This window comes from Suncus etruscus, chromosome 4, assembly GCF_024139225.1.
Source record: "Suncus etruscus isolate mSunEtr1 chromosome 4, mSunEtr1.pri.cur, whole genome shotgun sequence".
Taxonomy (NCBI): Eukaryota; Metazoa; Chordata; class Mammalia; order Eulipotyphla; family Soricidae; genus Suncus; species Suncus etruscus.
In genome coordinates, this window is record NC_064851.1 from 5,054,793 (window position 1) to 5,124,611 (window position 69,819).

General features: G+C 53.5%; 2 protein-coding genes across 2 annotated transcripts; one reads left to right on the forward strand and one right to left on the reverse strand.

Moving 5' to 3' along the window:
• Nucleotides 1-11,322: 11,322 nt before the first annotated feature.
• On the forward strand, nt 11,323-20,701 carry KCTD17 (potassium channel tetramerization domain containing 17). Its single transcript, XM_049771769.1, is given in 11 exon segments — nt 11,323-11,580; nt 13,400-13,514; nt 15,119-15,171; nt 15,173-15,206; nt 16,021-16,121; nt 17,305-17,430; nt 18,382-18,481; nt 18,759-18,851; nt 19,267-19,334; nt 19,336-19,361; nt 20,221-20,701. Coding segments are annotated over 11 exon segments (996 nt in total). The 5' UTR covers nt 11,323-11,370; the 3' UTR covers nt 20,291-20,701.
• Nucleotides 20,702-22,889: 2,188 nt separating this feature from the next.
• TMPRSS6 (transmembrane serine protease 6) lies at nt 22,890-59,906 on the reverse strand. Its single transcript, XM_049771559.1, has 18 exons — nt 59,754-59,906; nt 52,469-52,665; nt 49,013-49,146; nt 48,099-48,166; nt 46,600-46,784; nt 46,382-46,423; nt 40,367-40,571; nt 38,736-38,872; nt 37,709-37,821; nt 37,128-37,237; nt 30,033-30,178; nt 28,885-28,983; nt 27,749-27,862; nt 26,571-26,687; nt 26,278-26,446; nt 25,001-25,272; nt 23,474-23,610; nt 22,890-23,268 (listed from the first exon to the last, which is right to left on the reverse strand). Exons 2-18 carry the CDS (start codon nt 52,662-52,664, stop codon nt 23,110-23,112), a joined length of 2,403 nt encoding a protein of 800 aa, XP_049627516.1. The 5' UTR covers nt 52,665; nt 59,754-59,906; the 3' UTR covers nt 22,890-23,109.
• Between the last annotated feature and the right edge of the window lie 9,913 nt (nt 59,907-69,819).

Below are 69,819 nucleotides of genomic sequence, written 5' to 3' on the forward strand. Positions count from 1 at the left end.
ATGACCCTTCCCCCCACAGATTCTCAGGGCTGTGGATTAATCCAGCAGGAGCTGAGCAGAAACCCCCAGCACTGCCCTGCCTCCTGCATGCCAAAACCTCCCAAAACAATGGACCTCTCCCTGCAGTCCTGGTCCTTCAAGCTCCCCAGTGTCCACCCCACCGTCCTGGCATTCCAAGCAGGGTCTTGGCAATATGCAACAAGGATGATGAAATGTTTGTATACTTGGCAAATATTTGCCCCAACATGGGCCAGGATGTTTCCCAATTTCAGACCAACTGGCAAGGTTTCCACTCAGGAGTGATGAACCAAAGGCCATGGGCACAGGCTGATCTGTCACTTGGTATTGTCCCAGCTGGTCCACCATCCAAGCCCTTTAGACCAGGGCCTCAGTCTTCCATTCAGAGAAATGGGAGCAAGGCCAGCCCCTATCTGGCACAGAGATGGGAGTGATATGACATCATATAAAATAACACTCCTCAGAGCTACAATGATAGCACAACAGTAGAGCATTTGCCTTGCACACTGCCAATCCGGCACAGACCATGTTCCATTCCCTGGCAACCCATCTGGGACCCCTGAGCCTGCCAGGAGCAATTTCTGTGTGCAGAGCCAGGAATAACCCCTGAGCACCACGGGATATGGCCCCGAAACCAAAAATAAATAAATAAAAATGAAGTAAAACAAGAGCCATTCCGGGAGAGAGGAAAGTTGGCAGCTTAACTGAAGTATTGTCATTGCTAGTGGGGAGGGATCTTCCTACTAATGGTGGGGGTCTCCAGAGCTTACACCTATGGGTGCTCCAGACATCAGGCAATGCCGGGAATCAAACCCGAGGCCTCTGCATGTGTACCCACACTTTGAGCCCCACCCCTCCCCACCTGAAGCTTTAGCATCTGAGGCACCATGTTACCCTTTTGGGGTGGAGGTGTGTAGAGGGAAGATGAACTCTTGGTCCCTGTGTTCTCTTTGTTGCACCCAATATGTTTGTTTGTACTCAACTTCAGTGCTTAAGTCTGTTGGAATAACTGGTCTTCACTCTATTTGATAATTCTTTTTTTTTTGGGGGGGGGGCCGGGCACATCCGGCGGCTTCAGGAGTTCCTCCTGGCTTTGGGCTCAGAAATCACTCCTGGTAGGCTTGGGGGACCATATGTGATGCCGGGGATTAAAACAGGGTCTTTCCTGGGTTGGCTGTGTACGAGGCAAACACCCTACCACTGTGAGGTCACTCCAACCCCTGGATAATTCTTTTTTGCTGATGCTTGTTACTCATTGGATGGAAGCAGCTTTGGATTGAAGCACCTTTTGGACTGGTCCCTTCCCTTGCCTCTTCTCCAACTCAGGTTGTGGTCTTTTGCTTCCCAATAAAGACCCCAAAGTCTCCGGGAGAAGCTGCTCTGGGTTTCAGTTTCCACTATTGAGCTAGCTGCTTGCTGATATTAAGAACTAGGGGCCGGGCCCAGAGAGATAGCACAGTGGCGTTTGCCTTGCAAGCAGCCAATCCAGGACCAAAGGTGGCTGGTTCGAATCCCGGTGTCCCATATGGTCCCCTGTGTCTGCCAGGAGCTATTTCTGAGCCGACAGCCAGAGTAACCCCTGAGCACTGCCGGGTGTGGCCCAAAAACCAAAAAAAAAAAAAAAAAAAAAAGAACTAGGAGCCAAAGTCCTGAGAGATAGCATGAAGTTAAGGCATTTGCCTTGCATGCAGAAGGACGATGGGTGGTTCGAATCCTGGCATCCCATATGGTCCCCCCAGCCTGCCGGGAGCGATTTCTGAGCATAGAGCCAGGAGTGTCCCCTGAACGTTGCCGTATGTGACCCCAAAACAAAAACAAAAAAAAGAAAAGAACTAGGAGCCAAAGGTTTGTTCGTGGAAGTTCCTAAACCTGTTTTATCCTGTTTAAACTACTTGTGGATTATTTCCTATGTTGGCTTTTGCTTCCAGACCCGCATCTTCCCAATCCCTTGGGATCGGAGCGTGAGGATTCCACTTTATAAATCCTTAGCTCAGGGGCCGGAGAGATAGCATGGAGGTAAGGCGTTTGCCTTTCATGCAGGAGGTCATCGGTTCGAATCCCGGCGCCCCATATGGTCCCCTGTGCCTGCCAGGAGCAATTTCTGAGCCTGGAGCCAGGAATAACCCCTGAGCACTGCCAGGTGTGACCCAAAAAAAACAAAAAAAAAAAATCCTTAGCTCAGTATTAGCAGTATTAGCTTTGCTGACCATCCCGTGGGTCTATTTCCTGTCTATCTCTTCTCTTTCACCACAGTCTCCAGGCTGCTTCTAGGTAGCGCCTTTCAGAAGCTTAAAGTCCCCAGTTGGGGACCAGGGACTTTGGGGTCCGGGTCTCCAGGACCTCCCAGCACTAGGATCCCTGGGGCCACTGCTTGCTTAGCCCCTAACCCTGCTCCTCCATCCAGGTTCCCTGTCAATGCTTTGCCACCAACCCAGGTCACCGGTGTCCCCGGGCCCATTTCCATTCAGGATCTGGGAGTGTGGGAGGTGCAGACAGATCCTGAAAGGGGTAGAGGGAAGAAGGGGGTGGGGGACAGGACAGATCACATTAGGGATGTGGAGGAGGGTCAGGGAGATAGAAACAGCAGGGGAGATGGGGGCTCTCTGAGCCCATCCTTCTGGTAATTTCCCTGGGCTCACAGCCCTCAAAGTAACATCCAGCCCCAGCAAAGTGATGGTCAGTAATGGAACTTGTGGGACATTTGACGCAGAAGAAATGACCCCAATAGGTTAGAGAGAGAGAGAGAAAAAGAGAGAAAGAGAGAGAGGAAATGAAGAGCTTTGAGACCACGTAACCCAACACCCACCTCCTTCCCCGAAGTCCCTGTTCCATTTTGTAGGTAAAAGGAAGTGGAGGCTTTATTGAGGGCAGGTGACTCACCAGAGGTCAAAGAAAGGTTGGGGAGGGGAGGGGACTCAGGTGGAAAATGAGGACCGGTTGATGTTCTTCCCCATGGTACAGAGTTGGGGTGGGGGGTCTTGCAAGAGAAGTGAGATTCTCTCTGGACCTGAGGCTGAAGTTACCACTAATGCACTAACAAATACCCAGGTGCTCGTTTCTGCTCACTACTGAACAGCAGCGAGATATGCACCCCCTTTTAATTGGAGGGGGCACACACTGGGTGGTGTTCAGGGGTTACTCCTGGCTCCCTATTCTTGGTGGGGCTCAGGGAGCCTATGGGATGCCAGGGGATCAAACCAGGGTTGGTCTTGCGCAAGGCAAGCGCCCTCCCTGTTAATCTGTCCCTTCAGTCTCAACACACACACCCCTTTTTTGGGGGGAGTCACACCCAGCAGCGCTCAGGGGTTCCTCTTGGCTCTTCGCTCAGAAATCGCTTCTGGGGCCCAGAGAGATAGCACAGCAGTGTTTGCCTTGCAAGCAGCCAATACAGGACCTAAGGTTGGTTCGAATCCCAGTGTTCAATATGGTCCCTCGTGCCTGCCAGGAGCTATTTCTGAGCAGACAGCCAGGAGTAACCCCTGAGCACCGCCGGGTGTGGCCCAAAAAACAAAAAACAAAACAAAAAAAATCGCTTCTGGCAGGCTCAGGGGACCATATGGAATGCCGGGATTTGAACAACCCACCGTCCTTCTGCATGCAAGGCAAATGCCCTACCTCCATGCTATCTCTCCAGCCCCACACACCTTCTTAAAGAATCTCTAAGGAGCTGTCTGAACTGCCCAGGACCAGAGAGGTGAGGCTCAATGTGTGAGGCTCTGGGTTCCATCCCCAGCATTACATGGCAGAGAAAAGGAACAAAGTGGCAGTGGTAGGGGGAAAAAATGATATCAAAGAAAAAGAAACATGGGCCCGGAGAGATAGCACAGCGGCGTTTGCCTTGCAAGCAGCCGATCCAGGACCAAAGGTGGTTGGTTTGAATCCCGGTGTCTCATATGGTCCCCCGTGCCTGCCAGGAGCTATTTCTGAGCAGACAGCCAGGAGTAACCCCTGAGCACCGCCGGGTGTGGCCCAAAAAAAAAAAAAAAAAAAGAACCAAAAGAAAAGGAACATAGCGTTGGGCAGAGAAAAAATGCCAAGAGGGAGGTTCCCTTTGGCTCGGAATCAGACACAGAAATTAGCTGTACCCAGATTCAGAAGGGAGAAGCTTCTGGAAGCTCCCAGCTAGGCTGAGCAGAGGGAAGCGCCTACTGGGTGCTGTGGGCAGTTACTCCCAGGAGGCTGGGGAGACTGCAGCAGACTGAAGCCCACACTCTTCTCACTACTCCCCATTCAGTGCTCCTCCTCTCTTCAACCTCAACATACTTACAGTGAGCTGCCAGGCTCTTAAAGGAGCAGCTCAAAAGGGATAGGGGAGAGAGACAGACAGACACAGAGAGAGACAGAGACAGAGACAGAGAGACAGACAGAGAACTTGCCATGTATGCTATTGTTAGGGTCTGGGGAAAATCCCCATTCTCAGGGCACCCCAAGAGTTCCAAGGAATGACTTAGAGACCATGCAAGAGCACAGGTGAGATTTTATTTCGGATCCAGGGTCAGTGCCCTGGGACAGATCCCAAAGCAAAGACCTCAAGCTTTGTTTGAGCAAGGTTTATATAGATCATTTCTTAAAGGAACAGTGTCATCATTTCTTACAGGCGCAGGCACAGTTTGTGCATTTTTACATCATGATTTAGTCAGAAAAAAGAAACATATTCAATGAACAAAGAGATGGTCATTAAAACTTATCAACCCCAGCGTTACAGATTGCAGATGTCAGCTTATCTTTGTCACAGTGAACAACCTGGCCTTGTTAGGTACAGAGAAGAAAGGGGATCACTCAAACTTAAGGTTCAAATGTAGCTAATGGTTGGATTCCTTGGCACAGAGTGGCACATACGTCAGCCTCAGAAGCATGGGAGTTGGCTTTCTGGCGCCGAGAGCCCTCTCTGGTTGGTACTGCTGAAATCACTGTAGGCTTACAATTATTAGCAATAATATAAGAATACTTAACAGCTAACTTAACTTATTGATATACATATATATCCTATAAAACTTAAAACTTACTTAAAGTGGCAGCTATAACATAATAGTAAGTATAAACGGGCCTTGATCCCACATGCCTAAGTCTTTATCTCCCAGGCTTGCTGTCCTTGGGAGCTGTGAGAGCAGAACTTGCTTATCTTAACTTGAGCTAACTGTCTGAGGCCTCTTGTCTCTGCGGCTCCCCGCTCTTCTGGCAGGGTTTTCTGTTTGCAGGCTAGAATTCTAAAATGGGGCAGTCTTTGAAAAAGAGAAGTTTAAAATATATACGACCTAGAAACATTTAAGAAATTGTTCCTCATCACTATTGACATAGGTTTAATCCCTCAGCGTTCCGGAGCACCACTGGGTATGACCCTCCCCAAATTAAGAAGTTTATTTAAGAATTTATTCTTGTTGTTATTGAGTTTTGAGCCATACCCAAACGGTATTCAGAACTTCCACCTTGCTCTGTACTCAGGGATTACCATCAGAAGTGCCAGGAATCGAATCCAGGTTGATCACTGCAGTGCAAGCAAGCACCCTGCCTTCTATACTATGTCTCTGGCCCCCCCAAGAATCTTGTTGTTGTTTTTGGGCGACACCTGGCAATGTTCAGGTATTATTTCTGGCTCTGCACTCAAGAATCACTCTTGACTTGTTTGCGGGACCATATGAGATGCTGAGAATTGAACCCAGGTCGGCCACATGCAAGGCAGGAATGGTTGGTACTTGCTGTGCTGTTGCTCTGGTCCCGGTAAGCTATTTTTAAGAAGTTAGAGAAGTAGTTTCCATGGACCAAATTTGAGAAAATAGAAGTATCACATACATCACTATGGTAATATTATGAGCCATAGGCTAGAATAAGAATTCAGCAGTCGATCTCGTATAATTGAAGGAGGGGGACGAAAAGATAGCACAATGGGTACAGCACTTGCCTTGTCGGCAGCCAACCTGATAGTATGGCATCTCCTGTGTGCCAGGCGTTAGAGCGATTATCCCTACGGTACCTGATGCAGAAGCAGAGCCAGGCTGTGGACATGTTCCTTAATGCCCCTGGGGCCCCAGGACCCGGCACTAGATTCCTGAATGACATCATAAGCATGTCTCCTGGGAAGAATAAGGTCCCTGGACGATACCATTGGGGCCTCTGTCTCCTGGAGTCAAACTTCTGAAGGGCAGACAAAGTGAGGCAGGTCGGCTGTGCAGGTTGGTTCAGTCTGGCCTCCTGCTGGTAGAGCAAAACACAAGTCCACATCAGGAGTGCCCCCCCTAGACAATGAAGGTGCAAGGGACTCAGAATCCCCTATGAGTTAATGAAGGCCAGGATTCCGCTCTCAATCATCTCTGAAATGTCCAAACCCAGCACTTGGGGGCAGTTCTGGAGAATAAATGGTGGTTGAAATTGAGAGGCAGATCCGGCAAAAACATGACTCTCAACTTACTATCTTCAAGTACCAAAAATCTGCAGACCAGTTTTCCAGACTCCTGAGCCAGCCCCATCTAAAATATGGGCACAAAAATAGACTAGAATGACAGGGCTAGCAATAGAATGACAGCCGTAGGACAGTTCTTAGGGTAAGAACATAGACACAGTCCACAGGGTAGGGTGACTGCCTTTGTGCATGGCTGAACTGTGTTAAATCTCCGGCATCCCATATGGTTCCCAGATTCCCCACCGGAAGTTATTCCTGAGCACGGAGCCAAGAGTAAGCCCTGAGCATCGCCAGGTGTGGTCCCTAAACAAAAACAAAATGCGAGATCTAGGCAGAGTTTCCCAGTGATAAGAGTTGACATTTACTGCACACGAAGCCCTGAGCAGAGTCAGCCCCGGTGAAGTCAGTACTGCAAAGGGCAAGAGGGCTGGGAGATTATATAATGAGCCAGATGTCTCACAGCTGGGGATGGTGTGGGGGACAGAGCTGGTAAGCAGAGAATCTGCCCTTGGGCACCGGCCTCTGAAAGCTGCTGGGCTATTCCTGGCTGGTCAGGGACCATTGTCCTGTCTTCCTCTGAACACAACCTGGGACGGTGCCACTTGGAACCAACATCGTGTTCTCCCAGGTAAGAGGCTGGGCTGAAAGCCAAGACAGAGAAGAGACCTGATGGGAGGCGCAGAACAACCAAACATCGCGGGAGAATTGTGGGGGCCCAGGGAAGAGGCCAAAGGGTCTGGAGTCAAGGCTTCAATTCCTGGCATGGTACCATCCTAGCTCCTTGCAGCTAGTGAAAGTGACCCCATCCCAAAAGAGTTCAGGGGCTTCGCCCTTGAACGTGGCAGACTCCAGCTGGTTCCCCCAGCATCCCTTCTGGTTTCCCTGAGTCCCTGCCAGGAGTGACACCTGAACACAGAGCCAGGAGTAAATTTAGATCACTGCCTCCAAAAAAATAGAGTGGAGGGGCCAGATAAGTATGCCTTGAATGGACAAACCCTAGGCTCAATACCTAGCTTTGCCTGACCCCCAAACCTCACCAGAGGCAGCCCTGTGGTCCCCAGCACTGCAGTATTGAAATAGCACTGTAATACCTGGCAAGAGCACTAACCCTCTGTCTGTTGATGGTTGTTACTAGAAGTGACCCCTGAGCTCCCCCACGCACTCCCCTACATAATTTTTTTTGTGAAAGAGTCAAGACTCATCAAAATGCATTGGCGCTCAGAACCTGGGGAAGAGGAGAATTGAATCCAAAAAAAGCTCTGCAGAGATGAGCTCGGAGCTGCAGTGAAAGCACAGCTGTGGGGGCTGTTGCTAAGAAGACTCGGGGTTCAGCACAGGACGCAGGGGCTGTGTCAGGTGAGGCGCGGTGGGGGTGTCTGCCCCCGCTCTCTGGGAGCAGGGAGGCTCCCTGGTAGGGTTCGCTGGAGGAAATGGCAGGCTGCTCTGCTCTGTTCTGGAGGCTGGGAGTTTGGGGGAGCCCCTTTGGAAGAGATGGTTAGCTGGAAAGGGATAGTTTGGGCCCTTTGGGCATTGATTGGGGGACCCAGAAACCAGACACGGAATTAATTATACAGCTGTCCACACCAAGTCTAGTCTCACGAGGTTTAGCCTCTCTTCATGAGGCTTCCTTCATATGGGCTCCGAGAACAGTTCTGGGTACAAGGAGGAGTCTTTTGACCTTTTCATCACTGTCAGCTCCCCAGATCCTGCTTTTCTCCTACATCTATAGCCTCTCCTGCTGATATTGAGCTTCTCCCTCACCTCCCATTGGTCCTACCACAACTTAGATTGACCTGGCTGGATGCTACTGGCTTTTGGCTCTCCCCCACTCCTGACCCATGGAGGCTTCCTAAAGCTCCAATCCCCCCTCAACTCCCCCAGCCTGCAAGTCCCACCAACCCCTGCCTGCAATCCTTTGGTGGCAAAAGAAGTAGGTCCTTGCAGGGTTTCTTTATTATTATTATTTTTTTTGCCTGTTTTGTTTACCCACAATGGCAGAAAATAATTTAGGTGCCAGGAGAGCTGCTGACCTCAAAGTCCATATGAAGGTCATTCATTCATTCATTCATTCATCCGTTGGTTTATTCACTCAATATGCTGTCAAGACACCAGCCTAGATGGTCTGATTTCATCTTCCCAAGCAGCCTTTCGGGGTAGCAGTTGTCATCATTGTCATTGTTCAGTATTTCGCAAAAGAACCAAACTGAGATTCAGAACGGAAGTTCCTCCTACAGCTGAGCCACAGCCCACTGGAAATCCATCAATGTCATTCACTTCCTGGCCAAGGAGGAAAAGAACGTGCTTCCAGCATGGGAACAGGGCGAACCAGAGGAGTAGGGAAGGAATCTAGGAATGTGACACTGGATCAGCAGTGATGGGGGGCAGGAGGAAGGAGACACTTTAATCCAGGCCCAGTGAGAAGCAGAGGAAGTTAAGAAATCAATTTCCTGTCTTTCCAGCCCTGTTCCTTCTCTGCCTCCTTCCTGCCCCCAGACACAGGGGACATTTCCTCCCACCACCACACCCCCAACTCCCCCCCCCACCCTTTCAGGGTGTATCTGCAACTTCAGTCTTCCTTTGAGGGATTCCATCCAAGAGGATGGATCAAAATCAACCTCCCAAAAGATAGATGGGAAAAAAATGCCAATATTTCCTGCAAAACCCTATCCCTCCTACCCCCCCAGTCTCCCATCTTTGATCCAGTGCACTCTCTAGAAATCTTTCCCAAGAGCCAAGAAGCCCCAAGAATTCTAGAGTGGGGTGGGCACAAGAAAGGGAGCCCTTAGATCAGAAATGCACTTGGAGCCCACCTCCCCCTCGATTGCCACTTGCTCCTGAGGCTATGTCATCAGGTATGCTCATCTGTATAGTGGGTACAACACCAAGGGCAGGAGGCTGTCAAGAGTGTCCATGGATTCTGTAGCTGAACAGAGCACCTGGGAAAGAGCAGGCTTTCAGCCCAGAATGCAGATTGGAAAGAAAACAGCCTCCCGGCCCCCCCACTCCCAAGGACAGAATTATAAAGCATATTAGAAAACAGATACAGGGTGAATGTGCCCTGGGGTGCTGGGGAGGGGGGGAATCGTTTCTTTTGTCCCGTGTTTGATTAGACACCAGAAAAATAAAAAAACACGGGAACAAAGAATCAAAAGGGAGCAGGATGACTGATAAGGGCTCTCTCTGGTTTCCCCTGACCTTACCCACCTGTAGGAGGTCCAGGGCCCGACTCTGGGTCTCCTATGCCAGTTTTTTCTTTTTCTTTCTTTCTCTCTTTCTTTCTTTCTTTCTTTCTTTCTCTTTCTCTTCTTTCTCTTTCTCCTCTTTTCTCTTTCTCCTTCTCTTCTTTCTCTCTTTCTCTCTCTTCTCTCTCTTTCTTTCTTTCTTTCTTTCTTTCTTTCTTTCTTTCTTTCTTTCTTTCTTTCTTTCTTTTCTTTCCTTTCTTTCTTCTCTTTCTTTCTTCTCTCTTTCTTTCTTTCTTTCTTTCTTTCTTTCTTTCTTTCTTTCTTTCTTTTCTTTCTTTCTTTCTTTCTTCTCTCTCTCTTTTTTTTTTTATATTTTTTTTGTTTTGTTTTGTTTTTTTTTTTTTTTGGTTTTTGGGTCACACCCAGCGGTGCTCAGGGGTTACTCCTGGCTGTCTGCTCAGAAATAGCTCCTGGCAGGCACGGGGGAATCATAATGGGACACCGGGATCGAACCAACCACCTTTGGTCCTGGATCAGCTGCTTGCAAGGCAAACGCCACTGTGCTATCTCTCCGGGCCCTCTTTCTTCTCTCTTTCTCTTTCTTTCTTTCTTCTCTTTCTTTCTTTCTCTTCCTTTCTTTCTTTTTCTTTCTTTCTTTCTTCTTTCTTTCTTCTCTTTCTTTCTTTCTTTCTTCTTTTCTTCTTTCTTTCCTTTTTTCTTTTTCTCTCTTTCTCTCTTCTTTCTTTTTATTATTCTAGAACAGTTTTAATGTGATGAATCTTGAAACAATTATTGTATCTTTTATTCCCCCCTTTTTAATTAATATCCTTATTTAAACACCTTGATTACAAATATGATTGTAGTTGGGTTTCATCATGTAGCCCAGCATTTTTCAACCACTGTGCCACAGAGATATTGTCTGGTGTGCGGTGGGGACAATTCCAATTTCATCCCTAGCAAGCGGCTTCGGCTCACACATAGACCAATCATTAGATTCTTTCTTAACAAAATCATTATAAAATCATCTCGTTGTGTTTATTGGATTCCTATTCAAGAGAATGACTTTATAGAGTCAATATAGCCACAGAATAATTTTTTTAAACGTTTTATAATGGTGGTGTGCCTCGTGATTTTTTTCATTATTTTGCCTTTGCACCAAACGGGACCAGAGAGGTAGCATGAAGGTAGGGCGTTTGCCTTGCAGGCAGAAAGACGGTGGTTCGAATCCCGGCATCCCATAGGGTCCCCCGAGCCTGCCAGAAGCGATTTCTGAGCATAGAGCCAGGGAGGAACCCCTGAGCACAGGCGGTTGTGACCCAAAAACCAAATAAAAATAAAATAAAATAAATTATTTGTGTTTATGTGATTCCTATTTAGAGAATAACTTTATAGAGTCAATATAGGCACAGAATAAACTTTTTAACATTTTTTAATGGTGGTGTGCCTGGCCAAGGCATTATTTCATTATTTTGCCTTGGCACAAAAAAAGGTCGAAAAAACTCTGTGTCCTAGTCCAAAATGCAAAACTCCAAGCCAAAGCGGTGGGACTACAACTCCCGGCAAACCCCGGGACAACCCGCCGGGGGAACTACAACTCCCGGCAGGCCCTATCCTCCCGCAGCCGACGCTTCCGGATGGACTACAACTCCCGGCAAGCCTTGCGCCGAATTTTCCTGCTTAGCCTACAGCGAGAGAGCCCGGAGGGTGTGGAGGGGGGGGGAGCCGGGGAAGGAACTACAACTCCCGGCAGGCCTCGCGCGCGGGCCCCGCGGGATGCAGACGACGCTGACAGCTGCCGGCGGGCGGGCTAGAAGGATGGAGGCCGGGGAGGCAGCGCCGCCAGCGGGTCCGGGCGGCTGGAGCAAGTGGGTGCGGCTCAACGTGGGGGGCACCGTGTTCCTGACCACCCGGCAGACGCTGTGCCGCGAGCAGAAGTCCTTCCTCAGCCGCCTGTGCCAGGGGGAAGAACTGCAATCGGACAGGGTGAGGCCCTGGGGGTGCCTGGGGCCTGGGCTTGGGGATGTTGGCATCTTGGGGGGGCCCTGCCTGGGACCCCCCAATGCTTTGCCCACCCCAGAGCACCCCTGGTTTTGGGGGGTGTGGAGGGTTGGCCAGCACCATCCACCCATCAGGCTCTTCTCCTCTCCAAATTGGGGTTCCCCTTCATGGGCAAAGGGAAGCCAAATCCCACTTTCCAGGATGCTTGGGCAGCAAGTGGGGCGCTGGAGCTGCGTGGGGACGTCCTGGGGGCCCCTCTCTGTGGCCCCCACTTCATCGGGGCTCCAGCATTGAGGTGGCTGGCATGACCTTGTTGGCTCAGATCCTCCTGCTGCACCCCATCTCTTGCTTCCCTTTCTGTCTGGCCTAGAATATCCTGGAGGGAGACTGGGTCTTGAGGTGACCTCCATAGCTCCCCCTTTTCCTGGGATTTTTTTTTTCCCTTCAGCTCTCTGGTTTTGTGACCTTAGTTAGGTCCCCCTCCCTCTCACCTCTGGAAGTGGAAGATGCTCCTGTTTCCCTCTGTTGCTCTGCACCCAAGAAGCCGCAACCTCCCTGCAGGCTGCCTGCGCCCCCATGAGCTAGCTGGTGGCAGCAGCTGCCCTTGGAAACTTGTAAACAGCCCCAGTAGGACCAAAAGGCGCTTCTGGGGCACAGGCTCTGAAGAGGGGGACATGTCTCTGCAGCCTGTTTCCTACCTGCTGGTCACCCCGTGAGGCCCTCTGGTGTTGGGGGAAGAAGGAGCAAAGCTCCCGGAGACCCCAACATTGCCTCCCATCTACCTCCACCCCACCTAATGTCAGCATAGAGGCAAAAGAGGAGAGATTTGAGATTTGGATCTGGAGAGCTAGAGTGATAGCAGAGCGGTAGGGTGTTTGCCTTGTATGTGGCCCACTCCGACCCAGGGTGCGATCCCAGGCATCTCATATGGTCAGCTGAGCCCGCCAGGAGCAATTTATGAGCGCAGAGCCAGGAGTAACTCCTGAGCATTGCCAGATGTGGCCCAAACGCTCCCCAAAATAAAAGAGATGTGGATTGGGAGTGTCTGACCCCAGGGCCTTTTTATGGGGAAACTCTGGGAGGGTGAGGACCCCTAGTCAGGATTTTTTTTGTTTGTTTGTTTGGTTTTGGGTCCACACCCAGCTGCGCTCAGGGGTTTACTCCTGGTTCCAAGTTCAGAAATCGCCCCTGGCAGGCACAGGGGACCATATGGGATGCCGGAATTCGAAACCACCAACCTTCTGCATGAAAGGCAAACGCCTTACCTCCATGCTATCTCCCCGGCCCCTAGTCAGGATTTTTAACTGTGGGTATGTGTGGAGTCTGCAGTACAGGGTCATGGTGGGGGGAGGGAGGGAGGGAGGAAAGGAGGGAGGGAGGGAGGGAGGGAGGGAGGGAGGGGAGGGAGGGAGGGAGAGAGAGAAAGAGAGAGAGAGAGAGAGAGAGGAGAGATGAAGATGAGAGAGAGAGAAGTGAGATTGAGAGAGAGAGAGAGAGAAACAGGGCTATATCTGGGATTTGAGAGAGAGAGAGAGAGAGGAGAGTGTGAAACACAGGGCTATATCTGGGATTTTTTCCTGGGGGCCCTTTTGCCTGCCTGAGATGAGACCTAGGTGGGGTATGGTTGTGCCCTAGTTCCTGTGATGGCCTCCGACCGCCCAGTGTGTCTTGATTTCATCCAGCCATTTCCCTTTCGGGGGCAAAAAGCGCTCCCTGACTTCCGCCCCCCCACCCCATATTCCTTTAGCAGGTGGGCCGTGAGGGGGTGGTGGAGCCTCATTCCTGTCTTCTCCACATCCCACAGGACGAGACTGGGGCCTACCTCATCGACCGAGATCCCACCTACTTCGGACCCATCCTGAACTTTCTGCGGCCATGGCAGCTGGTGCTGGATAAAGATATGGCAGAAGAAGGGGTGAGCTGGCCGGGGGAGGGGGTGGCAGCAGGTGGGTGTGGGGGCACCACCTGGACTCTGCTGGGGGAATCTAGAGGGGCCCCCCTCATTTCCAGCTCAGCCCAGGCTTCCTGCTTCGCTCCCACAGCCTTTGCCTAGCCCAAACTCAAGGCTCTTCGAGGCCAGCAGGTGCCAGCTTTTGGCAGGAGCTATCAGGGCGGTAGCAGAATATGGGGGGGGGGCAGAAGGTGGGAAGCACTTTGGGCAAGAACCCACTTTGTCCCCCATCTCCTGTAAGCGGGCAGGGGCTGGCGTGGGGAGAGATAAAGTTCCTGGTGCTGACGTGCTTGCCGGGGGAGTGTTGTCATCCAGGATAGGTGGAGAAGGGCACCTTGTCCCCGAATCTGGCAACACTGTGTCAGGGTGGGTGGAGGCTGCCAGGGAGGGGGTAAGGAAGGGCCACCCCCCCCTGTCTTCCCATCAGGGGGTGGAGGCCTGGAAATGAGAGTTGTATCTGAGAGAAGTCTGCAGCTGAATTCAGGGACCGTGGGCCAGGCCAGCATATCCATGTCCAAGGCTGGCTGGCTCCTGCTGTGTGAGTAGGTGGGGGAGCAGGGCCTGGGGACAGAAGTCAGGTGTTGGGGCCCAAAAGATTACACAGCAGTAGAACCATCTGCCTTGTACACAGCTGATCCAGGATGGATGTTGGTTTGAATCCTGGCATCTCCATAGGGACCCCCCTAGCCTGCCAGGAGTGATTTCTGAGCATAGAGCCAAGAGGAACCCTTGAGCACTGTAGGCATGCCCCCCCAAGAAAAACAGAAGTAGGGTGATTCCCACAATAGGGTATCCCTAGCCCCAAGCTTTCCTAGCTCCACAGTGACCAAAAGCCCCCCCCACCCGAGGCTGCAGCTCTAGCCTACCCCTCCCGGCACCCACATCTTGTATGGGCCGAGTCAGTGAGCCCCACCCTACTGTGTGTAGAGAGGCAGGTAGTGGGGCATATGAAGGCAGTGCCTGACTCTGTGTGAGACCTGAGAGTAGACCTGGGAGAAGACGGGGATTCCCAAGGGAACCCCAGGATCCAGGACTGTCTGTGTTTCAACTCCTAGGTCCCTAAATGGCACAGGGAAAGTTTTTCGGCTATGTCTCCTGTCCCCAACTTTGCGGGGCTTTGCCAGTGCCCAGGAGGGCCTCACACTAGCATCTTGACTTGGGCCTGGCAGGAAACCTCAGCTCGTGGCCCTTGCTTATAAGCAGCTGTCCTCTGGCCTCAGTTTCCCTCTTGTAACAAGGGCACTGGAAAAGCCCTCCTCAAATGCAAGAACTGAATGCCATCAATGGGGGGGGCGAGGTCTTTGCCCTGCCACTCGGCTGCATGGATGGGAGCTGGGGTGAGGGGACCCTGCCTCCGCCATGGCTTGGAACAGCCCCTGATGAGTGGACTGGGAGCCCTAGTGGGCACAGTAGGGGTTTGGCTCTGAAGGGGCAGCTCTAAGGGGACAGGGAGGAATTCCTAGTGCTGCCCCCCAACCCTGAATTCAGAATGACTGAAGTGGGGGCGAACTTGAAGGTGGAGGGCGGCAGAGGGGCATGGGCAGCAGGCATGTGACTGGCACTGTCGCCCAGGGGTCCTGGAGGAGGCAGAGTTCTACAACATCGGGCCGCTTATCCGCATCATCAAAGGACCGCATGGAGGAGAAGGACTACAGCGTCACGCCAGGTGGGGGCATCCGGGGCTCAGGGAGCAGCTTCCTGGGTGGGAGGTACAGGCAGCTCTGGGAAAGCCCTCGGGTGGGGTGGGTAGCCATCCCCTACCTTGCCCACCATTCAAGTGACACCCCCATCTCCAGCCAGCCTGCTCTCTCTCTGCACTTTGGGGTCCTCTTGTGGAACAGAGGGGGGTCCCAGTGTGAAGTGCCAGGGGCAAGGTTAGAATAGAATTTAGCCATGGGTGGGATTGGCCAGATCCCAAGGTTTGGGGTGGGGCTTTTCTGATATGGGGGCCTAGGCTCCAGAGTTGGGAGCTGGGGGTGGTTGCTATGGGTGGAACAGAAAATGAGGTTCTCCCTGTACCCCATTTCCCTCTGTTCTCTCATCTGCTGTCCAGTCCTAAGCCTGACCTTTCTTAGGGGGTTCAGGGGTGTTTCTCCAGGATAGTCCCACTATCCAGGAGTAGGACCTATCCAGGACTCTGCGATGGGGACTGGATGGTCCATAGGTTTGGCCCAGCAGGCCACATGAGACTGGCTGTGAGGGATCTGGGGGTGCCCCAGGTGTGTGCTCCAACCCTAAGAGCTGGTCTCCATGCTGCTCCCCAACCTCGGCTCTCTCTTGGGGTCATCTTGACTACAGCCGCCCTCGTCTTGGGGTCTCGGATTCAAGGTCGTGCGTGACTTGTGGTTCTATGTGATCGCTCATGTACGCTCAGCTTCCATCCTGGTCGCCCCCACCCACCTTCCCTGAGGGGAATCAGAAGTGGTGCCCGTCCACGATCCCCCCTCAAGGTGCTGACCCGTGGCCCCTCTGCCCGCAGGTGCCACCCAAGCATGTCTACCGCGTGCTGCAGTGCCAGGAGGAGGAGCTGACGCAGATGGTGTCCACCATGTCCGACGGCTGGCGCTTCGAGCAGGTGGGTGTGCTGCCCGGCCTTGCCCTGGGGGCCCCCCACCAGGCTGGCCTGCTCAGCAAAGGCAGCCCTGGGTAGTGGGCTGGCCAAGAGGGGAGCCGGTCCAGCCCATTCTACTTACTACCTGACTGCCGGGCAACCTCTCCCTGGGCAGGGCGTATGCAGCCCCAGCCTGGGGAACCACGCCCACCAGCAGCAGAGGTGGGACTCCCAGAGTCCCCCCTGGGCCCCCAGGAACCCACCTTCCCTCAGGCCTCTTCTGGCCTCCAGTTAGAGCGAATGAGGTTCAAGCCGCGGGGACAACTGTTCAGCTGTCATCCTTCACCACCAAGGGAACCCATGGTGCAGGATGGGGGAGGACCTAAACCCAGGAGGGGAGGAGACTGTGAACCCCTGAACCTCTCGTGCCCCCCACCCCTCCCACCCCCGCAATCCTGAGGCAGTTGAGCTCCTAGCCTGCCTCAGTCTCCTCACCCAGGCAGGCTAATAAGCCCAGGGAGGAACATTTTTGCATCCTGTCCTGAAAACCGGTAGGACCTGGGATCTGGCTTTCAATCCTGAGCCCTGCTAGGCAGCTGGTGTTTCCTCACCAGCCTCCGGGTTTGGGGACAGGACTGGGGCTCTCCAAGCTTGTGCAGGGTTCACCGGGGCAGCCTGGAGGCTCCTGTGGATCAGTTGTTCAGACCCTTAGGGGACAGGGGTTCCCTCCTGAGGGACTTCAGCAAGCTGAGGTGCAGACTGGTCAGACCACCCCCCCCCACCCAGGTCGTTTGTCCTCTGGCCAAAGAAATAATTAAGCTGCAGCAGTTCAGCCAGCCTCTGCCTCAGGGAACAAACTACCTTCTGTGGGTTCAGTGCCAGGGGCTACTTCCACCGTGCTGCAAAACTGGGGCGGGCCACCGATGGTCTGTCCCAGGATCTGCCTGTGTTTATAGCAAGTGGCCTGCTAGATTAGAGACTTGATCTGGGGGGGGGGGGTGCGTGCCCGGCAAGGAGAGGCCCTGGTGATCCTGCCCCCTTCCTGCTGGGATTTGGCCCAGCTGAGCCAGTGGAGGGGGTCACCTGGAGACAAGGGGAGAAAGTTGGGCGGGACAGAAAGTGCGCCATCAGTACCTGGGCTGGCCTGTCCCCCCACCCCCAACCCCCCTGCGGCCTGTCACCCGAGTTCCCCTGCTGTCCCCCGCAGCTGGTGAATATTGGCTCGTCCTACAACTATGGCAGTGAGGACCAGGCCGAGTTTCTGTGCGTGGTCTCCAAGGAGCTGTACAGCTGCCCACACGGGCTGAGCTCCGAGTCCGGCCGCAAAACCAAGGTGAGTGCCCCCCTCTCCCCTCCGGCTGCCCCTGCCCCCGCCATTCTCCCCATATCACCCCCATTCCTGCTGCTTCTCCCTCCCGCCGCGCCCACACAGCCCCGCTCAGCACCGATGCCATCCATTCCATGCCACCGTGTCCTGTCTGCTCACACTGGTGGCCCAGGCTGGGGGAGAAGGAGACCATGAGCTGAGACCACCCGGGCCGCGGTGTTGGCCGCGTCAGCTGGTGTGGACTAGGGGGTCCGCCCAAGGGCTGACCACACAGTAGCCCCAGGGCTGTATGGCCCAGGAATCTCAGCTGTGCCCTCTCCCATGGGCACTACCATCCTCCGGACATCAGTCCATTTCCCAGGACAGGGTCAGGGCAAAAAGGCCAACTCTGAGAATCCTGCCTCTTCTCCCACCCCCACCTACCCCCAAAGTCTCCATTCTTGTCTGGAGCTCTGCTGGGAGTCAAGGGTCAAGCAGCCTGTCCATCCTGGGCCCCTTTAATTAAGGCAGTCCCCCTTGAAGGCGGGGCAACCAGCCCGCGCCCAGCCAATCTAGGAGGGAGCCGGCCCTGGGGCCTCCTCTGGCCGCCTGCCCAGTTGCTTCTCTCTCTGTGTCTGCTTCTCTGTCCTGTGACTTTCCTCCTGCCCACCCGGCCCATCTTGGGTGGTCTTGGGGGGTGATCAAGACTGACCTTGTGCTACCTGTCGCAGGATCTGGGGATCCAGAGCTAGACTCTGCGCTCCCTGGTCCTGTACCCTGATCTTAGGGGCCTCCTCTGCTGGGGCGATGCCCCCAATGCCCCCCTTCACCCCCCCCCACCACTGGTCCCCACCTCTACCCCCCCTCTGTGGCTTTGCCCAGATCCTGGCCTGGCTTCTGGAGTTGGGGGGCAGGAGGAGAGGTGCCCCCTCGGTTAGCTATGCTCTTTCTTCCCCCCCTGGGTCCGGCGGTTCACAGAGCACCGAGCAGCCGCTGGAGAAGGAAGAGCAGCCGCAGGAGGAGGAGGTGGAGGTGGAGGTGGAGCGGGTGCAGGTGGAGGCAGAGCCCCAGGAGAAAGGTGCACCCCGCCCCCAGGAGAATGATCGCTCCTGAGAGCCGGAGCCTCTTTGCCTGCCCCCCCCCCACAGCTGGTGCTGGAGCCGCTGCAGAGCCTGGGGGGTGCGGGATAGGGGGTGGGCCCCCCAACCAGGGTTAGCTCCCCGCCCTAGCAAGCGATCGCCTGGCACCTCACCTGCATAACCATCTCCTCTCTCTGTCTCTCTGTCGCTCTGTCTCTGTCTTTCTCTGTCTCTGTCTTTCTCTCTCTTTCTCTCTCTCTCTCTCTCTCTCTGCAGCCCGGTCATCTCAGGATCCCGCTCACCCTTCCTCCCTTACACCACCACCACCACCACCACCAACACCACCTCTTCCTCCGCTCCAGGCCGGAGGTCCTGCCTCATCTCCATCTACCTCTTCTTCCTCCTGGATTTCATCCGCCCCCTGCCTCTTCCCTGTCTGCCCCTGCCCAGGCTTCCTCTCCGCCTGCTCTCGCCTCCACCCTGGGGGGCCAGGCCCCCCACTACTCCCCGGACCCAGCCGACCCCCGCGGGCCCTGCACCCAGGCGCCCCCTGCCTTGCCGCCTCCCCCATCCAGAGCGTCCTGCCTGCATTTGCCACCGCCTCTGCCTCCACAGCCTCCTCCTCCTCCTGCACTTGAGCTCATCCCACCTGCTCTCCCGTCCGGGGTGCAGGGGGCCAGCTGCCCCAGCTCCATGCCTGCTGCTGGGCCCCTTTGAGGCCGCTGCCCCCAGCCTCAGTCCCCCCCAAAACTGCCTCCTTCCCGCTCACCTTTCCTCCTTGCAGGTCCCCGGGTGCCCCCTCGCAGACCCGAGGCCCTGCGCGCACTGAGGGTTTCCACCCGGCCCCTCGCCTGCCCCCCCGAGCTGCCAACCGCCCTGGTTCGTAGCTTGGTTGGCAGAGCCCGAGGGAGGGCGGCAGCCAGGAGGGGGCTCATCCGGGTGGTTACTCGGCCTTGAACTCAGTCAAGGCTCCCCCCACTTCCCCGGCTTCTGGTCTCTGCTCTCTCTCAACCTGGCCTGGAAGAGAGTGAGCGTGAGGGGGCCACCTCCGTACCCCCCCCCATCCATCTCCCACCACCAGCACCCTGTACCCCACAAAGGCTGGGAGGATCCACCATTCTTGGATGGTTGCTTGGGAGTCTTCAAGGAGGCAGCCAGAGCCAGCTTAGGGTCACAGTGGGGTGGGGGGCGGTGTGGGTAGGCCAAAAAAGGCCTAGCTGGGTGCCCCCATCTCCCTGAGCCCTCTCTTCCCCCTGGGGTGCATCACCTGCCCCCCCACTCTGAGCCACAGAGGCCTGGAAAGCTAGGCCAGACCACAGCTCACCGAGATCCATTCCTTGGCCTGAGACCGAGCGAACTTGCCTCTCAAATACCTCGTCTGAGCCTTGACACCCTCCCTGGGATCCCAGGCAGCTATGGGCGAGGGGGGGCACCTGCATCAGCCAGTGAGGGTGGGGTGGAGAGTCCCTTTCCTCCTCCTGCTCCTCCTTGGCTCTGACCTCCCTTCTCTGGGCCTCAGCCCCTCCTCCCTGCTCCCAGGGACCCTGTGAGACTCAACTCACTTCCCTCTCTCTCTCTCTCTCTCTCCCTCTCCGCTCCCTCCGTCCATTTCAACCTCCTCTTGCCCCCCCCTTGCATCTCCCCCTCCTCACTGCACCCCTTGCCCCTCATCACCCTCCCGGATCTCTGACCACCCCCCACACCCCTGCCTCTACCCCTTCCCCCTCTTATTTTCTAGCTGTTACAAGCCAGAGGCGCCCGGATGTGAGGCCCCAGATCACCTCCAGGGACTTGGGGTTCCGATCTGAAATCCTTTATTTTTGTACCATGGGCTGGGCCCCCTCCTCTCCCAGGGAGAAGAAGCAGTCTCTCTCTCTTCCCTCTACCCCCAAACCCCACCTCTGTCTGCCCTTGCCCAGGTGGGCTCCAGAAACCAGGCAGGGCCAGGTGTGGTTCAGCCCAGCTGTTCCCTTCTGGCCTGTCCATCTGCCCCACCACCACCCCTGCCCCTGTCTTGACTGCATGGTGGACACTCCCTCCTAGCCCAGCCCTATTCAGCCCCTCTGAGCCCCCTCCCCCCAACTCTATACACACACCGACTTTTCAGGGTTGTTGAGCGGCTGCGGGAAGAAGCAGCCTTCCCTCCTCCCTACCCCCGGAAAAAAAGAAAGTCCCGGGATGGGATTTAAAGAGCTGGGCACCTACCCTGGGGGGGGTGTCAGGATGAGGTGGGAGAGGGAAAGACTGGCGCCACACAGGAACATATGCCGAGAGAAGCGGCACCCCTTCTTGTGCCCGGGGGGCTGTGTGGGGTGGCAGGGTTGACCAAGGGCCCCAGTGGGGGCTACCCTTCAGCTGTGTCCAGACTCCCCCATCCCAATGTAATAAAGCCCCCCAAGAAAACAGCCACCCTGCTGCCTCCCTTTCTTTCTCAGGGCCACCTTTGGGGCCTGGCATACAGGACCCCTGGACCCCTGTGCTGTGTGTGGGCACTAGTCTGGATGCCAAGAGTAGAGGGCAAGGCTAGATCCCCTAGCCAGTGGCAAGCCCAGAGGACACCAGGCCTACCTGGCAGCCCCATAGATATCAGGAGGGCTGTAGGGAGCGTGGCCAGTTCCGGAGCTCTCTGGGCCTCAGTTTCCCCAGATGGCCTTAGCCTCCTTCCTGCTGTGGGGTTCACAGAATCTGTCCTGACCTGATGTTTCCCTTCCACATACACCCCAGCTTTCTACCCCAGCCCTTGAAACACCTCTCCAGTCAGTGGCGTCCAGGACCCGAGTCTTTACCCTGTGCCCACCTTTGCTTTGTGGAGGCTCCTTTCCACTGCCTTCCATCACTGGGGTGCATCACTGGAAACACCCCGGACCCTGAACATGCCCTGGCTCTTCAGCTTGGCCTGCAGGAATCACCAGTGTGTGGCCAGGACAGCAGAGTTCATGCCCAGACAAGGCACACACAGAGGGATGAGCATTTGCCTTGCACGCAGTGGCCCCAGGTACCATCCCCAGCATCCCATATGCTCCCCCAAACCCACCCTGAGCGATTCCTGTGCACGGAGCCAGGAGCAACCCCTGACCACTGTGCAGGCTATGGCCCAAAAGAACAGTCTTTAAAAAGAAGAAAAGAAAACCTTGAAATCTCATTCCCTCTCCCTGAGGCCCTCCATGGCCATGTCCACCTATGCTGACCCCACCCCGACATGTGGCCATGCCCCTCGACTTTTGGCTCCAGGTCCCCCACCTCCTTGTAGCATCTGCCTTTCCCCAGGTGGCCTCGAACCCTTTCTACCTCCTGGGTTCCCTTCATGGGGCCAGGGATCCCAAGGAGTAAGAGGTCTCTAGGTAACAACTAACCCCTCCTCATCCACTGCTGCCCATGGAGGACAGTTCTCTAAAAAGCCCCCTACCCTACTGAGCCCTAGTACCCCGTTCCTGCTCCCCTGCCCCAGCTTCTGCAGCCCCGGCTCCCAGCATAGCCTGCAGGCTCTGAGACGCGTGTCTACTGCCTCGAAGACCACTTGGTGAGCCCCGAACTCTATGCCAGGGTCTCTGTCTCTAAGCGCAGATCGACTCCAAATTCCAGAATCTCCGATCCCCCAACCCTCCAGCATTTTTCGCAAGTCTTGAACTCGAGGCTGTGCAACTGGCAGGCCCTTCTCGCTCCGGAACCCTCTTCAGCCTTACCAAAGCTCACAAACAGTGGGTCTGTCCCCATCCCAGCACCTACAAGGGACACCAGGGGTTGAATTCATGATCTTGCTCTGGACCTGCATGGCCTTCCACCATGGAGCCAGGCCCCAGGCTTCCCTGGTTACTAAGATGTCAGGTTCTTGGGGACTTTCGCATCTCACCTCCTCCAGGCAGCCACCCTAATTTTTCCAGTAGCAGTCTATTCTGAGATGGGGGACCAAGGACACGCTCATCTCTGTGACCCCTGCATAGTCCCTGCCATAGCCCAAGACACTGACGTTGGGGTGCAGAAGGCAGGAGACAAGACTTCCCCACACACCATTCCTTCCCCACACGCCTCCACCCAGAAGTACAGCTTCTCCGGAAAGTTCCCGAAGGCGTCCATCCTGAGGCCAGTGGCACACCAGGCTGGGTCCCCAGGTCCAAGTCACACTCGGAGAGAGGAAGGCCTGGTCTCAAGGGCTTTATTCCACAGAAGCTGCTCATGCCTCCAGGTGTGTGTATGTGTGTGTGGGCAGGGAGGGGTCGGGGAGGGTCCTGGGCCCAGGCCTCCCCCACCCTTTGGCTTGTGATGGCAGCTGGCCCACTTGGCTGTCCCTAGGGCCTGAGCACCCTGCTCTGTGGGGAGCACCCACCAATGAGGCACAGGCTGGAATCTGGGGCAGATGCTGTCCCCGCAGCAGCCTCTGGGCTGAGGGGTGTCTCTGGCATGCCCCCCCCACAGAAGCCATGGTGTCGCTGTGAAATCCACTCCCCAAAGTCAGCAGTGGGGGAGCAGGGCCTGGAGGTGCAGGCTGAAGGCAAGTCCTCCCTGTGCCTTAATGGGCTCTGGGGGTGCTGGGCCACCTCCTCCAGCCTCCACGGGATCCTGGCACCCCAACCCCAAGAGGTGCTCCTGTGAGTCCAGGAGATGGTCAGCAGGGCCTGGCTCTCGCTCCTCAGGTCAGCACCTGCTGGATCCAGCCAATGACCCCAGTGATGCGAGTGTAGACGCCAAAGTAGTTGGGCCGGCCGCAGCCCAGGCCCCAGCTGACCAGCCCCGCCAGGAACCAGCGGCCACTTGGCTCCTTGCACACCAGCGGGCCCCCCGAGTCTCCCTGAAATGAGAGGAGGAAGGCGCCCCTGGAGTTGAGCCCTGAGAGCGGGGTCCCGCCTGTGTGGGAGGCCCCCCACCCCACTGGGCTCTCGGCTGCTCCCTGGCAGGCCACATGGGGTGAGACCGTCACCCTCTGGAGTCTCTGCTTAGTAGAGTGGTTGCAGCCCCCCCCCCCCCGTGACCCCCAGGCCCTAGGGCAGGGTTACCTGGCAGGCATCCTTCCTGCCCTTGCGGTAGCCGGCACACAGCATGCGGGGGGTCACCTGGTAGCGGTAAGCCTCGCTGCACAGGTCTTGGGGCACCAGCTCCACGTCTGCCTTCTGTAGACTGTTGCTGGTGGGACCTGGGGGTGGGGGTGGGCAGAGGGCTAAGGTGAGCAGAATTGAGGTGCCCCTGTTCCCTCTACGGGTTCAGCTTGTACCTCAGGGGCCCTTCTGCTCTGGATCCTTCTTCTGGGGTCTATGAACCAACACTTCGGTTGAGGTAGGGGGAAGAGAAAGCCCCACTTTGTGTTTATTGGAGGAGTACCAATACCAAGGGTACTCAGTGCGTTTCTCCTTGACTCTGCACTTAAGAATTATTTCTGGGTCCGGAGAGATAGCACAGCGGCGTTTGCCATGCAAGCAGCCAATCCAGGACCAAAGGTGGTTGGTTCGAATCCCGGTGTCCCATATGGTCCCCCGTGCCTGCCAGGAGCTATTTCTGAGCAGACAGCCAGGAGTAACCCCTGAGCACTGCCGGGTGTGGCCCAAAAACCAAAAAAAAAAAAAAGAATTATTTCTGGGGGGCCAGAGAGATAGCATGGAGGTAAGGCGTTTGCCTTGCATGCAGAAGGACGGTGGTTCGAATCCCGGCATCCCATATGGTCCCCTGCCAGGTCGCTGCCAGGATCCATTTCTGAGTGTAGAACTAGGAGTAACCTTTGAGCGCTGCAGGGTGTGACCCCCCTCCCCCAAAAAAGAATTATTTCTGACGTGTTTGGGGGCTATATGGGGTGCCAGGCATCGAACCCAGATCAGTCGCACGGAAGGCAAGCATTCTTCCTGCTGTGCTATCACCCTGACCCTCAAGAACCCCCATTTGGAAAGGCTAGAAGAGCTCCAGGATCGGGCAGGCATGGGTTTGAGTCTCTGCACTGGCCCTCTCGGGCTGTGAGACCTTGAGATGCTAAAATAGCCACAGGCAGACCTGTGATGCAGCCTCCCTCCCCCCCCCCCCCCTCTCTCTCTCTCTCTCTCTCTCTCTCTCTCTCTCTCTCTCTCTCTCTCTCTCTCTCTCTCTCTCTCTCTATCTCTCTCTGTCTCTGTCTCTGTCTCTCCCCTCTCTCTCCCTCGCTCTCTCTAAGAGTTAAAGAAATACAGTAAAAACGGTGTTAAAGTGGCAATCGTTTGCATAGGTTTGTTTTTTTTTTTTAACTATATTTTTGGTCTTATTTATTTATTTATTTATCTATTTATTTGGAGAGAGCTTTTTTGGTTTTGTTTTGGAAGCCACACCTGGCGGCTCCTAGCTCTGTGCTCAGAAATTACTCCGGACAAATACTCCAGGCATCCCAATATGCTCAGGGGATACCTGGGATCGAACCCAAGTGCCCTGGAGAGAAGTTTCAGGAAGGGAAGGTCCGAAGAAGGGTTTTGCTGTCCGATGTAAACCAACCCCAGGACTAGCAGCAGGCAGGCAGGCCTGGGGTAGCAGAACCTTGGCGCCCCCCTCCCCTGACCCCCAGCACTCACCCCCCTCGCGCTGGGCGCCCCAGCCGGTGATCCAGCAGTGCAGGCCGGGCTCGAAGAAGTGGGAGCGCGCGGGCAGGCAGACGGGGCGCACGGCGGCCGAGCGCACCACGGGGTGGTCGAGCTGCAGCAGCGCCACGTCGTAGTCGTGGCTGTCCTCCTCGTGGTAGGGGTGCAGGAGCAGGCGGCGCACCTTGAAGGACACCTCGCCCGGCCAGCGGGAGCTCTGCCACACCTTGCCCAGGAACACGGTCCACAGCCCGGGCGAGGCCATGCTGCGGGGCGGGCGGAGGGATCAGCTGCACTGGAGGGATCGGGGTCGGGGCACCCTCGGAGGAGAAACGACCTTGGAAGTCGCTGCCGGCTTTGACAGCTCGCTCACGGCCACGCCCCTCGTGAATTTCTAATCTGTCCCGGGGCGGGGCTTAGGCTGGGGCCCAGGAGATTGGCTGGATGTGGGGAGGGGCGTGGTCATATTCGCCCCGCCCACTGGGGGGAGTTCTAAATAAGGGGGCTGGACCCAGGAGATTGGCTAGCCGCCGGGAGGGCGTGGTCATCATAGTCGCCCCGCCCCTCGAAGGGCTGGCCCCCTGGAGATTGGCTAGGTGTGGGAGAGGCGTGGTCATTTTGCCCCGCCCACTGGGGGAGTCCACATAAGGAGCTGGGGGCGGGGGTTGAGGCTGGGGTGGGCCCAGGAGATTGGCTAGCTGCAAAGGGGCGTGGCCATACTCGCCCCGCCCCTCGTAGGGCTGTGCCCCCAGGGGATTGGCTGGGTGTAGGGAGGGGCGTGGTCATTTCGTCCCTCCCATTGGGGGAGTCCAAATAAGGAGCTGGGGTGGAGCTCAGAGGATTGGCTCCCTGTGAGGGGCGTGGCCGAGCCCAGCCCCGCCCCTCGGAAATTAACGAGAGCCGCATCCCTTGGTCAGTTTCACTGAGAGGCAGGAATCCGTCTAGTTACTGGGGGGAAATTGAGGCAGGGCCTGCCAGGAGAAAGAAGCCTGGCACTTAGCGGTGAGATCATAACCTCTGAGCCGACCAGTGAATGCATGCATGCATGAAAAAAGGAAGCAAACACCAATGTGCAGAGAGAGGTGCAGGGCACGTCCACGGAGCCACGACTGAACCCCAACAGCCCCAACAGCAGTCTTGGAGGCATGACTGAATCCCAACAGCACCTACCCCGCCGCCCCCTTTCCCTTCCTCCTTCCCTGGCCCCATCAGGTGTGACCCAGACCTCCCTCCACCCCACCCCAATCCCACCTCACCCCTGCCCCACTCACCTGTCTTCTTGGAAGCAGTGGGCCGCCGTGATCACCCATCGGTCGGCGATAAGGGCTCCCCCGCAGATGTGCCGGCCCCGGACCTGCAGGCTGGCCTGCCACGGCCACTCGCCCTCCGAGGACGCCGCGCCGCCCACGATGCGGCCCGAGGGACCCTGGAGGCCACAGTCTTGGATACGGGAGAAAGGGAGGCCAGGGGTGGGCCAGGACGGACAGGCAGGTGAGCACCTGAGCACCCCTCCAGCTGCCCTGGATCGGGGGAGCCTTCCTTCCCTCGGGGATCCGCTGCTCACCACAGTGCCTCTCGTCCGAGCCGTCCTTGCAGTCGAGCTGCCCATCGCATTGCGGGTTGGGCTTCCGCACGCAGCTGCGGTCCTCACACTGGAAGGTGAAGGTCCCACAAGGGACCCCTGAGGGAGATGGTCGGGGACAGGCACAGAATCTGGGTCCCTGAGCCCCAGGCAAGAGGGAACCCAGCTGAAGCAAAGGAGGTGATGGAAAAGGGGGGTCTCTCTGATCTATCCGAGGGTCCCTCTCCTAAAAACAGGCCTGTTCCATCACCACCACCCCCCCCCAGATTTCTCTGTTGGGAGGAAGGCCTTTCCCCTCTCAGACAGGGACTCATCTGCAAAGGACAGAACCGGACCCTTGCCTCCACCATCAGACTAGGCTCCTAGAGCAGGATTTAAGTCAGGCAATCCTCCTAACGCGTTTTGACTGGCTGCCCCTCTGTCCTACCACCAGCCCTCAGCTATTTTTGTATTTTTGTTTTATTTGGGGGATACACCCAGGGGTTCTTAGGTCTTACTACTGTATCTGTGCTCAGGAATTACTCCCGGAGGGTCTCAAGGGACCATATACTGTCTAGGGTTAGAACCCAGGTCAGCTATGTGCAAGGCAAGCGCCCTTCCCACGGTTCTATTGCTCCAGGCTCTGCTCTGGAGTTGTTTTGGGTTTGTTGTTGTTGTTATTCATTTCTTTTTATTTATTGTTTGATTGAATTATTGGTTTTGGGCCACACCTGGTGACGCTCAGGGGTTCCTCCTGGCTCTACGCTCAGAAATCGCTCCTGGCAGGCTCGGGGGAAATAATAGGATGCCAGGATTCGAACCACCGTCCTTTTGCATGCAAGGCAAATGCCCTACCTCCATGCTATCTCTCTAGCCCCATTCTTGTCAAATGATCAGTTCCAACTATCACTGTCATAAGTGGTCCCGTCTCTGTCCTAACTGTTCTGCTTGTGAATTTGACTTAGCTTTAAAGCCCACACAAAGATTCTCCTCCTCTTGGAAGCTTCCCATCCTCCTCCTCTCAGCTTCCACTTCCCATGCTGCTAGACATCGAGTAACACATTCCGTGAGATTCTCACCACCAGTGACTACATCTCTGAGACCTTTCACCCTCATATCCTCACTTGCTGGGAGTTTGCAAGTTGATCTGGCTTCCTGAGAGCCCTTCACCCCATCCTCACCTTCCCGGCACTGCTCTTCGTCACTCCCATTAAGACAGTCAGGTTGCTGGTCACAGACCTTGGACAGTGAGATGCACGTGCTGTCCTCTTGGCACTGGAAGGTGGCCCTGCACACTGGGGACACAAAGTGGGCTGCGTGATTCCCAGGCAGTAGGCACTGTGGTGCGTGGTATTGTATTATTTCCATAAGATTATTCTTTGCGGGGCCGGAGAGATAGTATGGAAGGTAAGGCATTTGCCTTTCATGCAGAAGGTCATCTGTTCGAATCCTGGCGTCCCATATGGTCCCCCGTGCCTGCCAGGAGCAATTTCTGAGCATGGAGCCAGGAGTAATCCCTGAGTACTGCTGGGTGTGACCCAACCCCCCCCCCCCAAAAAAAAAAAGATTATTCTTTGCCTGTTGCCCCACCTTGACCTTCCAGGTAGGGGCACTGTTGAAAGCCAATTAAATAGTTTGGAAGCGAGGTGTTCAGGGTCTTTTGCCAGAGTTGGCTGTCTGGCTTTAGGTGTGTTTTGGAGGACTCTCGTCTTCCAACATTTTACCCCTTAACCCTCCTGTCTGTGTGGGTTATTTGTGGATAAATATTACTAAGATCTCCCCCCATAAGGGGACAAGAGGATGGGAATCAATTTCTCATTCTGGGAGCTCTTTGTGGATACACAAACAATCAACAAAGGAGTAAACGGGACCCAACAAATGGGGCAACACGTGGCACCATGGACCTTTCCTGGCTCCTTTGCAGAATCCTCATTTCACTGGAGGGAACAGCAGTGGCACAGCTGGCCCGGGACTCCTCAGCAGAGCCTGAACTTGAAGCCAAATGTTCTAATTGCAAACTAGGAAGGAGACAAGGAGACGCCTCCCTTCCTTGGCAGCCAGACCCAGCTTGGAGAGCCTCAGGAAGCTTGGGCAGAGCTGGGCACCCCCAGCACAATGCCAGTGAGAGCTGGCAATGCCCTTCTGCAGCCCAGTGAGGCTGGGACCACATGGAGGGCAAGTAGACAGGGCTTGGGGACTGATGGCCCCAGCCCCAAGTATGCTCTGTCTTCAGCCTAGGAGACACCCGCATCCTTCAGCCAGGGTCCTGCCCAGGGAGTCTCACTGGGCAAAGGCGAGAGGGGAGAGGGCAGCTCACCGCAGTTTCTCTCATCCAGGCCGTTGGGACAATCCTTGATCCCGTCACAGGCTGGCACGCAGAGTCCATTCACTGAGCAGAGGAACTCTCCCGGGCAGGCTGGTGAAAAAGAACCCTTAGGAGCGAGCCTATGTGGAATATCACACCCTCATGGATATGTTTGTGTGTCCATGAGCATACAGGACAGCCCTGCACACTCTCACTTCATGCATTCACATGCACATTCATTGTACACACACATTCACACTTATGGTCACATGTCCAGTCACACACCTCTACGCACGTTCCTAGACTCGAAGACACATTTGTACACATGCCTACAGAAAAACACTCACAATGGCACACACACAAGTGCTCACAGAGGCCTGCACACATATGCAAACACATGTAATACACATGCTCCCATTTCTACGACACTACATCCATGCACTCATACGCGCATACCTTTTCATGGACATATGCCACACTCACTTCAAACATACATCACACGCTCATGCCTGAAGCCTCATCCCTCCTTTCTCCCTAGGTAACTTGACCTTACCTGCAAGACTCCGCCCATTCCTGGGAGGGGTCTTGGAAAAGGTAGATAAAGCCTTTGACCCAGGGGATTAGGGCTCTTTTGGTCTTTGGCCAGCATTGAGGTCAAATGGAAGATGGCTGAAAGGAGTTAAGATGCAGGGCTAGCTAAGAATGACTGATTGCTTAAAATGTTATGAGATAGGCCACACATGTGGTGAATAGGGCATGAATAAAGTTGATGCTTCCTGATGCCTGTCTCTGGATGAGTCTGATTCTGCCCTTCACCTAAATCTGGGACCCGCCAACTGGATGGGGGTTGCGGAGCCACGTGGCCTGGGATGGCAGAGAAAGATCCCTCCATCCATCCTTCTCCATCCAGATCCATCGTTAATTATTTAATGCAACAATGCCATACTCACATCACCTACATTCATTAAACACGTACAGCACACACAAACATCACACACTCGCCACACACCTGCATCATAACATATCCTACACATCACATGCATGTGTCACATGCTCATCTGTATCATAACACACATCACTTACAATCACATCTCTGTGTAGGGAGGAGGTGCAGGCCTGGGGTGCCCACCCACTGCCCCCCACCACCCACCCACACTCACGGTCCGACTGGTTGTACAGGCCGTAGTGCACCCGCACACCGGGTCCCGTGAGCGAGATCTGTGACGTGAAGTTGACCGTGATGCCGGCAGTGGTCACCACAGGGATCCTCTCGGCATAGGGCTGCAGGGTGCGCAGGCCGCACAGTCTGGGGGTGGGGGCAGAGATTCTCAAGAGCAGGAGCTCCCCAGGACTGGTGACCCCCCCCTGACAGGAAGCCCCAGGAGCTCCGCACAGGCTGGCAGGTCTCCCCAGGAAGTAACGGGCTTTATTTGCAGAGGACAGATGGGTGTGCCTCTCATCTTGGGGTGACCCCAGCAGGGAAGGAAAACCCCCAGAACAAACAGAAGGCCATTTCCCAAGAAGGTGGACAGACCCCACCTGCTCCCCATATTTCTGACAGTATCCAGGCCACAGTGAATCTGCTGATTTCCATGGAACCCCGGGATCATGAGGAGCCAGTTGGGGTGCATTTCTTAGAACATCTAAGAAATCACCCATCCAGCTTGGCCTGGGGAGGTAGTTCCTGGGATCACTTCAGTCCCCATGGCCCTTCTCTAGACAGTTTCCTGATTTGGGGGACTCCATGGAGGTTACTTGGCAAATGATTCCCAAAGGATAGTCCCGAGAACTCCTAGGGGTGCCAAAGAACTTTTGATTTTGTTTTTTTTTTGGCCACGCGTAGTGGCATTCAGGGATTACTCCTGGCTCTGCACTCATAAATCAGTCCCGGTGGGCTCAGGGGACCATGTGGGATGCCGGGGATTGAATTTGGATTGGCTGTCTGCAAGGCAAACACCCTCCCTGCTGTGCTACCACTCTGTACCCCCAGACTTCTTTTTATAACACTGCTCAGAAGACATTTGTTTATTCCACTCTCTTCTCCCCACAAGGACTCAGTGGAATTTTCTAGAAGTTATGCGATGCGCATGATGGCTCGAAGCAGACAGAATCCAGGAGTGGCCTGGGATTCCAGTCATAACTTTGAGTTGCAAAAGTGTGAAATTTGGTGGGGGGTCAGAAAGACAGCACAGAAGGCAGGGGTACATGATTTGCTTGCATAAGACCCTGGTTTGGCCCCTGGTGCCAGATACCTCCCACCCAACACCCCTGGGTGGCCTCTGACCACTGCTATGGGAGTCCTGGTGATATCTGACATTTTAGGGTCTGAGCAGAACCACATCCTCAGACTCTGGCTCCCAAACAACCCACTTGGTTTGCCTCACAACACCAGGAGTGTCCCTCAAGTTTTCCAAGCACAGCTTGGGAGCTCCCAGAGAAACAAATATCGAAATATTGGTCTTTTTGCCATATTTTGTTTGTTAGTTTTTAGATCACACCAGGCGGTACTCAGGGCTTACTCCTCCTGTTAAGTGTTGCACTTGGGGATCACTCCTGGCAGAGCTCGGTTTGGGGTACGGTTCAGCTAACACCAGTCAAACCCAGGTTTGCTGCATACAAGGCAAATTTCTCCCTCATACTAGCTTTCCAGCCTTTACAAATGTTCTGAGTATGGGAAAATGCCTTTTTTGTTTTTCGTAAAATGTGTTTTGTTTTTTGTTTTGGTTTTTCGGGTCACACCCGTTTGATGCTCAGGGGTTACTCCTGGCTAAGCGCTCAGAAATTGCCCCTGGCTTGGGGGGACCATATGGGACGCCGGGGGATCGAACTGCGGTCCTTCCTTGGCTAGGGCTTGCAAGGCAGACACCTTACCTCTAGCGCCACCTCGCCGGCCCCAAATGTGTTCTTTTTATAGTAAGATGTTCCATGGATTTATTACCATTTTGAGAGAATCTATAAGTATGCCCTAATTCTTCTGTTTTAATTTATAATATTATAAATACTGTACAAGCAAAAACTCCTTAGAGTATTTAATCATTTAGAAGAGCAAAAGGGTGTCTGGCGATGAAAAATTTTGAGGATCACTCTCTACTCCAAGACACCTTAAGTGCAGAAGGAAACACTTGCACACAGGGACACACAGATGCCACCAGAGGGCGTGCCAGAGCAATCACGGACTTCACTGGTAAATTTTGTTTTGGGGGTGATTAAAGGCACATCAGGGGATCCCACTGTTCTGGGAAGCAGATAGGAATGAGGAATAAAGGGCAGGAATATGAGGCAGGGAAATAGATTTTCACAGTTTATTCCTGACTAGATTTAAGCTCCCCCAGAGGGGGCTCTATGTATTCCCAAACAGGGGTGCTGATAGAAAAGACCAGGAATGTACCAGAGTACATTCTGGGGATGAGTGTATTTCTTTGTTGCTGTTATGATTATTTTTAGGCCATCCCTGGCATTGTTCAGGGTTTACTCCTGGCTCTACATTCAGGAATTACTCCTAGTGGTGTTTGGGGGACCATATGGGATGCCTGGGATTGAACCTGGGTCTGCCTCGAGCAAAGCAAGCTCCCCACCTCCTGTACTATTGCTTCAGCCCCTTGGTCATCCCATTCAAAGGTGACTGTCTGGAGACCATAACATATTTTTATTTTGCAAATGTAGTTGCCAGCTAATTTCATACAAGAGTCTCAATTCTGATTCTTCTAGAAAGAAAGAAATCCCTGAAATTTGGACTGAAGGTAACAAAAATGAACCATAACCTCACATCCCTGTCTTCTCCAGGAGAGGAACCTGGATTCATGGGACTTCACCCCAGCCTGGCCCCTTGAGGAAGCTGAGTTTATGTTTCCTGCCACCACGAATTCTTCGGGGAGATGGTCCCTAGGCTTTGACTGTGCACCCAGCACTCCCAGAAGCACTCAAAATGAGGAAACTACCTCTCACTCCATTGCTGAGTGTCTCTGGAGGCACATTTTTTTCTGGGATTTACTTGTTTCCTCACCTCTCTGGATTTGCTCAGAAGAGATTCTGTACATCCTTATTTATAACTAACAGGGACAGTTGGGGAAATATTGGGTAGGTGGATGCATGAAAGGAATGATGGAGAGATAGTTGAATAGATGGTTGAAGAGGTAGGCAAATGGATGGATGAATAAATAATAGGTGTTGAGGTGTATAGATAAACTAGTCAATGGAAGATGGATAGGATGATGGGCTGGGAGAAATAGATATATAGGTGAGTGAATGGATGGATAAATTCAAGAAAGGAATAGAAGGTGGTAAATGATGAATGGATGAGTGGATGAAAAGATGGGTAGGTGCATACATGAACAAATGGAGGGAGGGAGAGTAGGTAAATGGGTGGGTGGATGAATAGAGGTAAGGAGAAGAGTTGGAGGATGAGTGGATGTGTATGAATGAACAAAGAGGAGATAGGGATAGAGAGGTAAGTGGGTTTATTATGAATAGGCAGGTGGGTGGATTGGTGGGGGGTGGATGAAGGGATGGATGATGGGTAAATAGGTGTGGGAATGATGAGATAATAAAACAGGTAGGGTGCTTGCCTTGCATGTGACTGACCCAGATTCAATCTCTGGCATCCGATATGGTCTTCAAGCACCACCAGAAGTGCTTGTCCTGTTGGCAGGAGAAAGGTGGAAACATCTGGGCAGATCACAGGATAAGTGACATCCCAGAAGATTCCTGAGCACATCCAGGAGTAAGCCCTGACCACCTACCCCTACATCTAAAAGAAGTAGTTGGGACTGGTGAGATAATAAGTAAAGTATATAAGGCTTGCATACAGTTAGCCCAGGTTTGATCCCATATAGTCTCCTGAGCCCACTAGGAGTGAGCCAGGAGTGTAGAGCCAGGAGTAAGCCTGATCACACTGGTGTGACAAAAGAAAACAAAAAGGAGAGATGGATGGATGGATGGATGGATGAAAGAATGGATGAATGAGTAGATAGATGGATGGGTGGATGCATGGATGTATACATGGGTGGATGAATGAATGGGTAGATAGATGGTGAATGGGTGGATAGATGAATGGGTACATAGATGGGTGGGTGGATGGATGGATGGATGGGTGGGTGGGTGGATGAATGGATAGATAGATGAATCAATAGGTGAATGGATGGATATATATATGGATAGATGATGGATGGATGAATGATAAATGGGTGGATGGATGGATGGATGGATGGAAAGGAAGGTAGAGAGATGGATTAATGGGAGGGTGAATGGATGGCGGATGGATGCCTGCATACTTTCCCTTTCTTAAAGATAAGTTAAATGGAAAGGAAGGTCAGATATGGCATAGCCTGAAACAGGGAAGATTCAGCCAAGAAATCCAGAGCATCAATCCTGGAGCTGCAGAACTGAGTTCAAAACCTGCCATTTTCTCCCACCACCAGCTCTATGCACTCCACAAGTGATGCAACCACAACAAGCTTAGGTCTCAGCAAAGTGGGAGTCACCGGACCTTCCTTGAAAGGCATTTCTTAGGCTTCCTCACCAAACAGCCACTGCTGGTGTATGTAGCCTGGCTCTGGCACCCAGAGGTGCCCTGGAGCCTGTATCTATCCAGGGAGCAGAAATCATTAAATCATGCATCAGGAGGCTCGGGCAGTCTTAAGCAGCTTGTGGTTGTACATGTCCATCACAGGATAAGTGATGTCTCAGGAGAGGAAGCTGGCAGGGGCAGTGCCCGGAAAGGGGCAGCCCCAGTCATGATGATACCCAGCCTGAGCGACTTCTGTGGAACAGTGCGGCTGGCAGTGGTAGGAAACCATCAAGCCAAGCCTCCCCGCCTGCACAGCCTCCTGGCATCTCAGAGAGTGTATGACCTTGGTCAGAGCGAAGCGGGCACCAGGAGAAGGTGCACAGTAAACAGACTGGCATGAACAGAGCCAAGGATGTTGGGAAAGTGGAAAGTAGAATCTTTCTGCCATATGGACCCCTGAAGGCTTAACTACCCTCCACCAGGGTCCATTCTGGGGCCCAGAATTGTACCCCTCTCCCCACACCCCTCTACACCCTTACCTGGAAATCCACCCTCTTCCTCTGACTGCTCAGACTTTGCCACCCACACACAAAGATATTTTCCAATAAATGATCATTCAAAGAATTTCCGGACATCAGCAGCAGTGTGAATTATCGCAAGATCAGATCAAGAGGAAACCACTGGCCTGGGGCCCAGAGAAGAGGAACAGGCGACCTGGTAGGAACTGAGGATGTCCTGGACATCCCCCGAAAGGACCTGAGAGGCTTGGGAGGGTATTGTGGGGCAGAAACAAGGTGTCCAGGGATAGAGGATTTGTCAGGAAGATCTGGCCCAGCCCACATGGATACTCAGGGGTGCTGCCAGAAGAACACTTGTGTGTTTACAAACACACATGCACACCTGTGCTACGATAGGCACAGATGCATCCAGGCACACATTTTTGCACACACATGGAAAATCAGCCCCTGCACAACCCCCACCCACCCCACACCCACTGGGGATCAGGCCACCAGGCTCCATTAAACTCCTGTAGCTCAGGGGCGGCCTCACTCTTGGGGCCCAGGTCTCCCCTATCCAGGAGGGCATGGTGGGGCCTACTTGCCCTAGGGGTGGTGAGGAGATACCCACGGTATCCACATCTCTGAGTGGGGTTCACTCCTGGCACACATAGCTAGTTCTTATGAGGATTCAGTGCTTTCTGGGTTCCCATGAACCCCCCCAAAAGCTCTAGCTCAGACTCTCTTTTAGAGGGGAGTTGGGCCCCACCTGGCAGTACTCAGGGCTGGCTTACTTCTGGTTCTGTGCTCAGAAATTACTCCTGGCAGGCTCAGGGGACCATATGGGATGCTGAGGATCAAACCTGGGTCAGCTGCATGCAAGGCAAACACCAACCCTGCTGTGCTGTCTCTCTGGCCTCATGGTTCAGACCCATTTTTCTGGGGGTAATTCTTGCCAAGTAAGGAGGGAAGAGCAAGTATTTGAACCCCAAAATGCACCCCTGGCTCCGAACCGCTGCGGAAGGGCAATTCACTGGAAGCCCAGAAGCACACCAGATTCGGAACAATCCTTATTTTGGGAAAGTCATAAAAAATTGGGGCCCTGGCTGGCTTAACCCCTGATTAGATCTAGAGGAAGGGGTGTTACGTAGAAACAAGGTACATGCAGAAACCAGATGGCCAGACACCCTTGAGTTCAGCTTCAATCCCTCAAAGATGGAGAATGGGAGGTGGAAAAGAAGGACGCTCTTGTTACTAGGTCCACTGTCCCCACCCTCAGTTCCCCTTACACCCCAAATTTAGTCCTAGTCCCACTTCATGTCACAAAGACAAATCAGCTGAGTCCCCTCAGGTCTGTGTGTGTGCTTGTGTGTGCTTGTGTGTGTGTGTATGTGTGTGTGTGTGTGTCCTATCCACATTTCCCATCCCTCTTGTGCTAGGAGTCCCTCAAGACTGAAAGAATCTGCTGCCTATCCTGGCTCAGGCCCCCCACTTTTCTGACTGTGCATTTACAGCACCCAGGCAGGTGACATGGGCTGGGGAGAAGCTGCGTGTCCCCCACACTCAAGATTGGTGGGCACCGGGAGGTCCTGGCCATGCATGTCTCCCAGCTCTTACGCCTGAAAGTACCATGAATGACAGGCCCTGGAGTTCTGGACTCTGTACCCTGTGCCAGGACTCAGGGCGCCCAGAAACTGCTGGGGCAGAAAAGGATGCAGCTAGGGAGCCCTTCCAGAGGCCGACAGCAGGGAGGGCTGCCCATGGAATTTCGTGGGTCGAGTCATTCCATAGAGTCGGGGTACCAGATGGGGCCAGAGTGATAGCACAGCGGGGAGAATGTTTGCCTTGCACGTCCCATGTTTGATCCCGGGCATCCCCTATGGTTCCCTGAGCCTACCAGGAGCGATTCCTGAGCACAGACCCAGGAGTAATCTATGAGCGACACTGGTTTGTGGCCCCCAAACAAAAATCAAAAATAGACAGGGTAGTGCAGCACCAGCCATAAGGTCATTGTCCACTAACTAGGTTCCAGGTTCCAGTCACTGATGACAACCATCACCAAGCAGAAGGTTCCCCCCACCATGATCCTATCAGACACAGCTGCCGGGACCCCAGGGACAGTGTCAGCGGTGGGAACACCCACCCATCCCACCCCACCCCACACCACACCACCCCCATTCTGGGTAGCCCCTCTGAGGTCAGGGGCTCCACACAGCAGAGTGGAAGAGGCTGGGAGGAGAGGGGGGCAGTACCTCCTGTTCTGGATGGTCCACTGGCCCTGGGTGCAGGGCAGCTCATACTTCTGCCGCCGCAGTGCGTAGGCATCGAACCAGAGTGCCAGGCCATAGTCCAGGGAGGGCACCTGGGGGCGGGATGGTCGTGGGGGCGGGGCTTGGGCGGGGCCTAGGACTAGGCGGGGCCTGGTTTGTTACAGGGGCGTGGCCTGGGCAGGGTAAATGATGGGGCGGGGCCTGTGTGACAGGGGGCGTGGCCTGGACAAGGCAGGGCGTGGCCTGGCTTGTTGTGGGGTGGATAGATAGGCATGGCCTTGTGGCAAGGGGCGTGGCCTGGACAGGGCAGGGGCGTGGCTTTATTTGGCATGGAGGCGGGGCAAAGGACAGGGGCGTGGCCTGTATGACAAGGAGGCCTGGTCTGGGTGGGGCTAGGCCCAAAGCCAGAGGATAAGGCATGTAGGTGACAATTTTACAAAACCCCAACCTGTGCCTCCCTCTCAGCCTCCCCGGACTGGGGGGATCTGCACCCAAGCTGAGCCTGCGGGACCCCCTGTCCCCCCACCCGAGGATTAGGGCGCTGTGCCACTTGGGGGGCTCACCGTGAGATGCCAGTAGCAGTGCGTGGTGGGAGAGTAGTAGCTGGGGAAGTAGGGGGTGCTGAGCGTGCCCTGCGGCTCCAGCCGGCGCTCCAGGGTGAGGTTGGCCTCACAGGCTGCACGGGGAAGAGGGGTGTTGCACAGTTTCCTCATCTGCAAACCTGTGGCTCTCACAGTGTTTCCCACACCCTGGTCCTTCCTTGGAGGCATTGGACACAGGTGAGTGGTGCGGGCAGCCCTGGCTGGGGTGTGGGGGGAAGTGTTCCCCTCTGTGGAGGCCACAGGGAGAGAGGGGCACTGGAGAGCTTGGTTGGGGTACACTGGGTATCCTGGGGGGTAGCAGGAAGGAGTGCTCTTATGTCAAAGACCCTAGTGGGAATTTCCAAGGTAGCCAGCACCCCGCTGAGGATATTCTAGCAGATGCGGGGGTCCAAGCCAGGAAAGGGAGGGACCCCCAGTACAAAGATGCGGCTTCGACTCCCCCCACTGTACTCCATCCCCCTGCAAGGTTTGCTGGGAGCCTCGAACTGGGCTCAGGCTCAAGGACAGCAGATAAAGGTGGGTTCCTGAGAAGAGGTTCAGGGATATAGCTAGAGAACAATAGGGAAGGGCCAGAGCTGAGGGAGCCCCCTCACTACCTTGCACCCCCCACCAATCCCCTGGGAGGTCTGGGAGTCGGAGCTGGAGAGGTGGAAAGTTCTAGGGGTGCAAATGGGCTCTGAGTACGGTGAAGCCATTCAGGCAGCTGGAGGGGCAGGGAAGGTCTGGTCAGGGACACCCTCCATAGAGGGGCGCTTGGGAAGCAGGCGTGAATTGAACCACACAGACTGAGGAACTGGGACAGACAGAGGTTGAGGAGGACAGGGAGAGGGGAAGGGAGGAGAGTGGATGGGAATAGGATGTAAGGCACAGTGAATGGGTCATGAGCTCCAGAACCTTCCCCCCTTCACCCCATCTTGCACCCTATGTCCAGTGGAGCAGCATAAGGCAGGCCTTGCCCTGAGCACCCGCTTCAGGCTTGGCCTCTTACCCTGGAAGACCACGGGCTGCACAGAGAGCACGAAGGGGTCATAGTAGCTGTGTAGGCCTTTCTTCCAGACCACCGCCATGACGGCACCCGATGCCAGCACCTCCACCACCAGCTCCTGGCGGCTGCAGCCGTAGACCCTGGCCAGGGACACAGAGAAGGGAATGAGGAATGGTTAGGTCTGGGAGGAGCCATGGACAGACACAGCTGATGTGTGCCCATGGACAGGTTGCTGACCCTCTCTGGCCTCCAGAACCTGGAGGGCAGCATCTCAGGTTGGAGGAGCCAGGAGGCATTTACTGTTCGGTGGTGACAGCTGGCTGTGCGCCCTCTCTTCTCACCATCCCTTGCACCCACCCCACAATCCCTGAGGCCTCTGATGTCCAGCAGGGAGGCCTCTCATTTTGGGAGCTGGACAGAGAAAACAGGGCTTTTGGGGGAGGTGAATCTTCTCCACAGAATGGCCTCTGGCCCCCATCTCAGGGGCAACCTTCTCACCAACTCCATCAAAAAGCCCTTGGGTCCCAGCAGAACTCTCTGGAGGCTTTGCTAAGGGACCCACATTTTAGGAAATGGGAGTCCCCCCACCCCTGCAGTGGCCAATGGCTGCATCAGCCACTATGACAGGGGCAGAGCTGAGCTGGCAGCCAGTAAACTCCCACACCCATTGCAATCAGTATGTGGTAGAAGTCCCAGGAGAAACCCAGAAGAGTCCGGAACCGCTCAGACCTGAACTGCTGTGATTTTGGGGGCAGCAGGGGGCAGGGCCAGCTAGGACACCTGGGCGGGGCCAGTCAGGACACCTGGGCGGGGTCTGGGCAAGCCCCGCCCAGCTCATCCTCCAGGCTGGTCTGGATCCCAGCAAGCTCCTGCTTCCTTCCAACCCTGCACACTGCAAACAAATCAGGAAAAAAGGCAAGATTCCTCCCTTCCAGCTTGCAGCGTGCCAGCTCCTCACCCACATCAGAGCCTGGGAGGCGAGGCCCAAACAACGTCCGTCCTGCCTGCTCTCAGACCCCAGTATTTTCCGTTTCCCCTACCCCCTGCCCTCTGGCTCTGTCAGTCATGGTCTCCTCAGCTCAGGAGGAGCAAATATTCAAGGAGCAAATTCTTGAAGCTCCCACGGGTCCTGGCGACAGTGGATAATAGATAATGACATGATGGTGTAAGTGTGACAATGATTGGCTGCTCATGGATCCATTTCAGGAGTGATCGTTGCATGACTGGGTGCCTGCATGGTGGCAGAAATGATTCAGATCCTTACTTTGCCAGGGAATCAAGATATGTGCACCCATTTTTCCAGCGGGGAGACTGAGGCACAGCCCACCACCAGGAAGCAGGTGTGCAAGGCTGGGTGGGGGAAGACAGCCTTGAAGTATTCTAACAAGGGTGACCTCCCAGAGCAGACCCCAGGGGCCAGCTGTTGCCACTGTCTTGGTTACAGATTGGAAACTGAGGCACGAGTGAGACAGGCTAATCACAGCCATTTCTTGCTTCCTCTCCCCATCAGGGTTGGCCTCGCACCTCCCAGAAACCTCAGGGGGCCTGAGGTCACATAGTCTCACTGCTCCCCCCTCTCAATGCCTTCCTGAACTCCCACCTTCTCTGTGCCCACCCCCTGCACCCCAACTCACGAGGTGATAAGTCTTCTCTCCAGGGGCCCAGCTGCATCGTACATGGCCAGCCGGTCCCGGCAGTCGGGCCGCGTCCACTCAAGCCGGAGTTTGAGCATGAGGTTGTCCGGGCCCTGGAGGTGCCACAGGCAGCTAGAGGCCAAGTGGTCAGGCCCCTTCAGCCGGAGGACCTGGCCTTGGCTCACGGAGTGGTAGCGGTAGCAGCCTGGAGGGGTAGAGGGACACCCCCTGGCCCTTGTTAGCTGGTAGGGGGCCCAGAGGAGTGGCCCCTGTAGGTTTTCACCCAGGGAAGCATGCAATGGGGAGCCCCAGATGGCTAAGTCCCATCTTTCAATTTTCCTGCTGTTCTGTCCCCAAAGTCCTCATCCATTCACTCATCCATCCATTTGTCTACATCATTCAGTCCATTCATCCATCCTTCCATCCACCTGTCTGCCCATTCATCAATTCATTCATCCAATCATCCATTCACCCATCATCCATTCATCCATCTGTCCATCCAATCACACACCCATCTTTCTGTCCATCTATCCATTTGTCCATCCATTCATCAACCTGTCTGTCCATCCATCCATCTGGTCCATCCACCCATTCATCCATTCACCCATCCATCTGTCTATTTGTCTATTCATCCATTCATTCATCTATCTCTCCATCATTCATTCATCTGTCTGCCCATCCATCCATTTGTCCAATCATCCACTCATTCACTTATCTATCCATCCATTCACCCATCCATCCATCTGCCCATCCATCCATCTGCCATCTGTCTTTTCGCCCACCCACCCATCCATCCACCCAACCACCCATCCATCCATCCATCCACCTATCCACTCATCCATCCACTCATCCATCCACCCATCCATCCATCTACCCACCCACCCACCCAACAACCCATCCACCCATCCATCCACCCACCCATCTACACATCCATCCATCCATTCACCTATCCACTCATCCATCTACCCATCCATCCATCTACCCACCCACCCAACAACCCATCCACCCATCCATCCATCCATCCACCCACCCATCCACACATCCATCCATCCATCCACCTATCCACTCATCCATCCACCCATCCATCCATCCAACTACCCACCCACCCAACAACCCATCCATCCATCCATCCATCCATCCATCCACCCATCCATCCATCTACCCACCCACCCAACAACCCATCCACCCATCCATCCATCCATCCATCCATCCACCCATTCATCAATCCATCCGTCCAATCATTAATTTCCTCTGCACTCTCAGACTTGCTGGACAAAGGCTGGGTCTCATCCAGCCTAAAACAGCAGAATGAGATCTATGGATGAAATCATAGCTCAAGAGAGAGATGAAAATTCTGGATGTCTCTGTGTGAGCAAAATTTGAAGTTCTGGGGCAAGTGAGAACCCAAGGTCAGCAGGGCCCACTTTTCTCAGGTCAGGAGCCACTGGACCAGCCTCCTGTCCCAGGAGCCATCAAGAGAGGTGCAGGGAAGGGCATGGGGAGTCAGTGACTCACAGCTGCTGGACGCCCTGAGGATAGGGCTGTGTGGTAAAGGCCAGGGGAAGGCTCAGGACAGGGAGGGAGGCCCAGTGAAGCCGGACAGGACTGGGAAGGAGAGGAAGCAAAAAATTTAGTTCCCAGGAAATAACATGTTTGTTTCATGGGCAGATTTCCCCTTCCTGTCCTCACTCCGGCTTGTGAATCTGGGTCCCAACATGTCCACGTAGTCTCTACAGGGTCCTGGTTTCCCTTTATATAAAGGGGGCACAGACATCACCCCTGTGGGGGGCACCAAACTTAGGGAAGGTCAAGAGGGAGCGGGGGACATGCCCTTGACTCTCTCCCCTCAGCCCCCATCACCTCCATCACTCCCACCTTCTCTGCACAACCACCACCCCTATACTTTGGGGGCCCCTTCCGGATGTGACTTCACTGCTCCAAAATCACTCTGGAGGGCTGTGCAGCTGGCTTAGATTTAGACTCGGGGTCCTGCAGCTGTACCCCACTACTTCCCTCTTGGAACCCTGCAGTAAGCAGAGGGTGCAGGACCCTAGCAAAAGGTAACTGGGTCTAGGGGTAAACCCCAGTAAGCAGGGAAAAACCCTACTCTACTTCCCCCTCCCCCCAGATCCTTGTCATTGGCTCTGGGACTCAGGGCTGGTCGCTTGACCTCTCTGAGTTCTACAGCTACAGTTTTACAATCCTCGTCCTGCCTCCTTCTCCGGGGTATAGGGGTGCATCTGTTTTGCTCTCATACGGTTGCCTACTAATCACCTCTTTCCTCCTGGTCCCTGATCTCCTGGCTGCATTGGGGAGACCCATAACGGGTGAGAGCAAAAAAGAGGGGCTGGGAACTCTGTTAGGTCAGCATCCTGGGGCTGGGGGAGTCAGCTATTCCGTGAGGAGAGGAACTTTTTATCTTGCTTTTTAAACAGGGGGCCAGTTCACTGTCCCTCAGACCATTGGAGGGTCTGACTATAGTAAAAACAAAACTTATGAATGAATTATTATGCACATTGCATATATCTTATTTTGCAATGAAGAAACAAAACAGATACAAATACAATATGTAGCCCGTGGGCAATAGTTTGAGGACCACTGCGTATAAACAAATTCCTCCCTTTTCAAAATTTTATTTCATGAATTTTTCTGTATTGGGGTTTGTTGGGCCACGTCCAGCAGTGCTCAGGGGTTCCTCCTGGCTCTGTGCTCAGAAGTCATTCCTGGCAGTGCTTGAGAAACCCTATGGGATACCAAAGATCAAACCTAAGTGGCCTCGTGGAAGACAAACACCTTCCCCACTGTGCTATCACTCCAGCTCCAATGACATTTTTAATATTTTGGTTTAGTTTGGGGTTACACCCTGCTGCGCTCAGAGCTAATCCCTGGTTCTATGCTTCAGGATCACTCTTGTGGGGGGCTCAGAAGACCATATGTGGTGTCAGGTAAATGCCTGCCCCCCAGTCCCATTTTAATCATGGCTGTTTGTTGCTGTTTCAAAGACTCATTAAGTGCAGAAGACAGCAAAAGTCTCTATGGACGATCAGAAACTCTTGGGGACACACTGGCCCCCCAGTGGCAGGAAGGAAGACTGTGTGCCTCTTGCTGTCTCCCTGCCTCCCCACCTCCAAGAACACCCCCACCCCGAGAACCATGCTTTGCCTCCTCCAAAACAGACCAGCTGCCTGCTTCAGCCCAGAGCTGGGGGGCACGCTCTGTCCTCAGGGGAAAATGATTCCCTTTGTCCCCACCCTGGCACCTCTGCCTAGACTGCTGGCACTTGGCACGTTGAGATTCTGTTTATGAGTCAGTTTTCCTCATGGGCTGTGAGCGCCTCCAAGGAGGGTGAGCACATGGCCAGGTGGCATGGGGTTCGGGCAGGGGGCCTGGTAGAGCAGAAGGGCTAAGAAAGGGCTTTTTAAGAGGTGATGGTGTTGATCTTGCATACTACAGACCCCAATTTTATCCCTGGCACCACATAGGGTCCTCCAAGTCCCACCAGGAGTGATCCCTGAATTAGAATTAAGAATAAGCCCTGGGGCCAGAGAGATAGCATGGAGGTCGGGCATTTGCCATGCATGCAGAAGGACAGTGGTTCAAATCCCAGCATACCATATGGTCCCTCGAGCCTGCCAGGAGCGATTTCTGAGCGTAGAGCCAAGAGTAACCCTGCAGGCTGTGACCCCCCCCAAAAAAAAGAATAAGCCCTGAGCACCACTAGGTGTGGTGCCAAACCAATCCTCTTAAAAATTATGGGGGCTGGAGTGATAGCACAGTAGGTAGGGAGTTTACATGTGGCAGACCTAGGTTCTATTCCCGACATCCCATACTCCTGAGCCTGTTAGGAGTAATTTCTGAATGCAGAGCCGGGAGTAACCTCTGAGCACCACCGTGTGTGCCCCAAAATAAAACAAAAAATATATAGGAATATACAAAGGAATCAGGATGATCATCCCGTTCCCTTGGGTGAGGTGCTCCCAGAAGCCCAAAGCATAAGTCCATGACAGAGGGACAGCTAGAAAGTTGGTCTGGGGGCCCAGAGAGATAGCACAGCGGCTTGCAAGCAGCCGATTCAGGACCCAAGGTGGTTGGTTTGAATCCCGGCGTCCCATATGGTCCCCTGTGCCTGCCAGGAGCTATTTCTGAGCAGACAGCCAGGAGTAACCCCTGAGCACCGCCAAGTGTGGCCCAAAAACCAAAAAAGAAAAAAGAAAAGAAAGTTGGTCTCATGTCAACCCAGCTAGGGCACGAAGGCATCATCTTGCTCCATCTGTGGGGGATCCCACCAGATCAGCAGAGTGAAGATCTGTTCCCCCATTACCACTGCTTTTTTCCCTAGTCCTCCCTAACCCCTGAGAAGTCTCAGCACCCCACTAGTTCTGGGGACGGTCATGCTGCCCAAGGGTCCTCGGTTTATCTGTGACCTGGCACAGACCAAAGGACCCCCCACTACTTCAAAGAAAATGTCAGTTTCATTCTCTGTTCATGAGTTAATCAAAGGCAAGCAGAGGATTGACTTCCACAGGGATCCATTGCCACTTTTGTGGACAGAGGGCCTCAGGGTTATTGACACGGATTGGCTAAAGCTGTGGCTGAGGTTCCAGCCAAGGACTTTGACTGAGAGTGATTGGGGGCCACAGGGGAAGATGGTGCTTGGGTCAGCCATGTTTGGTTCACCCAGACTGCACATGCAAAGCATGTGGTCTCCATATGTGCACTCTCCATCCCCTGAGTAAACCATCTCATTACAGCAGGGGTCTCAAACTCAATTTACCTGGGGGCCGCAGGAGGCAAAGTCGGGGTGATCCTTGAGTGCAAAGTCAGTAGTAAGCCTTGAACATTGGGGGTGTGTGACCCAAACAACTAAAACAAAACAAAACAAAAGATTCCTCTAGGGCAGGGCCACAAAATGTTGTACGGAGGGCCGCAAATGGCCCACGGGCCGTGAGTTTGTGACCCCTTCATTACAGTGTCCTTTGTTCCACTGGGAATGAATGGTGGGTGGATGGTGGATGGTAGATGGATGGTGAATGGATGGTGAATGGTGGGTAGTTGAATGGGCAATGGATGGTGAATGAATGATAGATAAATGAATAGTGGAAGGATGGATGGGTGGATGGAAGAGTGGATGGATAAATGGTGGATGGTGGATAGATAGTGGATGCATAATGGATGGTAGGTGGTGGGTAGATGGATGAATGAATGGATGGATTGTGGATGGTGGATGGATGGTGAATGGTGGATGGATGGTAAATGGATGGTGAGTGAATGTTGGACGAATGAATAGTGGATGGTAGGTGGTGGGTGGTTGACGGTTGATAGATGTGGATAATGGATAGATGGTGGGTGGATGGATGGATGATGAATGGTGAGTGGTGGGTGGATGTCAGATAGACGTTGCATGGGTGGGTGTACTGATAGATAGGTGGGTGAATAGATGATGGATTGGTCATGGATAGAAGATAGATTGACAGATAGTGAGAGGTAGATAACAGCAAGATAAGAGCAGAAAGATAGTACAGGAGTTAAAGTGCTTGCCTCACACCCTGAACCCCCAGTTTGGGGGTTCCTGGATGTGGCCCCCAAATTAGTTTAGTATAGTAGATAAGATAGTTGCCCTCCCTACTGTACTATGGCTCAAGTCCCCAGGAAGTGATTTTTTTTTTTTTACTAACAGAGAAGTGAAGTTGGTGAGCAAATGGAATTCAGTGCCAGAAAGGTAATGTCATGGTTCTACGCAACTAGAAAGGTTCTGTGCTCACAAATCACATGAGCTAGTCCCATCTGTCCAGCACACACACACATACACACACGTATGCATGCAGGCAACTTGCACAATCACTCACACGCACACCTCCTTCCCCCCCAATCATCCCTAACCCTTACTCAGCATCCACGACTCATCCCTCCCAGGGGGTCATTGGGGGGAAGTCCCTGCACCCATCACCAGAGAAGCGAAGGGAAAAAAAAACAACAACTCAAAGGGAAAGCAGAGAAGAAAGCAAAAGGGCGTACCCAGGGTGGCATTCAGCGCTACTATGTCCCTCACGCTGGCTTCTGTCAAAATAAAAGGACACAGGGAAGAGCAAAAATAAATCCGCCAAATGAAAACCGAAGGAAACTCAAAACCCAAGTGACCCTTAGCTGCACTGGACCTGAGTGCCAAAGACCCCACCCCTTAACCTACAGCCCTGACATGCCCTGCACTGGGCAGCAGCCTTTTGAGTACTAACCCAGGATGACCAGGCCCTCGGCGTCCACCTCGTAGTCTTCCCTGTAGGGAGCAGGCTCCGAGCTGTTGGCCGTGGACAGTAGCTCTTCCGTCAGCAGCGCCCGCACTGCTTCGGGGCTCAGCCCTGGCTGCCGCTGCTCCGGGATTTGGAGCACGAACCAGAAGAAGCAGGTAAATGGTCCTTCCCTGTGGAGGGTGGAGGGGAGAGGGGCTGGGGAAACGAAGCCTGAGGCTGTCTCTTCCTCTGCCCCCCAAAACAAACCTTTGAGGGGCAGGAGTGTTAGTACAGCGGGAGGGCATTAGCTTTGCATGTGGCTAACCCAGGTTCGATCCCCAGATCCCATCTGATCCTTGAGTCTGCCAGGAGTGATTTCTGAATGCAGAACTAGCAGTAACCACTGAGTGCCGCTGCATGTGGTGCAAAAATACCTCCCCAAAATATCTTTGACAGAAGGACTCTCATCTCAATTTCCCTCATTCCACAGAAGAAATGAGGAACAGGAAATAGGGGAGCTGGATCACCCACTTCCTAGACCACCACCCTGGACCCACGCCCAAGAGGAGGCCACCAAGGGAGCTCCAGAGGCAAGAAGCCAGATTCTGCTCTATACCTCAGTTTCCCCTTTTTTCTTTTTTGGATGGGATAAGGGATGCCAGGCATCGAACCCAGGTCAGCAACGTGCAAGGCAAATGCTCTACCTGCTGTGCTATTGCTCCATTCTCCCTTTTTTTTTTGTCCAAATATCTCTGTTTATTAATATCATCACCATTTGAATTTGCTTACACTTTATCCAATTCTTTTTTTTAATATAATTTTTATTTTGATCATAGTGATTTACATGTTGTTGACAATAATATTTTAGTTAGATATTTACATAACATCAGGGGGGATTCCCATCACCAAATTGTCCTCCCTACACCTCCGTTTTTGTCCTATCTCCCGTATCCTCTTCCCTCACCCCCAGGGCTGCTAGAATATGTGGTCCCCTATGTATCTATCCTACTACATAGTAGTCCTGCATCTGATTGGTCTCGGTGCCTCCCTAATTTCCCCCTCTAACTGGGAGGCAGGCCTAGCTAGTTAAATTTGTGTGGTTTGGTTTGAAGAAGAGAAAAGTAGTAAACTGGGGTAAAAGTCTAATACTCCGAAAGTGGGCAGAGTCCTTCTAGAAGCTCTTATCGTCAACTTGAGGGGTGAAGGAGAAAAAAGAAAATGAAACATTCCCTTTTTTGTTTTTGTTTCTGTGGGGTTTTTTTTTGGGGGGGCTACACCCAGTAATATTTAGAAGTAATTTCTAGCTCTGAGCTCAGGAATTACTCCTGGCAGTGTTCGGTGGGATGCTGGGGATCAAACTTGGGTTGGCTGTGCACAAAGCAAATGCCCTCCGATCTGTGCTATCGCTCCAGCTGTTTCCCTATTTTATAACCCCGATTTATTTCTGACTCCAATCCAGCAGAAGCCCAGGCTGGAAGCTGGGAGGGGGCCCCCAGGAGACTCACCCAAAGGAGTAGACAGAGCTGGAGTTGTAATAGGGCCCCAGGCGAGTGCTGGCGATGAGTTCCTGGAGCTGGATGAAAGGGAGCAGAGTCCCTGTGACCCTCCAGGACAGACAAGCTCCCTCCCAGATCCATGCCCCCTGCACTGTGAGTCTGAGGGGTACAGGCAGACCCCCCACGTGTATGATGGGCAGAGGGTAAGCCAGGATCCAAACACACACACCCTTCCCCCTACCTCCACATTTCTACCCCTGGTGTACCCTATACCAGGTCACCTTGCTCCCAGAGTTAAGGGTCACTTTCCACCCAGAGAGCGCCCCTGGAATGCTGGGTTCCAAATCATAGCCCACACTTGATGGACTCAGGGGTCCTCTGCATCTTTCCACCACAACAAGGGGGGGTAAACAAACCTCATTACCTCACCCGACCCCAAAACTCTGGAGGTAACCACTTTCCAGGGCAGAGGAGGAGGCAGTGACCTAGTCCCAGATGCAGGGGACTGTAAGTTCAACATGAGGAGGGGTGGTTGGGGGGAGGCAGCAGTGTGGGGTTGGGGAGAGAGAGACAGAAATGGGGAGAAGGTAGCTCACAGGATAGTAAAAGAATTGGATACAGCTGTGAACCATTGGGGTACAGTTTATCAAGGGGGTCCTAGAAGATGATAGGGCACCTCAGAACAGCCCCCCATCACTTTGAGGGTGGAAGAACTGGGTACATGTCCCCTAGACTCTCCTAAAATGAGGTTTCAGCATTTTTCCTATCTTGCAGGGAGGGGGCCAGGCCCTTGAGGGGCATCACTGTGGGGTGTTCACTTAACTCCACCCACCACCCTGGACCCTCCTGCTTGCTTCCTGGGTGCTGGTCCCAGCCGCACCCCAGGGATGGACGCCCCACCCCACCACCACCATCCTCCCTACCATCTTCTGGGCTTTGGCGGTTTCGCTGCGGAAGGCACTGGACTCACGGCGGGCAAGGTCCTGGCTGTAGAGGCGGTTGAGCACCCGAAGACTGCCTGAGTACACCTGGCTGACGGTCCCCTCTGCTCGGTACCCTGCAGGCAAGGCAGCAGCCTGGTTAGGCCAGAAGGCCACTGGGAAGGCCCCTGTTTCCCTGCTAGTAAGGTCTCGGGGTGCCCTGAAGGCCTCAGTACGGGGGCTTTGCTGTGATGGTGTCATGGAAGGGAACAAAGATGGAACATTGGGAGGATTTGCACTGGGAGCGGAGAGGTAATGCAAAGGCCCTGAGGCAGGGAAGGGGATAAAGACTGGGTAGGAGGCTGCAGTACCAGTGGTGGATTGAAGGGGGTGCAAGGCTGGTGCCTGGTGGAGCAGGGTGGATAAAGAAAACCATGAAAGGTTTCCCAGGGGGACCACGTCTACAGATTCTGCTCCATGAAGGCTGGTGGTAGGAAGAAGGGAAGTTTTCAGCCCTGGGTTCGAACACCTGCTCATTCACTGATCCCTTCACTCATACGAATTGACTGAGAAATGGCTGTGTGTAGGAACTGGCCCGGAACCTTTGGAAAATTCCAGAAAAATAATAAGGGCTGACTGGCATCAGCCAGGGGGTGCTGGTATGCACAGAGGGTGCCGGGCAGAGGGCACAAAAGCCTTGTCTATATTGTGAGGAGGAGGAAGGAGATGAGACAGGTTGGGGAGGTGCCAGGGGGACTTTGCAAGCCCTGGGGTTGGCTGAAGTGAGAGCGAAGTAATGGGGTAGGGGGAATGAAGTTAAGAGCAGAGAATGTCACACACAGATGCTGAGATCTCAGAGAAGGTTTCGGAACAGGCCACGGGAGGAGCAGAGAGACTTGACCAGGGGTGCTGGTCCTCTGGGCTTAGGGGATCAGCCAACAGGGCACTCAGGAAAACAGCTAGAGGAAGGAAATGGCAAAATCAGGGTTGGGGAGGGGTATGGGTGTGGGGAAGGGGTATGAGCCCCCCTCATCCCCTAGCACTGAGAGCAGCTGAGCCAGGACAGAGGGGTTGCGGATAGAAACCAGTGAGTGATAAGCCAGAGAAGTCACGGTGAGCTGTAGGGAAAGAAAGTGGGGGGCACCCTAGTGCCCAGGGACCCGTAGAGGGGGCTTGAAGCCCGATGTGAGGGCTGGTGCAGGCTGGAAAGGGACTTTCACAAGACCTGCTGGAATTGCTGAGAACCAGACTGGAAAGAGTCCAAGAGAACCCCGGCTGCAGGATGGGTTGGAAGAGAACCTCTTAGTTTGTCCTGGCATCAGAAAAGCTGGGGACGGGCCGGAGCAATGGCGTGGCGGTAGAGCGTTTGCCTTGCACGCGGCTAACCCAGGACGGACCTCGGTTCGATCCCTGTCATCCCATATGGTCCCAAACCAGGAGCGATTTCTGAGCACAGAGAGCCAGGAGTAACCTCTGAGCATCATTGGGTGTGGCCCCAAAACAAAAACAAATAAAAACAAAAAGCCGGGGAGGTACCAAATTGGTTTTGGGGTTCAGAGAAGCCAGGGAGATATCAGAGAGATTTGAGGGATCATAGAAGCCAAGGAGGTACCATTTGGTGCTGGAGCAGTGAGATCAGCTGAGATGCATATGAAGAGGGGGAACATAGCCTACCCCCCCCCCAGAGTCTGCCTATTTCTGGTCCAGACAGGGTGAGTTGGGGTCACCTCACCCTGCATCCCCTTCGGGAAGAGTCTAACCCTGAGCCAAAGAATCTGTGTCTTCTCAAGAGCCTCCTTGGACCCTAATCCCTTGGGGGCGAGGACGGTAACAAAGGCTTGAGAGTCTTTTGTCCCCCCCATCTCCCATGGTCCCCGGTCCCATGGAATTACCCTGTCTGCAAAGAAAGGCAATTGGCAGGGAGTTCCCAGGCCTCCAGCCCGAAGCTTCGAAGCTCTGGGTTTACCCTGAGGACTAATTATCATGCAGTCCTGTGGTATTTGGGGTGCTGGCTTCCTGCCACTGGTGAAATGCACACAGCCTTCCCTCACCTCCACTCTGCCTGTCTGTTCTGCTTGGAGCAGCTCCATGCCAATGGGATGCCGGGTAGCTGATGCCACACCCAGCACTCTGAATTCCAGAGCTGAGAAAAGGAGGAGTGAGTGAGTGAGTGAGTGAGTGAGTGAGTGAGTGAGTGAGTGAGTGAAGAAATGAATGAAGAAATGAATGAGGGCCTGGAGAAAGAGCATGAAGGTAGGGTATTTGCCTTGCATGCAAAAGGTTGGAGCTTCGAATCCCGACATCCCATATGGTCCCCCGAGCCTGCTGGGAGCAATTCTGAGCATAGAGCCAGGAGTAACCCCTGAGTGCCGAAGGGTGTGACCCCAAAAACAAAACAAAACAAAAGAATAAAAAAGAAATGAATGAGTCAGACATTCGGGAATGTTTGCGGAAGGGCCTGAGGGAGCATTTAGATTCGCTGTACCCAGGGCCACCCCGAGTTCGATTTCTGGCACCATATAGAGTTTTCTGAACCCCACTAGAAGTGATCCAAGAGCGGGGCCAAGAGTCAGCCCCAAGCAGCACTGGGTGCGCCCCAAACCCAAATAATAATGATGACATTTTTTATAATGATGCATGTTGAATGAATGCAGGCAAGAACAAATAAATGTGTGAATGAGTACATTATGAATAAATGCATATATATGTTTTTTGGTTTTTGGGTCACACCTGGCCGTGCTCAGGGATTCCTCCTGGCTCTGCACTCAGAAATTGCTCCTGGCAGGCTCAGGGGATCATATGGGATGCCGGGATTTGAACACAGTCCGTCCTGGATTGGCTGCATGCAAGGCAAACATCTTACTGCTGTGCTATCTCTCTGGCCCCAGATAAATAAATAAATAAATAAATAAATAAATAAATAAATAAATGCATATATTAAAGAGATGGGCTGGCCAGTATTCTGGACCTGCCCCGGATTTGGGGGACCCCTTCCCTGTGTGTTGGACCCCTCGACCCTCAGTGCTCCAGCAACCCACTGGCTCTGAGACCTGCTCGCTCTCCCCTTCACCCTCTGCTCCCATTAGGCCCAGGGGACGGAGAGGTGACAGGGTTGCGGTCCCCACCCTAGGAGAGCTCCCCAATTGGACTCCAGCAATCAATGCACTAATTGGTACCAAGCCCACAAGTGCCACTGAGCCTCCCCCAGCAGCGCCACCTGGCTCTGAGCCTCGGAAACAACCCAGGAGGGCTGCCTGCGAGGGGGAGGCCTTGTTTATGAGTCTTCACTTGGCCAGGTCACAAGAACCAGGTACCAGGGGAGCAGTGCGAAACTAGGACTCATCCCGAGCGAAGCCCTGGTGTCCTAGGATCTAGAATTATTGGGTATCAGTTGCTCTCTCCCAGGACAAGGAAGGAGGTGGCCCAAGGCAGGCTGCCCAGAGAACCCCCCACAATTACCTAGGAAAAACCACAGCAGAACCCCCACCGTAACCAACACGAGCAGCGCCAGGCACAGGGGTGCCAGGCATACGTAGTTCCGGAGTTTCCTCTTGGAGCTTTTCGGGGCCTTGAACATGCCCTCCGGCTCGGCCTCCTCCCCATCTCCGCCATCCCCTGGCCCTCCAGCAGCTTGGGGCGCCTCCGTCACAGGCATCCTGGGGGAAGCAGAAGAGGGGGCTTGTGGGGGACAGGCTGGGGTGCACTCACTCCCCCCATATCAGTCAGACAGCATTTTCTGTCTACTTTTTGTCTCTGGGCTGACTCCTGGCTCTGTGCTCAGGCATCACTTTTGGGTTTTTGTTTTTGTTTTTGTTTGCTTGTTTGTTTTGGGTCACATCCAGAGGCGATCATGGGTGTGCGCTCCTGGCTCTGTGCTCAGAAATCACTCCTGGTAGACTTGGGGAACCATATGGGATGCTGGAGATCGAACGCACGTCTGTCCTGGGTCAGCTGCGTAAAAGGCAAATGCCCTACCACTGTGCTATCTCTCTGGCCCCAGGAATCACCTTTCGATGGGCTTCGGAGAACCATATGGGAGTGCCTGAAAACAAACTTAGATCATGCAAGGCAAATGTCTTCCCTGCTGTACTATCCCTACAATCACCCTACTGGTGTTTTGGTCTTTGATTTTTTTTTTGGGGGGGGGGGGTACACACCTGGAGGTGCTCAGGAGTTACTCCGGCTCTGCACTCAGAAATTACTCCTGGCAGATTCAGGGACCATATGACATGCCAGGGATCAAACCCAGGCAAGCTGTGTACATGGGCAAAAGACCTTGTGTTGCATGCAGCTCACCTGGGTCTGATTCCCAGCATCCTTCCCCGAGCCTGCCAGGAATGATTTCTGGACTAAGAGCCAGGAGTAGCCTCAGAGCACCGCTGGGTGAGTCCCCAAAACCCTCCAAAATTCTCTTCGCCTTTTCTCAATGCCCCCCCCCCACCTCTTCCCAGACAACGCTGGGCTGGGCTGGGCTGGGACCTGCTCTTCAGAAGTCTCTCTTGCTCATCTGGAAGGTTCTTAGAGGCAGGAAAGAGGAACAAGTTCAACATTCATTCACATCTTCAGATGCTGTCTCACAAATACCCCCTCAGCCTCCGAGGATGGGGGTTCTCATCTCCCCCAAGCACCCCTCTTCCTCAGATTCTACTCTGAGTGGTCACACTCCATGCACTGTCTCACTTAACCCTCTCAACACCTCCCAAAGTTCTGATCAGTTGGGGACCAGAATTTAGTCCAGGGGCCGGAGAGATAGCATAGAGGTAAGGCGTTTGCCTTGCATGCAGAAGGACGGTGGTTCGAATCCCAGCATCCCATTGGGTCCTCCGAGCCTGTGAGGAATGATTTCTGAGTGTAGACCCAGGAGTAACCCTTGAGTGTAGCCAGATGTGACCCAAAAAAAATTTAGTCCAGGGGGCAAAGCGGTGACACAACTGGTAGGGCGGTGTTTACCTTGTATGCGCTAATCTAGGACGGACCTCGGTTTAATTCCCCGGCGTCCCAAATAGTCCCCAAAGAGCGATTTCTGAGTGCAGAGCCAGGAGTGACCCCTGAGTGTCACTGGGTGTGCCCCCCAAAAACAAAGAAAAACAAAGAAAAATAAGAGTAAGCCCAGAGCTGGGGCAATAGGACAGCAAGGAGGGCGCTTGCCTTGCACACAGCTGACCGGAATTCAATCCCCGGCACCCCATAGGATTCCCTGAGCACTGCCAGGAGTGATTTCTGAGCACAGAGCCAAGAGTAACCCCTGAGTACTGTTGGGTGTGGGCCAAAGCCAAAGCAAAGCGAAACAAAATAAAAAATAAAAACAAACCAACCAAAAAACCTTCTGCCCAGGAAATTCCTTCCTGCTTTTTCCAGGCTTTCACTCCCAGGTTACAGTGAGAGCACGGATGCCCAGAGAAGCCAAGCTGTTTGCCTGAGGTCACACAGCTGCGAAGTAAGACCCTGCTTCCTACAGAGAAGTGGAGGAGTTAGCCACAAATCAGATTTGAGATGGGTGGGAGATGGTTCAAAGGGTTGGGGCCCGGGCTTAATGGGGTTGCCCTAAACCCCACCCCTGGCACTGCAGGGTCTTTTTAGCTTCTTTGGGAGAAGCCCTGAGCACTGCTGGGTGTGACTCCCCTCAAATAATAAATAACAATTAAATGCCACCAATCTGGGGGTCCTGGAGTAGCAATATTGTCTGCAAGCCCCATACCCCAAGTGGGATTTACATCCAGGGCAAGCGTCCTGATTACAGAGGTGGCCCTTCATGCCCTCTGTCTCCCAGAATAAGGTTTCATACCGCTCCCCAAACTTCTGCATAAGTACTACTGTGATTTAATACTCCAGTCCCAGATGGGGGTCTCCGGGGGTCCCAGTTGGGCAAAAATGAAAAATAGCATGCTGAGGCTGGAGTGATAGCACAGTGGAGAGGGTACATGCCTGTACTCAGCTGACCCAGGTTCAATCCCTGGCAACTCATATGGTCCCCTGAGCACTTCCAGGAGTGGTTCCTGAGCACAGAGCCAGGAGTAATCCCTGAGCACAAAGCCAGGAGTAAGCCCTGAGCACAGAGTCAGGAGCAAGCCCTGAGCACTGTCAGGTGTTGCTCCCAAACCAAAAACAATAAAATAGACTTTTCAAAGTAGCATGATGTTGGACAGAGCTGAAATGGATAGCACTGCTGTAGGACATTTGCCTTGCTCGAGGCCTACTCAGAGGACTTGGGTTCAATTCCCAGCATCCCATATGGTCCCACGAGCCTGCCAGGAATGATTTCTGAATGCAGAGCCTGAGTGCCTTCTGAGTGTGGCCCAACCCTCCCCAAAATAAAAATAATATGACTGAATCCTGAGCAATATCACAGCAGGGAGGGCATTTGCCTTGCATGTGAATGACCCGGATTCCATCTCCCAGCATCCCATATGGTCTTCTGAGTCTGCCAGGAATGATCCCTGAGCACAGAGCTATGAGTAACCTCTGAGCACTGCCAGAGTGGCCCCAAAGCCAAATAGCAACAACAATAATAATAATAATAGTAATTTGTCTTGGCTGAATTGCATCCCTGCTGAGTAACAGGTCGTCCCCCCAAACCTGAGTGGGGAAGCTAGATGGGGGAGATCCATGCAGCCTGCTCCTTATCCCCAACCTTACTGTCCCCCCTGAGCCCAAACCACCAAGGATGCCTCACCGAGTAGGATGCAGGACACAGAATGGACAGGCACTGACACTCATCTCAGCTGTGTGTGGTGCTTTTCTTTTTCTTTTTTTTTTTTTGGGGGGGGTCACACCCAGCAGCGCTCAGGGGTTACTCCTGGCTATGAGCTCAGAAATCACTCCTGGCAGGTTCGGGGGACCCTATGGGATGGCGGGATTCGAACCACTGTCCTTATGAATGCAAGGCAAATGCTTTACCTCCATGCTATCTCTCCGGCCCCAATGTGTGGTGCTTTTCAGACTCTCATCCAGACTCTGGGGTGCCTGGCATGGCCCCCCAAGGAAGCAGGGGGTGGGGGCCTATCTTCCCATCCCAGAGGACTGAATCAAGGGACAGAGTATGAGTGGCTGGTTCTGGGGCAGAGCTAGACCACAGTTTTCTCTTCAGCTCCTCACCTCTCATTTCTACTGACTCACTTCTCCTTAGGATTCTCAGGGGAAACTGAGGCACCGAGTGGAGCAGGCCAGATGAAGGGGCTTCTTTGCTGCAGTCTGGCTTCTACTCTGAGCTTTGCCGGGGAGATTCTTTACAACACAGAAGAATTCGTTTATGCATGGCCTGCTGGGCAAACTCCTTCCACTGACCTCATGCAAGGCATCTGCCAGGCTCTTACTTGGACCCCTGCCTGGGGCAGCCTTGTAAGTGGGGTCCTGCCATGCTCCCCACCTCCACTTGGTCTTCCCAGCTAGCCCCCACCCAGTTATTCTACTCTGAATGCTTTAGAGGAAGCTGTCCACCTCCAGCAGGAGGGCCTGCCTTGCAATCGAAAGGCTGAGAGCTCGATCCCCAGTACCATCCCACGTGCCTGGGGACAGTGCCTGTCTGTGGATCTGCTGTCTGGGATTCCAGGCACCCCAAGAATGCACTAAACTCAGTCAAGCATGGAACTGAAGTATGCAAACCCTCCAAACTCCCAGCCATTGCAGTAACAACCCAGGACAGGGTCAGGCAGACTCGCTCATGTTCACCCACCCCCAACTTTTGTCACATACCTTGCCCCGATGTCCCACCCTGAGCCAGCCCCTCAGAATCTGCCTGAACAACTTCCGGTTCTTTCAAGGCTCCATGGTCTCTGCCCGGAAGCACTGGCCCCTTCTTCCAGGTGGCCTTTGGTCATGTCCACACTCGAAAGTCTACATTCAGCCACCCCCTTGGGTATCACTTCTCAAAAAGACAGACTCGTTTTCTGTCTTCAACACCTCTGGGGACTCTATTTTTTTTGGGGGGGGGGGCCACACACAGCATTGCTCAGGGGTTACTCCTGGCTGCCTGCTCAGAAATAGCTCCGGGCAGGCACGGGGGACCATATGGGACACCGGGATTCGAACCAACCACCTTTGGTCCAGGATCAGCTGCTTGCAAGGCAAACGCCGCTGTGCTATCTCTCCGGGCCCACCTCTGGGGACTCTTAAAAGCCCTAAGTTCCCACAGAGTGAATGACAGATGGATGAAAAAATGAATGACCCTTGACTTCCATTACAGTGCTCTTTCCCACCCCTGCTACCTCTAAGAAGCCAACCATGCTGAACGGTGGCAGTGTCCACAGTCAGAGACTCAGCTAGTCTTTGCTTTGTCTGGTTTTGGGGGTCATACTCAGTGGAGCTCAGAGGCTCAGAGGCTCTCCCTCTGTGCCCTCAGTGCCCTGCGGCTGCTCCCAACAGTACTCAGGGTCCTGAGAAGTGCTAGGAATCAAAGCAGCAAGCAGAGGCTGTGCTTAGACTATCTCTATCGAGCCTGTCCCAGCTGTGGTTTCCCATTTCTTATTTTTTGCTTGTTTTGGGGCCACACCCGGCGGTGCTCAGGGGTTACACCTGGCTCTGCGCTCAGGGGTCATTCTTGGAGGTGCCTGGGGGAATCTTTGGGATGCCGAGGATCGAACCAGGGTCTGCCGGAAGCAAGGCAAGCTCCCTCCCCATTATGTCATCACTCCAGCTACAAGTGGCCTCTCATTTCTGTTGAGTACTTGCTTTGATGCCTGGGCGTACAGAAGTGACAGGAGACCCCACTCCAGACCTCTGGAGGGACTTTGACAATGGCAGCTGTGGGGGCCCCAACTTATTTCTCTGTAAGTCCCTATTGATCATAATGGTGTCCCCGAGTGTCCATGAGAACTCAGACCGTATTTGTCCCTCTGCTTTCTGTGCCTGCTGTCTGCCCCGTGACAGGAACCCCTCACAAGGACTCAGAGGCTAGTCACCTCCTCCTGAGCTCTCAAGCCCGGTTTGAACACCCCCCTACTTCCTTCTAGAACAGCCCAGAGGCTTCCTAGCAGGTCCATCTGTCTGTCCTCACCTCCTCTCTGCTGCAGCCAGACCTTAGCACCCTGCCAGACCCTTAGCTTGGGGTCTTCTGCCCCTAGGCCTTGCTGAAATGCTTTTCTTGTGGGGGTGGGGGCTGTGTTCTCTGGACACCCCTTCCTGGCCCTCTCACTTCTGCTGTGAGTCTGGATTTGAAATCCTGGGGTCCCGAGATGTTTCATCCACTCCCCCAAGTGCCCAGAGGGGCCAGAACAGGGGTTCCTGCATTCCCTTCTACACCACCGCTGCTGTGGCACCTGGGGGCCTGGCCTCCTCCTGACTCCTTCATCTCCACCCCCTTCTCTTTATCCCTTGGGGCTCCCCCCAAGGACTGTGCAGGGTGGCCCCAGTATGTCTCTCAGTGGGACTCAGCTAATCTGGCTGGCTCTATGCTCAGATTTGGTCATATTCAGGGGACCTATGGTGCCAGAGATACAACCTGGGGTCCTACGGGTGCACCCCGACTCCCATGTTCTCCCCTCCTCCCTGTCCTTGGTTATTCTGGGTCTAAGTTTCAGTGCTGAGGTTGGTAAGAAGGGCTGGTTTGGCTGTTGAGGTGCGACCAGCTCTGAGTGAAGAAGGGGCACCTTCATATAAGGTGCAGGACTCTGCCTTTGTGTGAGGAAGCCCCAGGGAGGGGAAGGGTGTACCCCAAAAGCACAGGGGCCAGAGGGGATCTGCAGCAGGAGGACTGGCAGTCTGGCCCCTCACTGTCCCTGTCCCTCCCCCCCCCCTCCACTCTGGCCATTATCAGAGACCAGTCTGCCCGCTGTAGGTGAGAATTGGGGGTGTACCTCCCCTCACACACTCATACAAACTACTTTATGTTTGGAGGCCCATGCTTTGCTGTGCTCATGGGTCACTGCTTGGTGGGACTCGGGGGACAATAGAGAGAGCCAGGGTTCAAACCTGGGTCTGCCACATGCAAGGCAAGTGCTCTCCCCGCTGTCCCATGGCTCCAGGGGTGCACACAATCTAAGAATTTGGGTTGGGACCAAACCCCACCATGCTCAGGGCTTCTTACTCCTGGCTCTGTCCTCAGATTTCACCTCGTCCCTGGCAGTGCTTGGAGGACTGTCTGGGATGTTGGGGATCGAACCCAGGTTGGCTGCCTGCAAGACTCGTACCCGCTGTGCTGCCAGCTTCTCCACACACTATCAGTCTTACACACGACACACAAACTCAGAGGCTCACATACAGCCGCACATTCAAACGTACAAACTGTGGGAGCAGGGTCTCAGCCTAGGACAGAAACACCCACATACTCGCATTCACACATTCACACCAAGATACAATCATATACTATGCGAGCTGTGTCTCAGCTGAAAACATAAATCCACAAACACACACTCACACTCACACAGCACAAGTCAGGATAAACCCTTTCCAAGCTCAGGATGGCACCCAGGGAGTGAGGGACTCCAGTCCAGCGCCAGAAAGAGGGTGCACGAAAGTGGGGGGGCCTCAGGGGACAAAAGAGCCCCTCTCCCCTTTCCTTCTGGGTCCCACGTCCCAAAGTCACAACTGGACCCTAGGCCTCCTGTCCCCCACTTGCCCGTCTGTCTCCGGGCATGGCTGCCCGGTCCTGCCCCCAGCGGCTGCCCTGGGCACCCCACTTTTTTGCTGCTGCCCACTTTACCCTCAGCAGCACTTGGACTCCGAGCCTTTGACTCAAGCCCCCGCAGAGGGCCACCGTCCCTGAATCGAGTAGACACCCAGCGGCCTGGCCCTGGGGACCCCCACTTACCTCTGGGAGTGGCGGGTGGGAGCCGGCCTGTGCGTGGGCCTCGGAGCCTCTGTTTGCCCAGGTCAAGGTCCCCCTGGCCGCAGCTGGCAGCCCGGGGATCAATGGTCCGGCGCCATCACCGCGGGGCTGGCCCTTGTCCCCTGTGGCCTGTGGCCCCGGGTTCCATGGGCTCCGGGAGCTAGCACAGTCCGGCTCAGGTAAACAGCAGGAGGCAGCGGACACGCCCCGCCCCTGCACCCCGAGGGTAGCTGTAGGCAGTGAGATCTGAGCTGTCTCCTGGGGCCAGTTGCCTGGTGACAGGCCTGCCGGGTCCAGTCCCGGGTCCCCAAGAGCAGCAGGTGGGGGATACTAGCTCCTGGGTCCACTGGCTACAGGTGAGAGGCGAGGCGGCAGGCGGGGGGGGGGGGGCACCCAGGACCCCAAGATCACAGTGGGGTGGGCTGGGTGGGCGCTGAGTCCTCTGCTGAAGTCACTGCAGGAATCGAGTTCTGCAGGACCCTGAGGGCCACCTGGCGGCCTGAGGCAGGCGGTAATGTCCTCCAGGCCCAGGGAGGGGTGACAGGACAGGGACAGGAACAGGGACAGGACAGCAGGACAGGACGGCTTGCACTGCCATAAGGCCCTTTCCCAGGGAACCCAGAAAGGTGGGACAGGGTCTGGGCAAGCTCAGCCGTCACCTGAGCTTTATGAGTTGCCCTGAGCACCCCCTAGAGTGAACCCTCCGCTCTGTGTCCCGTGTCCCTGCTTATCCAGCCAGCAGGTCACAGGGGTGAGGCTTTTGACCAGGGTTTGGAATTGAGGGGTACAGCCTCCTGCAGTCAGTGACACCAAGTGGAAGTCAGTGTAGTACTCAGATCAGCCTCCCCATGGCGAGGACACCACAGGCGGGTAGGAGGCACCTGGGAAGAGACAGGGGGATGGGGCGGGGTTGGGGGGAAGTGGGTCTCTTTCTCAGGGCAGGGCTGGGATGGGACCAAAGCATTCAGGTGCCTATCTGGGCTCTCTCCAGTTCTGTTCAGTTGTAAAATGAAAAAGCAAATTATGACCGCCTCACATTCAAGTCACCAGGCAGAGGGCCTCATGCTTCCACCAAACTTCCAGCAGAATTTGGGGTCACCACATAGAACTGGGATTTATTTCTCGTGCAGGAAGTGGTGTGCCAGAATTCCTCCCTGAGAAGACATTTAGTTGGGGGGTTCAGCTCCCTTGACCCTAGATAGTTTCAACCTGGCAGTGAAAAACCCCAGAACAGACACACACCCCCTCCCCCAGGACTGCTTTTCCCCAAAGCTGGGCAACTTGATGCTGGCGGGTTGCAATGTTTGGGGTTCACATGCCACCTCTGGTTTCTCGGGGTGACCCTGCCTTGCCCTTTCCCCATCTCTCCATTCCTTAGGTACCAGCTGGGGATGGTCCTTGTGAAAAATAAATACATTGAGAAAAACAAATCAATGAATAGAAACAGACAGGGCAGAGAAGGGACCACAATGACAAAGATAGTTGAAAATTCTCGGGGTAAATGGTCACTCTGGACAAGAACTGGGTGCTGAAAGGAGGTAAAGTTATAGGAAGGATCCCCCTCACAAACAATATTGCAAACCACAGTGTTTAAAAGGGGGGGGGAGAGAGAGAGAGACAGTGAGAGAGAGAGAGAGAGAGAGAGAGAGACAGAGAGAGAGAGAGACAGAGAGACAGAGAGAGAGAGACAGAGACAGAGAGAGAGAGAGGAAGAGAGAGAGGGAGAGGAAGAGAGAGAGGGAGGAGAGAGAAAAAGAGAGAGGGAGGGAGAGAGGGGGGGAGAGGGAGAGGGAGAGAGAGAAAATGTCTTCCCCAGATGTAGGCAGGGCAAGGGAAGGAGGGAAATTGTGGACATTGGTGGGGAAATGTACACTGGTGAAGGGTGTTGGACATTGTGTGGCTGAAACTCGATCATGAACAACTTTGTATCTGTGGGGGGAAAAAAGATCTCTAAAATGAACAACCTTGTATCCACAGTTTAAATAAAGTAACAACAACAACAACAACAACAAAGAAACAGAAATGGACTAAATAATGACCAATGAGAACAAATTCTGAGATTCGCTTGTAGAATTGAATCCCCTACTAGGGGTGGAAATTTGGGGGTTAAGAGGCTGGGGCCCGGAGAGATAGCACAGCTGCATTTGCCTTGCAAGCAGCCGATCCAGGACCAAAGGTGGTTGGATCGAATCCCGGTGTCCCATATGGTCCCCCGTGCCTGCCAGGAGCTATTTCTGAGCAGACAGCCAGGAGTAACCCCTGAGCATCGCCGGGTGTGGCCCAAAAACCAAAAAAAAAAAAAAGAGGCTGGGGTGATACCTAGAGATAGAGAGGGAGGGAGGGATGTGGCATCCTGGGAACAGGTGTGGTAGAGTGATTGTGATTTTGGGGAGGTTGGACCATCCCAACAATGCTCAGGGTCTACTCCTGACTCAGGAATCATTCTTAGGGGTGCTCAGGGATGCTGGGGATCAAATCTGAGTCAGATGTGTGCAGGGAACCCCCCCCCCTTGCTGTACTATCATATCACTTCAGCTCTGTAATGTTAATCATGGACCTGAGGAAGGAAGGAAGGAAGGAAGGAAGGAAGGAAGGAAGGAAGGAAGGAAGGAAGGAAGGAAGGAAGGAAGGAAGGAAGGAAGGAAGGAAGGAAGGAAGGAAGGAAGGAAGAAGAAAGAGAGAGAGAGAGAGAGAGAGAGAAAGAAAGAGAAAGAAAGAAAGAAAGAAAGAGAAAGAAAGAAAATGGCTCCACCCATTGGCTCCTCCCACCCCCAATCCACCCCCTATGTCGCCCCTGCTCTGCCCCCTCCACCAGGCTGGCTTCCTGGAATTGCAGCCAGGGACACTCCCCTGGCCCCAGCATTCTGTGCTCTCCCTCAGCACTTCCTGCCCTGCTTTCCCATAGCCCTGAGCCCCATCCCCCAACTTCTCCGGGTCTAGAGTGTGTCATCACCAGTATGTGGGGGCGAGAAAATGTCTTTGAGGCTGCTAGGGGATGTCCCCACTGTCTGGGGGGGATGAGGAAGGGGGACCCTAGGGGCTGCCTCAAGTGTGATGGACAATGCACCCTGTGCCTCCAATGAAATCAGAGGGTGCAGGGTGGAGGGGATGGTGGTGGGAGAGCCCAGAAGTCGAGTGCCCCCCCCTCCTCTGCACCCCGTGACCCTTAAACAGCTCCTTTTAGGGCCCCTAGTCCTCACCGCTGACATCAAACCTCGAGAGTCCTGACAGAGACTGAGAAGCGAAGGAGCACTTGGAAAGGAGTGAAGAGGGCAGGAGAGACACGTAGAGGTATTGCACAGGGGTGAGGGTGTGGAGCAGGACTTGCCTGGTCTGTGGGTAACCCAGTTTGATCCCAGCACCAAAGAGAAGAAAGCAGTAAAGACAAGGGCCTGGGACTAGGGCATTTGCTTAACATGTGTGAGCCCTGATTTCGTGAGCCCTCAGCACCCTAAGGAAACCCACAAAAGCAGGCAGAGGAAACCCAGGAGAAGGTACTTGGGTCACATGATTGAGCATCTGCGTCCCCCGCCATGGAGGGTAGCACCCCGGCACCTCTCAGTAAGCTCCTGGTGGTTTCCCAGCCTCACACCACCCTAAGTGCATGGCTGAAAGAAGTTTGGCCAAGAAGGAGCTCAGAACCCCTCTGGCCCAGCAGGGGACCGAGTAAGAAATCATCAATGCCACTTGGAATGTAACCAAGGGCCTCCCTTCCAGAAGTGAAGATTTCCCCCTGCCTGTGGAGTTCTGAGGGATGTGTAGGAAATCTAGAATGGTTGGTTCTAGAATGGCAGAACAGCTTCAAACCCCTTGACCCACCCACAGGGGGTCCAGGCGAATGACTCCACCTTGGCCCTCATCACCCATCCCCTTAGGCTCTGCCTACCTCCCACTCTTGAAGAGAAAATGCATATGTCATCCAGGCCACAAGCCACATTTCGTGACACCTGGGACCACAGAATGTCAGGGTTCTGTTGACATGTAGCTACCGTCCAATCTGGGTGTCTCAGTCATTTTGGAGCCACCATGGCGTGAGAACAGGGGTGGCTTTCCCAGCCCTGACCCCCACATCATTGCCTGTCACACTAAAGTATTCAGAAAACTGTCCTGAAAACACAAGTTCACTGGGAGAGTAGACAGAGTAGAGGCAGGCAGGGCCAGGGGTGCCACAGAGCAAGGCACCAGACAGGGCTCACTCGATGGGTGGACGAAGGGGAAGGAGCAGAGAGTCTGATGGAGGTGGCGTGGAAGGGCTGTAGTTTTGCCATTAAAGCTTAAAATGGATGTATGGGGGTAAAAAAAAAAAACAACAAAAACAACTCTGTGCCACATCCAACAGTGCTCAGGGCAGGACTTACTCCTGGTTCTGTGTTCAGGGATCACTCCTGACAGTGCTCAGGGGCCAGGGACCAAACTAGGGTCAGCCATGTGCATAACTAGTACTCAATGAGCTGAACTAATACCAGGGCTAATTAATAACAACAACAACAACAACAATCTTCCTGCTTTTGTTCCATTCATGTATTTTTTTCTCCTCTGTTGCCAGCCCCTCTCTGCTTTGATTCCTGCCTCTTTCAACCGTCGCCTGCTTCTCTTCATCCACCTAAGCCTTAGTTTTGTCATTCGCAAAATGGGCAAATCAGACAGGCTGGCATGAAGCATTCTGGGAGGCGATAATGCATTAGGAATATATCCAGCACTATACCTGAAACATAAACATAACTTTCTGGGCCATTTAATATGCTGTCCCCCCCTCCACTTTTTTTTTTTTGAGGGAGCTACATTCAGCTGTGCTCAGAACTTATTTCTTATTCTGCACCCAGGGATCACTGGTTTGCAGGGTTCAGCGAACCAGATGGGATGCTGTAGATTGAACCCAGGTCAGCCATGAGCAAAGCAAGCTCCTTCCACGCTGAACTCTGGCTCCAGCCTCTGCCCCTTCTTCTTCTCTATCTGCCATGAGAATTAGGAACACTGTGGAAGGAGATTTCTATTTGTCATAGTCCAAATAACCTCTCCTTCTTGATCCTGGGCAGTATGGGCAGTTTAGGGACAAAGATAGCAGAGAAATTAGAAAGTCTGACTGCCTGGAAGACGTCTGACCTCACCTTTCTTTTCTCTTATCCACAAATCTGCCAGCTGCCTCTGCTTAGCTGTCTGCATGCCCGATAGTTCTGGCCTCCCTCTGCCTGGCTCCCAGCTGGTACAGCACCACCATGGTCTGCAATCTGACCCAAGATGATCAGCATTCTTGCTACCTCTGCCATCTGCTCCTTCTATGCCCCTCTTCCCAAGGCCCTCACGCTCCTCCTCTCTGTCCTGGCTTCTGGCCCAAAAGACCTCCTGTACTGTTGTAAGGTGGCCCCTCCTTCTTCGCCCTGCTACTCAGGTGTCCCAGGAGAGCCAGCTGGGTTCCCTGGGTCCATCTGCTCCCATCCCCCAATCATCTCAGCTTTTTGTTCCCCCTGTGTGGACAAAGAACATGGGAAAGAAATTTGGCATTTTTCTTTGGCTCGGAGATGGCAGCTGGTGCCAGCTATGATCAATCAGGTTCTGATGACAGATGCTGTTGTGGCACCCAAGCTCTGCGGGAAGGTGAGCCATGATGGATGAGTAAGGGCTGTCACGCGTGACGGTAATCCATTAGCTATGCCTGTCATGCACGGGGCCCATCAATTAGAGATGTCTGCCCTGAGTGCAGCCTGCTCATGCCATGGATGAGCACCTGGCCCAATTTTTCAGAGTCAAGGACACTGAAGAAAGCACAGCTAGCAGAGTCCATTTTTTTTTTCCCGTAAGAGCATGTCAGGTGGAGCTGGCCACAAAATAAATCTGATTTCTACGAGGAAAAAACTAAATTTCCTTTATAATTTTCTGTGTGTGTGTGTGTGTGTGTGTGTGTGTGTGTGTGTGTGTATGTGTGTGTGTATGTATGTATGTTTCTGGAAGAAAATATGTCTTAAATAACTTCCCAACATGTTCTAATCTCCTCCTTTGAAAGACAGAGTACAGGGGCCCGGAGAGATAGCATGGAGGTAAGGCGAGTGCCTTTCATGCAGAAGGTCATTGTTTCAGGCCTGGAGAGATAGCACAGCGGCGTTTGCCTTGCAAGCAGCCAATCCAGGACCAGAGGTGGTTGGTTCGAATCCCGGTGTCCCATATGGTCCCCCGTGCCTGCCAGGAACTATTTCTGAGCAGACAGCCAGGAGTAACCACTGAGCATCGCCGGGTGTGGCCCAAAAACCAAAAAAAAAAAAAAAAAAAAAAAAGGAAAGAAAGACAGAGTATGGGTGGATTTAAAAAAGGGGAGGGGCAGAGCAATAGCACAGCAGATAGGGTGTTTGCCTTGCAAATGGCCAATCTGAGTTTGATCCTGGTATCCAATATGGTCCCCCCAGCCTGCCAGGAGTGATTCCTGAGCCCAGAGCAAGGAAGTAACCCATGAACACTGCCAGGTGTGCCCCCCAAAAAACAAACAAAAACAAAAACAATAAGACAGAGTAGGTAGTAGGGATGGAGAGATAATAAGCAGGTAGGGCGCTTACCTTGCAGACACAAGACCCAGGTTCCATCTCTGGCACTTCATATGATCCCCTGAGCTCCACCAGAAATAATCCCTGAGCACAGAGGCAGGAATAAGCCCTGAGCATCACTGGAGGTAACCTCTCCTCCCAACAAAGACAAGGTGGGCTGGAGAGATGGCTTTGGGGAGTAAGGGCTCTGCCTGGGATGACCCCACTCTTGGCCCCTCAATCCCCCCAAGGCTCCTCCTGAACAGAACCAGGAATTGCCCCTGAGCTCCATAAGGTGTTGTCACAAAGCAAAGAATAACTAAACAAACTAAAGACAGTAGACTCCCATCAGATAATACATAGAAACATTTTGTTTTATTGCATCTTAACACAATTTCATTATTATGTTCATGATATTGAATTGTTTTTGCACTTGCAATTAAATCTTACTTTGTTTTCTGGTATAGAAGCAATATAAAGACTTTTTTTATCCTTAAATTGAAGTTGGTTTTTTTTTTTACTTTTTTTTTTATTGTGACTGAAGTTCATTACACAGAATTATTTACGATACATAGTGACAATGAATGAAGGGCTTTCCCACCACCAATGTTGTCCTCCCTCCACTCCTGTTCCCAGCTTGTTTCCCACATATCCCTCCTTTACCCCCCAGAATCCTAGTGAAACTGGTCTCCACCTTACAGCTTGTTATAGGTTGGGTATCCTGTTTGATGTTCCAGTCTGGTCATTTTTTACTTACACTACATGTTCATATAACTGGTCCTGATATCATTCTTTTCCCCCCTCAATTTATGAGGCTGAATGATTCAAGTTATGCTATTCTGTTGGAGATAAAAAAAAAGGTTAAGGAAAAGAGAAGAAAAAACTTGGTATCAACTACTAAAATAGAAAGGAAAAAAAAATCACCGAATAATATCCACAAAAGTGAAAAAGAAATAAAAAAGTGGAAGAAAAAAGAGAAATGAAATAATATAAAAAAATAAAATAAAATAAAGCAAAACAAAACCAAAAAAAGTGGTGCAGTGGCAGGGCTTGGTGTTACCCCACCTTTTTTTTTTTTTTTTTTTTTTTGTATAGGCACTGTAAGTATTGGGAAAGGAAGGAAATTCCCGTGGCCTAAGAGATTCAGGGTTTCTCCACTCTTGAAGCATATTGGCATGGGAACAACCACTGACTCCATACCTTCTCATTGCCATATTTTTTTTTTTTTTTTTGTGGTGTCAGGAACCTTTCCTCTCTGTTGTGGATGAGAAAATAAGGCCACTGTAGCAAGCAATCTTGGTATTTGCGCAGGTCCTAGGACAAGGCCTAGGATACAGTCTTTAAGGTTCTAGAGGTACTGTTCCAACATTGTTGTTGTGTTCAGTTCTTTTTTTTTTTTTTTTCAGTTCTTAAAGTAAATAAAAGTTCTTCAAAAAAAAGTAAACTTAGAAAAATATCCAATAAAAACATATCCAATAAAAAAATAAAAAGATGATTTCCACATCACTTAAAAAATATACATATCAATGATATCTACAGAAACACAGGTGGCCAAGGCTTGAGATACGTGACCCTCCCAAGGACGCTTCCACGTGGAAAGCGGCTTGTAGAGAATTGTTGAGTTTGCCTTGGGACACCCAGCCAAGCTGTCGAGTTCTAGGCTCTGAGCTCAGTTCTGGAGAAAGGACCCCAATGCTCAGGCGCACTTGGCTTCAGACGCAGAAGGGAAGAGAGCAGGTCCTTCAACTAAGCCTAGGAAGGACCATGGCTTCTTACCTCAGTAAACGGGATTTAGGACATGAGGAGATTGGGATTTTGAGCAAATTGCTAGTAAGTCTGTGTGGAGCAAATTCTTGTACCTGGAGTACAAGAATTTGTACAAGCAAATTCTTGTACCTGAACCAACTGCTAGTTGGGTTCAACTGCAGGTTGAAAAGGGGAAGGAAGGAAGGAAGGAAGGAAGGAAGGAAGGAAGGAAGGAAGGAAGGAAGGAAGGAAGGAAGGAAGGAAGGAAGGAAGGAAGGAAGGGAGGGAGGGAGGGGAGGGAGGGAGGGAGGGAGGGAGGGAGGAAGGCAGGGAGGGAGGGAGGGAGGGAGGGAGGGAGGAAGGCAGGGAGGGAGGGAGGGAGGGAGGGAGGGAGGGAGGAGGAAGAAGAAAGGAAGCAAGCTTCCTCTTTCTCTGAGCTCAAATGCCTTAAAATAACATGATTGGCTTGCTCAGGTCTGGCCCCCTGACTGGTGAGCTCTTCTATTCTAAGCCACTTCATTGGCTGCAGACCAGCCCATGGGAGCCTTAATGTTAAGTGGCCTATCAGCTACCAGCCAGGATGATAAAAGCAGACCCTGTAGCTTCCAGCCAGTCGATCCCTTCCATGGCAGCCCTGGCCTCTGTAAGGAGGAAGACGCCTGGAATTGTGAGCACTGCCAGGGGGGTGGGGGGAGTGGGAGGGTGGTGGGGAGTAGTCAGAAGAAGGGATCAAGTAGGTTGGAAACCAGAGAATGTCTCTCTGGTCCCAGAGGACCCAGAGGTGCTGGTGAGGGTGGGTGATGGCTGCTGTAGCAAGCAGCCTTCTGAACCCTTGTGTCCATGGGAAAGATATGGTCATTGTGCACTATTTGGGGGGGGGGTTGGGCCACACCCGGTGATGCTCAGGGGTTACTCCTGGTTATGCACTCCGAAATCGCTCCTGGCTTGGGGGACCACATGGGACACCAGGGGATCGAATCGAAATCCATCCTAGGTTAATGTGTGCAAGACAGATGTCCTACAGCTTGTGCCACCAACCTGGGCCCTGCTTTTCTTTTTTTCTTTTTTTGTTTTTGTTTTTGGGCCACACCCGTTTGAAGCTCAGGGGTTACTCCTGGCTATGTGCTCAGAAATCACCCTTGGCTTGGGGGGACCATATGGGACACCGGGGGATCGAACCATGGTCCATCCGCTTGCAAGGCAGACACCTAACCTGTAGCGCCACCTTCCCGGCCCCTGCTTGTCTTTTTTTCATTGTCCACTTTACGGGGGCATCTGTCTACACCGGAGCCATGACGTTGCAGACACAGATTCCAGAAGTTAGCTCTCATGGGGACCAGGAGGAGGTGACCGGGCCTTTTAGTTCATCTCCCGTGCCAGTCTGTCTCACTGAATCTCCAAGTTGGGGTGTCTTGACAGTATCTCCATCTAGGCAAAGCAGAGCCCACCTTGGAAGGAGGATGGAGTTGCGCCCTGCAGGGTGAGGAGTGAGCCCTGCAGAACCCCAGAACAGCGTGTGCTCAGGAGGGGCATAAAGAAACCCTAGCAGCTTGGAAGGACCCTCGGAAGGTTCCAGAAAGGGATGGTCGCATGTGAGATTAGAGGGAGAAGCCAGACGGTGGGTAGGGTGCCATAGCATCCTTGACCAAGGGGGTTGTAGAACCGGGTCTGTGTTTTTGGGGGAAAAAAAAAAACTGGTCAGGAAGGGGCAAGGCTGGAGCAGAACGAGAGGAGGTTGAGGTGAGGATTCCAAGAGAAGCCCCCAAAAATGTCCTTGAAGAGTGAAATAA

Coding starts and splice junctions, on each gene's coding strand:
- TMPRSS6 (XM_049771559.1), bottom strand. CDS start 52,664: ATGCCTGTGACGGAGGCGCCCCAAGCTGCTGGAGGGCCAGGGGATGGC. Junction 37,822..38,735: donor GCAGCCCGTGGTCTTCCAGG/GTAAGAGGCCAA, acceptor TTCCCCGTGCAG/CCTGTGAGGCCAACCTCACC. Junction 23,269..23,473: donor GCAGGAAGGATGCCTGCCAG/GTAACCCTGCCC, acceptor CTCTCATTTCAG/GGAGACTCGGGGGGCCCGCT.